The sequence below is a fragment of the Xyrauchen texanus genome, chromosome 21, assembly GCF_025860055.1.
Source record: "Xyrauchen texanus isolate HMW12.3.18 chromosome 21, RBS_HiC_50CHRs, whole genome shotgun sequence".
NCBI lineage: Eukaryota > Metazoa > Chordata > Actinopteri > Cypriniformes > Catostomidae > Xyrauchen > Xyrauchen texanus.
The window spans coordinates 37,235,214-37,307,302 of NC_068296.1; the positions used below are offsets into that span (position 1 = coordinate 37,235,214).

At 39.5% G+C, this 72,089-nt stretch overlaps 2 protein-coding genes across 4 annotated transcripts; one reads left to right on the forward strand and one right to left on the reverse strand.

Moving 5' to 3' along the window:
• Positions 1-6,858: 6,858 nt before the first annotated feature.
• LOC127661403 (mitogen-activated protein kinase 6-like) lies at positions 6,859-53,552 on the forward strand. Of its 3 annotated transcripts, none has more exons than XM_052152082.1 (6): positions 6,859-7,023; positions 34,658-35,779; positions 48,330-48,474; positions 50,413-50,577; positions 50,804-51,005; positions 51,426-53,552. In XM_052152082.1, the coding sequence occupies exons 2-6, from the start codon at positions 35,225-35,227 to the stop codon at positions 52,528-52,530; spliced, it is 2,172 nt and encodes a 723-aa protein (XP_052008042.1). In that variant the 5' UTR covers positions 6,859-7,023; positions 34,658-35,224; the 3' UTR covers positions 52,531-53,552. The 3 variants fall into 3 exon arrangements, with proteins under 3 accessions (XP_052008042.1, XP_052008040.1, XP_052008043.1); XM_052152080.1 differs by lacking the exon at positions 6,859-7,023 and adding an exon at positions 30,926-31,059; XM_052152083.1 differs by lacking the exon at positions 6,859-7,023 and adding an exon at positions 33,243-33,351.
• Positions 30,739-32,925, reverse strand: LOC127661404 (putative nuclease HARBI1). The gene is made up of 4 exons (XM_052152084.1): positions 31,649-32,925; positions 31,443-31,558; positions 31,205-31,316; positions 30,739-31,112 (listed from the first exon to the last, which is right to left on the reverse strand). The coding sequence occupies exons 1-4, from the start codon at positions 32,079-32,081 to the stop codon at positions 30,739-30,741; spliced, it is 1,035 nt and encodes a 344-aa protein (XP_052008044.1). The 5' UTR covers positions 32,082-32,925.
• Positions 53,553-72,089: the final 18,537 nt, after the last annotated feature.

The following is a 72,089-nucleotide window of genomic DNA, read 5'->3' on the forward strand; positions in this document are numbered from 1 at the left end:
TCTTTCTTTTGGTGTTTTTCAGAGTCAGTAGAAAGGTCTCTTTAGTGTCCTAAGTTTGTATAACTGTGACCTTTATTGCCTACCGTCTGTAAGCTGTTAGTGCCTTAATGACCATTTCACAGGTGCATGTTCATGAATTGTTTATAGTCAAATACTCTTAAGTTCCCATTCACCCTATTGTTTGGAATGCTGCTGAATTCATTTTCTGTCTGCTGTCAAAGCCATTCACACTTCTGCTCAATTTGAGATATGCCTCTGATTATGTTTTTTTCTGTATTCTGCCCATTGACACCAGTCTGCCACAATTTTATACACCCAACTTTGCAGTAGTATTAAATGTCTTTCTGTTTTTATAAAAAAAATATTTTCACCCTAATTTGGATTGCCCAGTTCCCAATGTGCTCTAGGTCCTCGTGGTGGTGTAGTGACTCTTGCCTCAAAGTTGCCTCAGCATCTGAGACCGTCAATCCACGCATCTTATCACATGGCTTGTTGAGCAGGTTACCGCGGAGACATAGCACGTGTGGAGGCTTCACGCTATTTTTCGCAGCATCCACGCACAACTCACCACGCACCCCACCAAGAGCAACCCACATTATAATGACCACAAGGAGGTTAACCCAACGTGACTCTACTCTCCCTAGCAACCGCCGTATCATATTTAAATGCTCATCTAAATGCCAACCCCAGTGGTGTGGGCGGTGTCTGAATGTTTGCAAACAGTATACCTAGGCTTCTACCTTCTTTGTTCTCTGAACAAGAATAAAGAAGAACTTCGGTGTGAGCTTTTCTGGGCCTTAACTCTACAGATTTACCTGAAACCCTGCTGAAAAGATAAACTTATGTTGTCTTATACATGCTGGTCCCCAGTATGTAACGCTGGTGCAATGGTGTACTGGCCCCAGAATCATGACTTCATCAAGTAAAGATATTTATTGTCTTTATGCTGGAGTTCTCTGATTTGACATATTGAAAAAACTGGGGATATATTAAGATCATTACACAAATAAAACCATTTTGGCTAATCAGTGCATGTAACAGAGCTGCACAAGCTAAGTGCTAATGTATGGTGTGTCAGCATCCTATGGCTCTGCTGTCTGGAAGGTTGAACACTCAAAACAAGCAACCAAATCAGGCGTCCAAATGGATCAGAGGGAGATAAAGCCTCTCTGGGCAGGACAGCCAAGCTTTCATTCTCCAAGCTCTCGGAGGGGATTTTTCAAAGGCTAAAGGAGCCTGACTGACTACCTCTATTGGCCCATATGCTTAAATCCTGTTTTCAAATGGAATAGTTAGTGAGAGCAAATCTCTTTACATCACAGAAAACCCAGATTCTGCTGTATCCTAAACTGCACTCAAGCACACACAAGAACATGATGTGACTGTGATGTCTGTCCTGAGGCGAGATAGGCAGGGGAACAGTGTTACATCACATAACCCAGAATGCTGCCAACAACTCATTCACACAATTCACTGACCCCAAACCTGTCCTAACTGAAAGAGACAGCCTGCCTCTGACCCCAGACCTGTCCTAACCGATAGAGACAATCTACCTCTCATCCCAGACTTGTCTTTACTAAAAAAGACAACATTCAACTGACCCCAGACCTGTCCTAACTAAAAGAGACAATCTACAACTGACCCCAGACTTGTCCTAACCGAAAGAGAAAACCTACCACTGACACCAGACCTTTCTTACCTGAAAGAGACAACCTACCACTGACCCCAGACCGTTCTTACCTGAAAGAGACAACCTACCACTGACCCCAGACTCATCCTAACCGAAAGAGAAAACCTACCACTGACCCCAGACTTGTCCTAACCGAAAGAGAAAACCTACCACTGACCCCAGACCTTTCTTACCTGAAAGAGACAACCTACCACTGACACCAGACCTTTCTTACCTGAAGGAGACAACCTACCACTGACCCCAGACCTTTCTTACCTGAAGGAGACAACCTACCACTGACCCCAGACTTGTCCTAACCGAAAGAGAAAACCTACCACTGACCCCAGACTTGTTCTAACCGAAAGAGAAAACCTACCACTGACCCCAGACTTGTCCTAACCGAAAGAGAAAACCTACCACTGACCCCAGACTTGTCCTAACCGAAAGAGAAAACCTACCACTGACCCCAGACCTTTCTTACCTGAAAGAGACAACCTACCACTGACGTCCACTTTGTGGATTTTTCTGTCTTAGATATTCTTGAAATAAAGGTATAGGTTTATTTGCTACTGACTGCCTCAAACAAATCAATGACTGTCTTCGATTCTTCTTCTAATTTCTCGAAGATTTGATGGCACTAATCTTGCAAACTTTGTCAAATTCAAACTGATATTCCTCTGAATCTGTAATTGTAGTAGCCAGTACCTTGGATGGAAATCTGTGCACCTTGATTCCCCGAAAATGTATAAGGCCAACCAATCAGATTGGAGATTGCCGTTTTGAGAAAGAACTTGTCATTTTTGTGGCAGTATGCATCAGACAGTCTGTTAATGAATTGTAGGTGGGCATGCCATTTAAGACTAAAGGCCAATTCACATCAGCAGAGAAACAAGTAAGTGAATGTAATGTTCATCCTTTGCACTTTAATGGGAGCTTCCGAGCACTACCAATGTGCGCAATGTGCTTATATATGTCAATGCATAAATGCGTAAATGATATGATCAAAAGTTAAAATATCATTAGTCAGCAGGATTTTATTGTAAGATGAAGGAAAAAATTGCCACATTCAAAGAAAAGGTTTTGGTCAGCAGATCAGCTAAACTGGCCGAACACCAGCTTGGACAAGCTGGGAGATCATTTTGTCCTGAAAACCACCTTGGTCAACCTCAGAGACCAGCTAAAACAAAGCCAGCAAATCCACAGGCTGGTTTAAACCAGTCTTTTCGACAAATAATTTTCAAGTTTGGTCTGAATAGGCCTTGAGACTTTCATTTATCCTCACATTCTCACAGCACAGCATTCTATTAATGACCTCAGACCTGCCCTAACCAGAAGAATCCATCAGTGATAGTGCAGATTTAAACCTATCGAATGAAGAGAATGTGTTTTTTGTGTTTGATTTGTGTCCCTGTTGTTGTGTCTTGACCTTTTCTCCAGATGATAGGAAAAACACATTACAGATGACAGTTATGTTTCTTCACCCATTTTTTGACCTCCTTAACTTCAGGGAAGTTCATTCTTCTTTTTGGGAACCTATCAAGCAGTAAAAGTTCTTCTTAACCTGTAATGAGTCATTAATTATCAGCAGCAGATATGCTTTTAAAGATAAAACTTAACAGGACTGAAACATTGACTCAAATCAGTGTCTGGATAAAGGATCTGATTATGGCATTTTTCCAGAGAAAGAGAGGGAGGAACATAGAGGTGTACACATATTGCACGTCCTCACAGTTAAAGACTGCTGAAAGCTCTGTGTTTTTCTGATCACCAATTATCTTGGATGAGGTTTTGAGTCGCATAAGGTTGCAAATGTAATGAGAAGCTGGTGCAGGCCGGTACTATCCAGAGTGATGCAGCCTCAGCAAATGAATGATTCACCCATGTCAACATGGTCCTGAATGGGCGACCTATTTCTGATGTCAATGCATAACACAACCATTTTGAGAATCTATTTCTGTTTTGGTGGGGAAAAGAGAGTGTAGTCTGTTTTTAAGGATTTTTTAAATAACCGATTACCCGAGATGGCAATTCTGTCATCATTTACTACCTTGCCACAAAGACAAGCAATTGCAATTCCCATGCTGGTCTAGGCTGGTTTATGCTGGTTAGTGCTGGTTTGGTGCTGATCTAGCTAGTGGATCAGCAAACCATGCTTTTTACCAGCAAAACCTTGCTGGTGAAGCTGGTTGACCAGCATGTTCTTTATGATGAAGCTGGCTAAGCTAGTTTAAAAGCCTGGTGGGGACACCAGCACACAAGCATCCCATGGTGGGGCACCAGCACCCAACACACAACACAATCTGGTAACCAGCAGTGATGGTCTTTTCAGCAGGACAACCCTGATGTTGTTCGAACCTCATGCAAATTTCTGCCTTCCATGGAACACAAAAGGAGAAATTTTACACAAAAATCAATTCATTTATGCTGCCCTGAACACTAACCCCATCTGAAATTGGTTGTACAGTTCTACAGTTTGTAAACTAGCAGTTCCAATTGGTTGCACCATTGTTGCTATATTGTGGTGGTTGGTATGCTCAAATAGAGAAACTTTTTAATAGTGCCACAAGGTCACAGAGTTTACACTTTTGGGGGAATCAACCTACAAATGACTAAAACTGGGAAAGGAGGAAGTATTTAAAAATGTATACGAAATGCTTTGAATGCTATTTGTTGGTGCAAGTGTTACCTGTTTTAATCTGCATCTCTGCTTGTAAACAGACCATATGGTTTACAGTGACAGTGTTTTGAGTGCCCCAAGATACAGAATGCAGAATGTCAGCTGGTAATGAGACTAACATGCACACATTTCACAGGCCTGGTGCCAACTATTTAGAGGCTTTTATTTTGATAACATCACACCTCTGATGGAGGCATTCGCTAGTGGAAATGTTGACCTCATGGACACACAAAACACATGCATGAAACACTCACAGCATAAATGGAATTAAAAGAATTCAGTGAGGGAGGAATAGTAAAGAGCAGCAAGAGGGAGAGAGAGAGAGAGAGAGAGAGAGAGAGAAACATTTCTCATTACACGCAATGACACACAGGACCCCACCCCCAACAAACACCTAATTTAACCTGTAACTTTATCACACCCAAGTATTTCTTTCTGTAAAAAAGCAAACGTGCAAGACGTTCAGCATTCTCTCTGCTTGGACACACAGCCCCTGCACCCAACAAAATTACAGCACCATTCTTGTTCTTCAGTGCTGGACCCAGAAAAAGTACTGTGGTGTTTCCAGTGTACACTTAGGGTGTAATACCACAGCGATTAATGCATTTACTGTTAATTTAGCATAAACCAGCACTGATTAAACAATGATGAAAATATCTCTTAATGCTATTTGTTGTACAAAACAAGCCTAGATGGAATTAAATGAAAGTATTTTTCAGCCTTAATGAGGTGCAATTTAGTTACCACAGAAGCACGTCAAGTCTTAACTATCACCAAAGTGCAGAATGAGACATTTTTGTCTGCAAGCGCTTTTAATGGTGAGTTCAAAGTGGCGCTTAAAGGTGATGCTCTGACGTGAATCATGAACGCGGCTTCACGATTGCTGTAACAAAGCAGATAGCCACAGCCAAATGTGTATGTCTAACACATGTATACATCATTTATTTTTTAAAACAGTACAGACAGGCACAAAAATATGTCCGGTGTGAACGACCCCTAATACATTTACATTTATTCATTTGGCAGACACTTTTATCCAAAGCGACTTACAAAAGAGGAAAATATAAGCGAATCATCTTAAGGAGACATATGTACGAAAAGTGCCATATTACAAAGTTTCACTAGCATCAGAATGGTAGAATTCAAAACAGATTAAAGTACAACAATAATTATTTATTTTTTGTTAGTGACTGGTTTAGTGCTCAGTGAGTCATCTTCACGGATGGAGTTAGGAAGGTCATTCCACCAACGTGGTACGATGAAGCCGAAAGTCCGGGAAAGAGCTTTGGTGCCTCTTTGTGTTGGTACAACAAAGCGATGTTTCTTAGTCGATCGCAGGCTTCTAGTGGGCACGTAGCTCTACAGAAATAATTTTAGGTATGCTGGAGCAGACCCAGTGACTGTTCTATATGTCAGCATCTTGAATTTGATACGAGCATCAACCAGCAGCCAGAGGAGAGAGACAAAGAGTGGTATAACATGTGCTCTCTATGGTTCATTAAAGACCAGACGTGCTGATGCATTCTGGATAATTTGCAGAGGTCTAATTGCACATGCAGGGAGGCCTGCAATGAGAGCGTTACAGTAGTCCAGTCTAGTTATGACAAGTGACTGAACAAGAAGTTGTGTGGCATGTTCAGAGAGGAAAGGTCTTTTTTTCCTGATATTGTTGAGTGTAAATCTACATGATCTTGCAGTCTTTGAGATGTGGTCTGTGAAGTTTAGTTTGTTATCGATGGTTAACCCCTAGATTTCTGACCGTTTCGGAAGGCGTTACTGTAGTTGAACCCAGCTGCACGGTGATGTTGTGTTCAACAGCAGGGTTGGCTGGAAAGACCAGGAGTTCGGTCTTGACTGGGTTAAGTTGCAGGTGGTGTTCCTTCATCCAGGCCAAGAATAATGTATTAGTTGAGACTAATACATTATTGAGAATAAAGGGAAGTTCTAAAAGCTCAAAATTAAGATAAACAAACACTTTACACTGTAAAAAGTTGCAACCTCCAATTGTTACCCTAAGGAGCTATTTCTTCCAGATCTAACCCTTACAATTTGTTTTGTTGGTATAACATTTTGTTCGTATATAATTACCATTTTTTTTTGTGTATGTTAATAAGAAATGTGCTTAGTTTTCATGAAAATAATAGCACAGCAATGACAAAATATCTTAATGGTCCTTAAAATAGGCTTCATTTTCTTACTGAAATGTGACCAGGACATGTTTTCATGACATTCGCCCATATAACAAGAGCTCTCAAAGCTTATGTGCACTTAACACACAGGTAGAGTAAATGACAGAAAGATACATAAATAGTAAGTGTGAAAAAGGATTAATTAAATGGGAGAGAGAGAAAGAGAAAGAGAGAGAAAGAGAGAGAGAGAGAGAGAGTGTTCTCTAATAGGACTTGAGTTGGCACTGACTAACATAACCATACACAGAAGAACCTCCTCCCCCTTCTCTTCCAGCCTATAACAGCCCACTATGGAGCCGGAGTCCAGAAACAGATGAGTGTTTTTCCACACCACTAACACTCTGGACACCCTCTGGCTGTCTGTGTCAGCCTAATTTTAACCTCTCCATACTATCTTCTGTATACTTTTGCTCTCCTGTTTGGCACTTGTGCATGGATTACTGATATAAAAATGTGTTTCCAGCAGTTGTTGGATGAATTCAGCCATGGTAAGTTATCTATTCCCACCTCACTAACTTGCTGAACCTTGCTGCTTTTGACACTTTGTTGAAGGACACTGATGAGGTGACTCTTACAAGATCAAACTCACTTTGATGGACCTTTCTCATGGTGTCCTTCTCTCTTTGAGGACGTAAAGTAGACGTATAGAATGTCTGGACGATTTATGATGACAGGTTGTGTAGAGTGTATGGAACAGGGTGCACATAGACAGTTTCAGGATTTAGGAGCTGAAATGAATTAAAATTCTGTTATCAATTTACTCACCCTCATATGGTTCCAAACCCATTTGAGATATTTGTAGACTGTCCAAACTGCTATTTGCATATAATGAAAGTGGATAGGGACCAGTAACAGTCACGGTCACCATTCACTGTCAAATAACTCCTTGTGTTACGCAGAAGAAAAAAAGTCATACAGGCTTGCAACAACATGAGGGTGAGTAAAGGATAACAGAATTTCCATTTTGGGGTGAACTATCCCTTTAAAACTCTCCTAGAACAGCACGGATGCACTTTTTGCAGCTTCATCTGAACATCATTAAGTGAACACTTTTGCCCTGCATATTTCCTAATGTAATTATAGCACATAAAAAGCAATGATTTGCAATAAAAAGCCCTGTCTTCCTAATAAGACTAATAACAGGTTGTTTGACAGCATGCATTCACAGACAGTAAACAGAGCGTGGTACATAACAACAGTTCTGTAATTGATGGTGTCGATGGTGGTAGTCTTTTGGTTAATGTTCTGGGCTGCTTACACATAGGTTGCAAGATTGATATCAATCAACACTGTGCCCTTGATCAGTGACTCCTGATCGTCCTGGGGAGACGGCCCTTTCAATTACTGTCTTTACTGGAAGTTGCTTTGCATAAAAAAGCTTGTTAAATGATGTGTAAACGTTTAAAATGTTACACATTTCTTCTGATTTTATGTTTAGATTGTGATTGTGGAAGTTGATTTAAAAACTATTATATTTTGAATGGCCATAAAAATGTTTTTTAGATTAAAATAGTGTAAAGGGATTAATGGAACGGAAGAGGCGAGTACCTGCTTGACAATATAAATAATGTTTTAATGTAAAACGGAAACCAAAAGACACAAACACACACATATGATGGACAGCTGCTCGTAAACATTCTCTCTCTCTGTCGCACCACCGTCCGCAGTCGGCCTTTATCCCTCTCGAGGCTCGATTAGCCAGATAAGGGTGTGTAAAATCACGACCCGGCCCCGCCCTCCGCCCTGTCACAAATAGATTTTGACAATTTCATAAGAAAATGTAAGCGGTGCTTGCCCTTGCAGACCGATGTTGGAGTTGGCCTGATAACTTTACCACTATCTGTTAGCCAATAGCCCATAAAGTGGTTTCTAGGTTATTGCTAGGGTTTTGTGTGGATTCTATTGCGTTTCTAGGGATTTTAGGGGAGTGCTGGTGTGCAAACTTCCATGAGCCCGCAGAATATAGAGAAGCCATATATTAACTTAACTCTCTATTTATTGGCAGCATGTTTCATCTGTCCTAAACATACCTTTTTGTTCTCCATTTATTAACAAAAAAATAGAACTTGAATCAATCATTTCACAATGTATGTAAAACCTCTTACTAACTCTAGATGATGTTTCTCTGTGTGTTATTCAGATTTGTTCAATGATTCGTTCAGTGGCAGTTTTTGTAACGCACACCTTAACCAGTAGGTGGCAACAAGTGAGTCTTTAAACCATTGACCACATTTCAAAACATTGACAAGAAAAAAAGTATATGGTTTCTCTATATTCTGTGGGCTCGTGGAAGTTTGCACAACAGCACTCCCCTAAACTCCCTAGAAACACAATAGAATCCACACAAAACACCTGGTGGGCTTCTCCCTTAAAGATAGGGTGAGGAGCTCAGTCATCCGTGAGGAGCTCAGAGTAGAGCCGCTGCTCCTTTGCATCGAAAGGAGTCAGTTGAGGTGGTTTGGGCATCTGGTAAGGATACCCCCTGGCCGCCTCCCTAGGGAGGTGTTTCAGGCACGTCCAGCTGAGAGGAGGCCTCGGGGAAGACCCAGGATTAGTTGGAGAGATTACATCTCCACACTGGCCTGGGAACGCCTTGGGGTACCCCAGTCAGAGCTGGTTAATGTGGCTCGGGATAGGGAAGTTTGGGGCCCCCTGCTGGAGCAGCTGCCCCGCGACCCGACTTCGGATAAGCGGTTGAAGATGGATGATGGATGGATGGATGGATAAGAAAAAAAGTTTATTCCAGGGTTTTTGCAGAAAGCATATGCCATTTAAGGGATAAAGAGAAAGTGGTTTAACACACCTAGGTTTCACCGGGAGAATGCGGCTTAATGTGCCCTTTAAACAGCTTTCTAACACGTTTTTGAGGAGTATGCATGTGAATGAAACTTCTATCGGGAAGACACACAGGCTTGAGTGAGGTTTAAGATGCCATTTATTTGATGAATGTGAAACAGAAAAGTAATGTCTCTCTTTGGCATAGGCCCCGTCTGGCTCAACTGGTGGTGGTGGGGTGGTGGAGGTTGCCGGTTAGCACACTGAAACAGCAATGTGATAGATTGTGAGCAGACTTATAAAGCAATGGCTTACATGCGATTGACTAGGAGTTACCCAGCTAATGATGTGATGATGTGCAGCTGCTAGTCTTCCCGCTAGAACTACGCTGCGCTTCCATAGACCGCACATGTGCATGGAACAGACCGGATAAATAGACATAGGATGGAGCCCCAAAACAAGTCAACACAGCGGAAAGCATTTCTCACATCTGTGTATATACGCTCATACATTGAGGGAATCCCGGAGTTTTATGTAAGAGGAAAACGTATCGGTTACCTAACGTAACCTCGGTTCTCTCTAGATGAGGGAACGAGTATTGCGTAAGCTAGCTTACGCTACGGGAAAGATTCATCTTTTCTGAGATATCGAAGCCAAAAAATTATCCTTAATTTTTGTATCCATTGTCAACGCAGTGCGGCAGCTGCAGACCTTGAGCGGGCTAGCTAGCGAGCTCATAGGTTGCTCTGCGGCAACTGCTGCAGCCTATAGACGAGCTTGGGCGAACTCGCATCCAATGAGAGGCGTCCGCGCGCTCACTGCAACAAAGCCCGCCAAAATGGGCGTGACTAGAGTGCATATAAGCGTAGTTCGTAGGCTGGAACCCTGGTTTTCATTGACTGAAGCGAAAAGTCGCTCGTGGCGCGAAGCACGGCCGGCTACGCAATACTCGCTCCCTCATCTAGAGAGAACCGAGGTTACGTTAGGTAACCGATACGTTCTCTTACGAGAGGTTCTCTCGTATTGCGTAAGCTAGCTTACGCTCACGGGAACCCATTGTCAACGCCGTGCGCGCCAAGCATCCACTGTATGAGCCCCAGGGAATTAAGGGGGACCCGGGGAGCCCTTATGAGTGGGGAAATAATATTTGGCCGGCAAGAATGCGGGTCATTGATTGTGTAATACATAAGCACATAGTGGGAAGGGAACGACAGAGCGGCGGTGCTGGTCTGTGTGGAATGTGTCCCATCAGTGCAGCTCACCAGGGGAGCTGTAGCGTATTAAACCGCTAGTAGTTTTGCCTGCAGAGCGGGCACTTCCATATTGTAAAATCTGACAAAGGTGGAGGGGAAGTCCATCCCGCTGCCACACATATGTCGTGAATGGAAATCCCGCTGGACCATGCCCACGAGGATGCCATGCCTCTAGTGGAGTGAGCCCTAATGCCCAACGGGCATGGCAGGTCTTTTGACGCGTATGCAGCAGCAATAGCGTCCACTATCCATCTAGATAGTGTCTGTTTCGAGGCGGTGAGACCTTTGGTGCGCCCTCGAACGAAACGAAAAGCTGCTCAGAGCGTCTGAAAGCGGCGGAGCGCGCAGTATACAATCTCAGTGCTCTGACCGGGCAAAGGAGATTGGCGTCGCGTTCAGCTATCGGTAGCTGGCAGCGCCGATAGGGAAATGACCTGTGCTCTGAAAGGAGTACCGATCACCTTGGGAACATAGCCGTGTCTAGGCTTTAAAATGACCTTGGAGTCACTTGGTCCAAACTCAAGACACGCAGCGCTGACAGACAGCGCGTGAAGGTCTCCCACACGTTTGACTGATGACAGGGCAGTCAGAAAAACGGTTTTGAGTGAAAGGTATTTCAAATCCACGGATTGAAGTGGTTCGAAAGGGGGGCTTTCATAGTTTCGAGAACTATAGAAAGATCCCAGATAGGAACCGATGGGGGCGCGGGGGTTCATCCTTCTAGCTCCCCTGAGGAAGCGGATGACCAGCTCGCTTTTACCCCATGACTGGCGTGCAGGGTTCAGCGAGCCGCAATGGCGCCACATACACTTTGAGCGTGGATGGGGATCTGCCCTTATCCAGCAGCTCTTGTAGAAATACGAGCAGCGACGACACCCCACATGTCCGCGGGTCCAGGTCTCGGTCGGTGCACCATTTTGAGAACACAGACCATTTTGACGCATAGAGTCTTCTCGTGGAAGGGGCTCTAGCGTGTATGATGGTGTTTATTACTCCTTCTGGCAGAGCGACGGGTAGTCGTTGATCACCCACGCATGCAGCGTCCAGCGCTCTGGGTGGGGATGCCAGATTGTGCCGCGAGCTTGAGAGAGGAAATCTGCTCTCACTGGGATGGGCCACGGCGCTGTCAGTGACAGCTGCGTAAGCTCCGGGAACCATGTCTGATTCTCCCAACGTGGGGCTATGAGGAGCACCGAGTGACGCATTTCCCTGATCCTCTGCATTACCTGTGGCAAGACGGGAGGGAAGGCGTAAAGCGGGCATCTGGGCCAGTCCTGGGCCAGCGCGTCTTCGCTTTTCGAGAAAAATATTGGGCAGTGAGAGTTCTCTTTGGACGCAAAGAGGTCTATCTCCGCTCTGCCGAATAGGTGCCATAACGTCTGGACTGTTTGAGCGTGCAGGGACCATTCCCCTGGGGGAATATTGTCTCTGGACAGTCTGTCCGGGCCGTCGTTCAGGTGGCCTGGCACTTGCGTCGCCCTCAGCGAGCGCAGGTGGCACTGGGACCAACTCAGTATGCATTTCGTCAGATGGAAGAGGTTCCTGGATCTGACACCGCCCTGACGGTTTAGGTAGGATACCACAGATCTGTTGTCCGAACGGACCAGGACGTGGTGACCCTGAATGACCGGGAGAAAGCGCACGAGCGCGTACTCGACCGCTATCATTTCCAGACAATTTATGTGAAGGAGCTTTTCCTGAACTGACCATAGGCCGAAAACCGGAGAGCCCTCGCAGACCGCGCCCCAACCCGTGTTGGACGCGTCTGTCGAGATGACTTTTCGGCGAGATACAGCTCCCATTGTCACTCCCCGCTGATACCATTCGGCCACTGTCCAGGGCTTCAGAGCTGAAATACAGGTCTGAGTCACCTTGATGGGCTGGCGGCCTGTGGCCCAAGCCCAGCGAGACGCGCGGGTGTTTAGCCAATGCTGAAGCGGGCGCATGTGCAGTAAACCCAGCTGAAGTACTGCTGCGGCTGAGGCCATGTAGCCTAGCACTCTCTGAAATTTCTTCAGAGGTGTGAGGCTGTTCATCTGAAATGACACGGCTAGTCACTGCACACGGCGCGCACGCTGTGTAGATAAGCGAGCCGTCATTGCCACTGAGTCTAGTTCTATTCCAAGGAAGGAAATTGCCTGACTGGGCTGTAGTGAGCTCTTGGTCCAATTGACTGCAAGGCCCAAACTGTTCAGATGACTGAGGAGAACTGTCCTGTGAGACAGAAGCTCCGTATGTGATTGTGCCAAAATCAGCCAATCGTCCAAATAGTTCAGAATTCGCAAACCCTGACTCCACAGGGGTGTGAGCACCGCGTCCATGCACTTCGTGAAAGTATGGGGTGCTAAGGACAGGCCGAACGGAAGGACGGTGTATTGATAAACCTGGCCGTCGAAGGCGAATCTCAAGAATGGCCTGTGAAGGGGATTTATCTGAATCTGAAAGTATGCATTTTTCAGATCGAGAGAAATAAACCAGTCCCCCTGGCGCACATGCGCGAGGAGTTTGCTGGTTGTAAGCATTTTGAACGGTCTTTTTGCAAGCGCTTTGTTCAAAACCCTGAGATCTAATATTGGTCTGAGGCCGCCGTCTTTCTTGGGGACAAGAAAATAACGGCTGTAAAACCCCGACAAGCTCAGGGGAGGCAGCACTCTCTCTATGGCCCTTTTGCACAGAAGGTTTGCTATTTCTGAACGAAGCATGCAGGCTGCTTCCGTGTTCAAAGTAGTTTCGAGCCGCGCTCTGAAGCAAGGAGGACGGCGATCGAACTATAGCAAATAGCCCTGTTTTATTGTGCTTAACACCCATTCGGATATCCCTGGAATATCTTCCCACACTTTGAAGCGTAATGTTAGAGGGTGAATGGCCAAATCGCTCTGATTGCCGCACACAGCGCGCTGAACAGAATGTGTGAGCGCGCTTACTGTGCTTATGCTGGACTGCTCGCAGACAGCAAGCCTGTGAGTCACTCACAGAAGTCACTGTGAGTGACTTCCCGATTGAGGTGAATGGGGAAAGAGTCATGTCTGTTAAGTGATGCGAAAGCATAGCCACGGGCATGGGACTTACATACAGAGAAGTGTTTGCTGGCCGTGTGACAGAGCGGGCAGAGAATGGGCGCGCGCACGTATTCGTGAGCGCATTTATTGACTCTAACACTCGAGTGGTTCGTAACCGCTTTTGAGTGTGCTCTGATGGGGACACGGAACGTGTAATGCTTGTGTGTAGAGGTGAACACTAGATTGTGGGCACATTTTCTACACATAAGGCTGGTCGTGTGACAGAGCGGCCAGAGAATGGGCGCGCGCACGGATTCGGTGGGTGCGTTTATTAACCCTAACACTCGAGCGGGTCGTAACCGCTTTATGTGAGTGTGCTCTGATAGGGACACGGGACGTGTAATGCTTGTGTGTAGGGGTGAACACTGAATTGTGGGCACATTTTCTACACATAAGGCTTTATTTTGGGTCGCCGTGGAAACGGCGTTTGAGTGCAGGCAAGCGGGTAATATCACCGGCTTGTTGGCTGCTGAATCCACCACTGCAGTAGCCTGAGAGAAGGGGACTGACAGGGGCGTACGGGACTTACATACAGCTGGCCGTGTGACAGAGCGGGCAGAGGAGGGCACGCCACGGGCTCGTGGGCGTTATTAACTCTAACACTCGAGCGGGTCGTAACCGCTTATGTGAGTGTGCTCTGATAGGGACACGGGATGTGTAATGCTTGTGTGTAGGGGTGAGCACTGGATTCTGGGCACATTTTCTACACATAAGGCATGTTTACTCTTTACAAGATTTCTTTGGGTCGCCGTGAATACGGCGTTTGAGTGCAGGCAAACGGGTAGTATCACCGGCTTGTTGGCTGCTGAATCCACCACTGCAGTAGCCTGAGAGAAGGGGACTGACAGGGGGCGAAGCTTTGACGGTGGTCCGGCCGTGGCGGGACTGAGCCGTCGTTTTCTCAACAACGCTAGGAGGACTTCGGTTGCTCAGGTTTCAGTACAATCTTAGGCCGAGGCCCGCAGGGGGGCGGCGGTCTGCGGCGGCTGTCTGAGCGCAATCGAGGGCGGCCGACCTGTCGACGCTGAGAAGTCTGGCTTGTTGAGCTGGGCGCTGTGAAGAGGCTCATGCAGGAGGCTGGTCACGTGGGCGGCCTGCAGAGGAGCTAGCGCGACGAGGCAGAAAGAGATTCATGGCTTGGGCTTCGAGAAACGGTCAACAATGCCACTCACCGCGGAACCGAAGAGACCTGACAGAGAGAGCGGCACGTAGTGCGTTCAGCTTCTCCCAAGTCGGCTAGTCAGATCTGAAACAGCCTCTGTCTGTAAGACGGCCATGGAATGCAGAGCAGATGCGGCTTGGCCGGCGGCGGTATAGGCGCGGCCAACACAGGCGGAAGTAGTTCTGCAGGCCTTAGACGGGAACACCAGCTTAGACCGCCATCTCGCGGAGGGCGGGCAAAGGTGCGGCGTGGAGTCTGTTGGGAGCCTGCTCAGGGGGCGGTGACCACTCGAGCCCGAGGCGGTCGACGGCCTGTGTGAGGAGGCGTTAGTTCCCCTTCGACTCCGGCGCGGGTCCTGCTGGATTCCTGGGCCGAGGAGGAGGCGTGTGAGCCTGACCACTCCTCGCTGTCCGAAGCCATGATGGAACAGCCCTTATCCTCCGCTTCTTCGTCCGAGATGGCAGCAGAGCAGCCGCTCGGCGGCAACTGCGCGTCCCGGGTGGGCGGGGAGGGTGAAGGCGATGCTCGAGTGAGGGGCTCCGGCGAGGCAATCGCTTCTACCACTGGTTCCGGCAGCCTTTGAGAGCGGCGCTTTTTATGCCATGGTTTTTATTTACACTACAGTCGCAGGGCAATTACGTTGCTGTGGAGAAAGCTGCTTACTGACCAAGCTGCATGTATACAGGAGTAAAGAGTATGAAGCTTATACAGTTCATGTAAAACGGAACAATGCTTTCTGGCAATAAGCCGCTTTCTGGTGTCCATGTAAACGTAGTCACTGATAAAGCTCAGAGTCGTTCACATCACAACCGGAACAACTGAGTATATTTGCGTGTCTACAACTCTACTCCGAGAATTCAGCAGAGTGTTAAGCATCATAAGCGTTTTCCCCACAAACGACAACAAAGCATAGCTATCATTTTTAAACTGCTGTGAATGTCTATACAAAAAGGACAAAAATAGTAGCTTAAAAAAATTATAAGTGATACAATAACGTCCTGATGTCATTGTAATCTCATCCAGCCTTTTTTTCTCCTTTTAGAATGAGATTACAAAGTAAATTAATGTCATACTGTACCTCTTCCTCTCCTTCAGTCAGTCAACAGATCCTAATCCTTGTTCAGTGAAGGTTTGCATTCATTCAGTGGGTAAAACCAATGATATGCTCCTTCACAGCCCATGCTCGAATGCTATTGGCTCACGCTGTAGTCAGTCTTTACAGTAATGAAAAGCCACCAAAGCAGTCTCTCGCTTCAAACTAGAGCTCATTGGCTACAAAATGGAGAGACGTCAGTGAATGTGAAATATGTGTCAGTGTATGGAGGTAAACAAGAGTTATTTGTTTGCTTAAAATATTCATTTTATAAGACAGAACAGTTTACATCAGAAACAACACCATTGCATGGAGTGTAAAGAAGGCACTGCTGATTGGGGCTAGCAAGTGTTACATTGCATCAAGAATATTTATGAACTATATGAAATTTCAGAAGCTGACACATAGGGGAAACACTGTGTTGCTGAGGTGTTTTGAATGGCTTCATGAATGTTTCTAGAGTGTTTTAGCTACAGTAGTAGTAAAACTAGCTACTAGGGTGTTGCTTAGCGGTTGCTACAGTATGACTGGTTTCTAGTTAGTTTTTTCTGGGAGTTTTGGGTAGTCGCTTGGGTGTTGCTAGGCAGCTGGAAAGGTCTTCTGAATGGTATATAGAGTGTTCTAGATGGTTGCTAGGGTGTTGCTAAAGTCAAAGTGGTTTCTAGTGTGTTTCTTGAGAGTTTTGAATAGTTGCAAGGGTGTTGCTAGGTAGTTGCTAAGGTTTTCTGGTCTTACAGCTAGTTGCTACGGTGGTGCTAAGCAGTTGCTAAGGTCTTCTGTATGGTATATAAAGGTGTTCTGAGTAAGTTCTAAGACATTGTTAGGTGGTTCCTTACTGCCCCAAGACAAAAGAACCCAACATCAAATATATATGATGTTCTGGTCTCCAGATATTGCTCGGGTCCCTCTGTCAATGTTAGTTTTAAGGCAATGCTAGAAAGTATTATTATTATTAAATACTAATTATTTATTTGCCTGGTAGCTTCTATCATATCTCTAAAGTTGAACCAGGAAAACCACATGTGGGATTTTGGGGAAATGTCGTCACTTTATATAAATTATTGGTTGTAAATGTGTGTTATGAGCACCTGTTTGTTTAAGACAGTCTGATGACAGTTAGAGGGTCATAAACCTGCATGTTTGAAGTGTCTGAGGGAATGGCACGCCTCTGTTACCCAACATGTACTGATCTCCTTCTGCTTGCTGCCGGTAGATACAAAGTCCACATTATCACACCTATTTGTGTTTATTTTTATCGGCATTAAAAGACCCTCTCCAATCACAATGTTTGCAGAGGTCACACTTGTGTTATGTGGGTTCATCTGGGCTTCTAGTGTGGCTGACCTATAAGACGTTTAGTGTGTAGCAGGGCTGTGTGAAACTCTTCCATCATAAAATGTTAATCAGGAGTTACACAACATCTTTCATACTGTTGAGATGGAGCTTTATTTCCACGAAAGAATACATTGCAAATTGTATTAGTACTATTATTCAATTAAAAAGGTTAATTTCTGCTACATAGTGAGCCAAACCTAAATGATGCAAGGTGTTTTTGTTAATACATCTGAGACCATACATGTGGCCATGTGGGTTAGTTCACTCAAAAAAGGAAAATTGTTGTCAGCATTTCCAGGCTGCATTTTGCATATAATCAAAGAGGGTTGTGGCAAGTGCTCTCTCTAGGTCCAAAAAGGAAGGAAGGAAATGTGTTAAATTCAATTCAATTGTATGGCGTTAGAAGACTTGGAATATTGCTCATGGGCAACCTTTGTTGCACTTTGATAGCTGGAGACACCATCCATTTTCATTGTGTGAAAAGGGCCTGGACATTTTGCTTGATTACTTGTATTATTATTATACAAAAAATAATAATAATGATTATTTTTGTTGTTGTTGCGCATCTTATATGGGACATACTGAGCTTTTTTTTTTAAAAGCAAATGTTTTGTAATAATAAAGTTAATTGAATCATTAAATAATGAGTTAGTAATATAATAAAAACCTAGTGATAAAATATGGATAACATTAAAAATATATTTTGAATAGCCCTGTACTAATGCACTCAACATGATGCAGAAAATTCAGCACAAATATTTTCATGCTGGTATTGAAGAGGATATAATTCATTGTGAAATATATGATGGGTCGGGTGCACATGGCAGTGCTGTGGTGTGAGTGTGCAGTCGTAGTGCGGCATAGACACGAGCACATGGGGATTCACATGATGCTGATGCTGCGCCACAGTCCATTCATTCAGCTCTAGCGCAGGACATGCAGTCTTGATCATTCTCTTCCAGCTCATGTAGCTCTGCTTAGCAGTGTTTAGTGTGTCTGAACCATGTTTGGTACCTAATCAGTCAGTGGACATATTGGACAGCTTTTTAGACTTTCAGATGGCTTTTGGACAGCTATTATGTGCTGATGCAGCATCATCCTACCGTCTTCAGGTGCAATCCTCTGCTCGAAGCCATATGAAGATACCCAGATAATTTACAATAATTATTACGATTATTCTGCAAATGAGACGGGGAATATAGATCGATTAATCAACCCAACTGAAGTAAGTAGAGCTGGATCACAACATGCAGTCTGCATAACAGATTTATTTTGTCTCTAAAGGCTAATTTTCCCCCCTGTTACTCTCTTTTCAAATACTTTACAGGTGATGATGTTATCGAAAATGTGAAAATCACCCAAATTAAATATCAATAATAATAATAAAGTAAACAGATACAGTTTTAACATTATCAACCCTCAAATACAATAAAGTAGGCTATAATCTATTCCAAATGAACTATAATAACATAGACCAAGAACTATTAGTACAAAAGTTTTTTAATGGTATGGCAATAAATCCACAATGATAGGAACATTGAGGTTTTTCGCAATCTGGTTACTGGCAGATCCAATAGCTAACAAAGGACTGAATTCATTTAGAAATACAGGATATTAAAAGACTAAACCAACCTTATGACAGACCCTTGCGTTATCTCTGTTGAGCATGTCAGTTATAGGAATTAAATTGTCCTAAAACAGCTAAGCAATTATAGGAGTAGCCCATAAGATAGCCTAATGCTCTAAGGCCCCGCATAAAGTTGCAGTGTTGGGGAGTAAAGAATACATGTAATGGGAATATGTATTTAAAATACAAAATATAAGTAACTGTATTCCACAACAGTTACAATTTAAAACATTGAAACTGCATTCCCTGTTTGTCTGCGTTTTGGAAACTTGAATTTTGTAATTCCCCTTGGTTCTGAAAGTGATGCAAAAATAACCCCTGTACAAATACTGACCAAAGATCTCCAAACTGACCTGACTATAGTACTAATAAAAGAGTGATTATGATACATAAAAAAGCCTATCATTCCTGTAGGAAATCAAGTATATTATTAAAATCGACATTTCGATTAAAAAAAATTTAATCTGAAAAAGACAAAAAAAAAAAATAAAAATAGGCTATTAGTTCTGTGATAGGAAATATTTGTGTTTCCTGGACGGTTGCAAACTTAAAATGTATTTATTTTACTATTTATTTATTTACTTACCATGTAACATTATAATTGAATTATTCCAAGTGCTCTGGTTCTCTCCATAGATTATGTGGTAATAGAGCTGTTCAGCTTGTAGTCCAAAAACCCGGAAGATAATTTGCCGTGGGTTTCCTTGGGATTTTAATAATGAGACTTATGAGTTAAATAAGGTCTGTGGTAAACATTACTTTGCAATATGTGGACCTTTTATTCTACAACATAAATAACACACCGTCATACCTCAAATATGAATTTTGAAGCCATATTGAATTGCATACTTAAAAAATATATTAATTAAAAACACACGGCAGCTTCAAAATTCACGTTTGAGGTATGAAAGTGTATAATTTATGCTCTAGAACAAAACGTCCACGTATTGCAATGTAATGTTTACCACACGTCATGGCTGAACTGCTCAATTCAAAGTCTTCATGCAATTTTCCTGGCCTGTGTAGCTAATGTATGCATGCTCTCTAGATGATTGACAGGCAATGTCTGTATCAAAAAGTGATTGGCTCTTTTACCCATAAGGTGGAACTTCCTTTCTACATCCGTTGACCATTGGGCGCTAGAGCTTCTTTGTTGGGTGTTCCAATTTCTCCCATTCATTTCAATAGAAGTGGCCTGTCTCTGCGGAATAGTATGGTGTCACCAGAACTTGAATTTGAAAGGACCTCCGAATTCACAATCTTAAAAAAAGACCGGGTGCAATTTGATGTTATCGAAAATTTTTGCTGTTAATTTAAAATATTTGAAAAGATTTTGTGTGAATTCACCTAAAAAAAATATTCAGGTTGTGAAATTCAAGTTTTCACTATTCAAGTGATGGATTTCAGGTTGTTGAATACGGGTTGAAAAATTCAGGTGACAAAATTTGAGGATAGTATCCGGGAATGCAAGGAAGAGCAAATCAGCGTCGATGTAATCCATCTCTCTCTTGGACAATCACAATGTGATGGAAACAGCTCAAAAGTAACTTTAAACAACTGTGACAACATTGTAAAAAAACAAAAAGGTTTTAGGGACACAAAAAAAACTTTAGGGACACTAATAATGTTTCATGAGTGTGATTTGAACAAAAGATCAACTTAATCATTAAATTGGGTCCTTCACATAACAGCATGTTACATCAAGAACCTAATTACATAATCATATGAGAAAAGGACATTTACCAGCGGAAACAAATCATAAAACTACCTCATTTTAACTGCAAGTCTGCAAAAAAATTAATAAATAATTGTAGTCGAGAAGTATTTAATAATAAATCTAAAAAGAAAAATATTTTATTTTTGTTTTCTCTCTGCCTTCAGAGAACAACAGAGATTGTTTAATAATTACATCCAAGATTATATGAATCGGGTAGATATATAACTCTTGTTGTTACTGTAAATGAGTGAAATAATACAGGCCTATGATCTCATGAATCGGGTTGATATATAACTCTTGTTGTTACTGTAAATGAGTGAAATAATACAGGACTATGATTACATGAATCGGGTAGATATATAACTCTTGTTGTTACTGTAAATATGTGAAATAATACAGGCCTATGATCTCATGAATCAGGTTGATATATAACTCTTGTTTTTACTGTAAATGAGTGAAATAATACAGGCCTATGATTACATGAATTGGGTAGATATATAACTCTTGTTGTTACTGTAAATATGTGAAATAATACAGGCCTATGATCTCATGAATCGGGTTGATATATAACTCTTGTTTTTACTGTAAATGAGTGAAATAATACAGGCCTATGATTACATGAATTGGGTAGATATATAACTATTGTTGTTACTGTAAATAAGCAAATAATACAGGCCTATAACTACATGAATCAAGTAGATATATAACTCCTGTTGTAACTGTAAATAATGAAATAATACAGGCCTATGATTACATGAATTGGGTAGATATATAACTATTGTTGTTACTGTAAATAAGCAAATAATACAGGCCTATAACTACATGAATCAAGTAGATATATAACTCCTGTTGTAACTGTAAATAATGAAATAATACAGGCCTATGATTATATGAATCGGGAAGATATATAACTCTTGTTGTTACTGTAAATATGTGAAATAATACAGGCCTATGATCTCATGAATCGGGTTGATATATAACTCTTGTTGTTACTGTAAATGAGTGAAATAATACAGGCCTATGATTACATGAATTGGGTAGATATATAACTATTGTTGTTACTGTAAATAAGCAAATAATACAGGCCTATAACTACATGAATCAAGTAGATATATAACTCCTGTTGTAACTGTAAATAATGAAATAATACAGGCCTATGATTACATGAATCGGGTCGATATATAACTCTTGTTGTTACTGTAAATAAGTTAAATTAAACAGGCCTATGATTACATGAATCGGGTAGATATATAACTCTTGTTGTTACTGTTATAAAGCTAAATAATACAGGCCTAATAATACAGGGTTGATATATAACTTGTTTCTGTAAATGGGTGAAATAATACAGGCCTAAGATTACATGAATCGGGTATATAACTCTTGATGTTAATGTAAATGATTGGAATAATACAGGCCTATGATTACATGAATCGGGTTGATATATAACTCTTGTTTTACTGTAAATGAGTGAAATAATACAGGCCTATGATTACATGAATTGGGTCGATATAAGACTTTTGTTGTTTACTGTAAATAAGCTAAATAAGACAGGCCTATGATTACATGAATCGGGTTGATATATAACTCTTGTTGTTACTGTAAATGAGTGAAATATTACAGGTCTATGATTACATGAATCGGGTTGATATATATAACTCTTGTTGCTTCTGTAAATGACCGAAATAATACAGGCCTATGATTACATGAATTGGGTAGATATATAACTATTGTTGTTAATGTAAATGAGTGAAATAAAACTGGCCTATGGTTACGTGAATCGGGTAGATATATATCTCTTGTTGTTTACTGTAAATGAGTGAAATAATACAGGCCTTTTATTACATGATTCGGGTTGATGTATAACTCTTGTTGTTACTGTAAATAAGCTAAATATTGCAGGTGTATTATTACATGAATCGGGTAGATATATAACTCTTGTTGTTACTGTAAATGAACGAAATAATACAGGCCTATGATTACATGAATCGGGTTGATATATAACTGTGGCAGGGCAGAGGGCGGGGCCGGGTCGTGATCCTATACACCCGGTCCCGTATTAGGCATATCAAGCCTCCGAGAGGGATAAAGGTCGACTGCAGAGAATCGTGCGGGAGAGAGAGATCTTATCAAGCCGGTTCTCGCCTCCTCCTTTCCACTGATCCCGTTACACTGGTGCCGAAACCCGTGAAGGAGGAGGGATACGCCATAGGTAGAGTTCTCGCCACTACCGCCACCCCAACGGAGTAGCCGCGGCCATCTGCCGGGGGACGAGGAGCCCAGCCGCCTGGAAGAGGACGACGGCCGCTGACCGCTAGGGGAGTAGGGGCTCCTAACCGACCGCCTGGAGCGTTCATGGCCGCTGCCAGGGGCGCAGAAGTCGCCTACCGGCCGCTGAAACGCGGCGGGGTTTGAGACCGCCGACCACGAGCGGGGAGGGGCTCGCTGCCGACCGCCTGGAGCAGGAGAACCGGAGGGGTGGGTGAGACCCCTTCTGTTCCCCGAGAACGCGGCGGGGCGTTCTGCCCGCCAGGGGCTGGAGGTCTGCCTCTGATCCGCCCGGAGAGTTGTGGCTGTCGTCCGATAGAGGGTGGAGGAGTGGCCGAGGAACAAGCTGCGGCGTATCGGAGAACTGGCGAGTAAGAGTTTTTTACTTTCATCTCTCTCTCCTCTCTCTCTCTCACTGCCGCTCTGTGTTGGCCTTTTCCCTCTCTTTTAAATTTTACAGGTTTTTTGGGGGGGTACTACACTGTTACAGGAAGTACTCCCCAGATTAATTATTTCTGTTTCCCTCCCCTTGTCCCCTCCCTCGTCCAGGTAGACGGCAATGACATGCCGGCAGACGGGGCTTAGGGCACGCCCTCTCCCAGGGAAAGGGTGGGGGGGTGTACGTCATGATGTGGGCTCACCAGCCTGAGAGAACGAGGGAAGAATGTGGAAGGGCGGAGGGCGGAGCTGGGTCGTGATCCTACAGACCCGGTCCCATTTTAGGCTTATCAAGCCTCCGACAGGGATAAAGGTCGACTGCAGAGGATCGTGCGGGAGAGAGAGATCGTTTACGGACATGTCCGTCATGAGTGTTTGTGTCTTTGAAGTTATTAATTAAAATATTATTTTACAGTTATATTTATGCGAGCACTCTAGAAGAACACACTCTCTCTGCTGTCGTGCTTTCTGGACACTCTCTCTCCCGCACGAACCTCTGCAGTCGACCTTTATCCCTCTCGGAGGCTTGATTAGCCTAATACGGGACCGGGTGTGTAGAATCACAACCCGGACCCACCCTCCGCCCTGCCACAATAACTCTTGTTGTTACTGTAAATAATTGAAATAATACAGGCCTATGATTACATGAATCGGTCGATATATAACTCTTGTTGTTACTGTAAATGAGTGAAATAATACAGGCCTATGTTTACATGAATAGGGTAGATATATATCTCTAGTTGTTACTGTAAATGAGTGAAATAATACAGGCCCATGATTACATGAATCGGGTTGATATATATAAGTCTTGTTTTTACTGTAAATATGTGAAATAATACAGGCCTATGATTACATTCATCGGGTTGATATATAACTCTTGTTTTTACTGTAAATGAGTGAAATAATACAGGCCCATGATTACATGAATCGGGTTGATATATAACGTCTTGTTGTTACTGTAAATGAGCGAAATATTGCAGGCTTATGATTACATGAATCAGGTAGATATATAACTCTTGTTGTTACTGTAAATACGTGAAATAGTACAGGCCTATGATAACATGAATCGGTCGTTATATAACTCTTGTTGTTACTGTAAATGAGTGAAATAATACAGGCCTATGATTACATGAATCAGGTTGATATATAACTTTTGTTGTTTCTGTAAATAAGTGAAATAATACAGGCCTATGAGTACATGAATCGGGTTGATATATAACTCTTGTTGTTACTTTAAATATGCTAAATATTACAGGCCTATGATTACATGAATCGGGTAGATACATAATTCTTGTTGTTACTGTAAATAAGCGAAATAATACAGGCCTATGTTTACATGAATCAAATAGATATATGTAAGGGGGTTACGATGGGCAAGGAGGAGGCGAGAACCGGCTTGTCAATACAAATCATAATTGAATGAAAACTTAAACCAAAAGCACAAACATAAACACACACATGACGGACATGCCCGTAATTTTCTCTCTCTCGACCTGTCATCACCGGCCGCCTTTATCCCTTGTGCGCCCCATCAGGCTGATTTGTGACCGGGTGTGCAACATTCTAGCCCGGCCCCGCCCCCCTCCACTCCACAATATATAACTCCTGTTTTTACTGTAAATGAGTGAAATAATACAGGCCTATGATTACATGAATCGGGTTGATATATAACTCTTGTTACAGTAAATGAGTGAAATAATGCAGACTTATGATTACATGAATCAGGTAGATATATAACTCTTGTTGTTACTGTAAATACGTGAAATAGTACAAGCCTATGATAACATGAATCGGTTGATACTTCTTGTTGTTACTGTAAATAAGTGAAATATTACAGGCCTATGATTACATGAACCGGATTGATATATAACTCTTGTTGTTTCTGTAAATAAGTGAAATAATACAGACCTATGATTACATGAATCTGGTAGATATATAACTCTTGTTGTTACTGTAAATATGCTAAATATTACAGGCTTATGATTACATGAATCAGGTAGATATATAAATCTTGTTGTTACTGTAAATGAGTGAAATAATGCAGGCCTATGATTACATGAATCAGGTAGATATATAACTCTTGTTGTTACTGTAAATACGTGAAATAGTACAGGCCAATGATTACATGAATCGGGTTGATATATAACTTTTGTTGTTACTGTAAATGAGTGAAATAATGCAGGCCTATGATTACATGAATCAGGTAGATATATAACTCTTGTTGTTACTGTAAATACGTGAAATAGTACAGGCCAATGATTACATTAATCGGGTTGATATATAACTCTTGTTATTACTGTAAATGAGTGAAATAATACAGGCCTATGATTACATAAATCGGGTAGATATATAACTATTGTTGTTACTGTAAATGAGTGAAATAATACAGGACTATGATTACATGATTAGTGTTGATATATAACTTGTTGTTACTGTAAATAAGCTAAATATTGCAGGCATATGATTACATGAATCGGGTTATTATATAACTCTTGTAGTTACAGTAAATGAGCTAAATAATACAGGCCTATGAGTACATTAATCGGGTTGATATATAACTCTTGTTGTTATTGTTAATAAGCAAAATAATACAGGCCTATGATTACATGAATCGGTCGATTTATAACTCTAGTTGTTACTGTAAATGACTGAAATAATACAGTCGTATGATTACATGAATCAGGTTGATATATAACTCTTGTTACTGTAAATGATTGAAATAATGCTGGCCTATAATTACATGAATCAGGTAGATATAAAACTCTTGTTGTTACTGTAAATACGTGAAATAGTACAAGCCTATGATAACATGAATCGGTTGATATATAATTCTTGTTACTGTAAATGAGTGAAATATTACAGGCCTATGATTACATGAATCGGGTTGATATATAACTCTTGTTGTTACTGTAAATGAGCGAAATATTGCAGGCGTATGATTACATGAATCGGGAAGATATATAACTCTTGTTGTTACTGTAAATGAGTGAAATAATACAGGCCTATGATTACATGAATCGGGTAGATATATAACTCTTCTTGTTACTGTAAATGAGTGAAATAATACAGGCCTATGATTACATGATTCGGGTTGATATATAACTCTTGTTGTTACTTTAAATATGCTAAATATTACAGGCCTATGATTACATGAATCGGGTAGATACATAATTCTTGTTGTTACTGTAAATAAGCGAAATAATACAGGCCTATGATTACATGAATCAAGTAGATATATGTAAGGGGGTTACGATGGGCAAGGAGGAGGCGAGAACTGGCTTGTCAATACAAATCATAATTGAATGAAAACTTAAACCAAAAGCACAAACATAAACACACACATGACGGACATGCCCGTAATTTTCTCTCTCTCGACCTGTCATCACCGGCCGCCTTTATCCCTTGTGCGCCCCATCAGGCTGATTTGTGACCGGGTGTGCAACATTCTAGCCCGGCCCCACCCCCCTCCGCTCCACAATATATAACTCCTGTTTTTACTGTAAATGAGTGAAATAATACAGGCCTATGATTACATGAATCGGGTTGATATATAACTCTTGTTACTGTAAATAAGTAAAATAATACAGGCCTAAGATTACATGAATCGGGTTGATATAAAACTCTTGTTTTTACTGTAAATAAGTAAAATAATACAGGCCTAAGATTACATCAACAGGGTAGATATATATCTAACTTGTTGTTACTGTAAATGAGTGAAATAATACAGGCCTATGATAACATGAATAGGGTAGATATCTATTGTTGTTACTGTAAACGAGTGAAATAATACAGGCCTATGATTACATGAATCGGGTAGATATATAACTCTTGTTGTTACTTTAAATAAGTGAAATATCACAGGCCTATGTCTGACTGAAAAAACAGCCTTCACTCATTTTGTAAGTGAGTTGTATGTCTCCGCTGTTTGATAATATTTATTATAATTATATTTCACTTTCTCTTACACATTTGTACTAGTGTTGAATTAAAATATAATGTATGTACAAGACACATTCTTTTTCTAATTGTTTACATCAGTCTGTATTGCCTGAGTTAGCATGCATCTCGCTTTTTAATATTTGTATCAAATTTCTGGATATTTTAACCTATGTAGATTTTTTCAACTATTGATGATTTGTCAGTGCCTTACATATTATGTTTATTTTCAGGCAGACCAAATCTGGCTCTATGTATTTACTTTACAGAAGTGTTCTGTAACGTGCATTTACATTGTACCCCTTACTAAAATCAGACAGCAGTATTCCATTATATTTTGTTTAGCATGTTATGCATGCGTGAAAGAGTAATTTAACCTTAAATATATTTTTCTTATAAGTATTATCACACACACACACACACACACACACACATGTTGTGTTTCCATGTTTTATGGGGACTTTCCATAGACGTAATGGTTTTTATACTGTACAAACTTTATATTCTATCCCCTAAACCTAACCCTACCCCTAAACCTAACCCTCACAGAAAACTTTCTGCATTTTTACATTTTCAAAAAACATAATTTAGTATGATTTATAAGCTGTTTTCCTCATGGGGACCGACAAAATGTCCCCACAAGGTCAAAAATTTCGGGTTTTACTATCCTTATGGGGACATTTGGTCCCCACAAAGTGATAAATACACGCTCACACACACACACACACACACACACACACACACACAGACGTTGGTGCAGTTATCATTATGAGGACTCTCCATAGACAATAATTTTTATACTGTACAAACTAAGATTCTATACCCTAAACCTAACCCTCACAAAACACTTTCTGCATTTTTACATTTTCAATAAAACATTGTTTAGTAACTGTTTTTAAGCGATTTGAATTATGGGGACACTAGAAATGTCCTCATAAACCACATATTAATAACAACAACATATTAATAATAATACAGAGGCCTATAGAGTATTCTTTGTCATTTCCTGTAGCTATTATTAACTAGGTATTATTATATTAATTTCCTATACACTTAATTCGTGCATAGGCCCTACACCAAAAATAAAATGCATGAGCATATTGACCTGTTACATGTGACAGCATTGTATGATCACGCGGCCTTTGAGACCAAAATTACGTTTAATTTCAGACAGTGTCGATAAGTTTTGTTTTTATTTTTACATCTTGAAAAGGTGATGTTGCTATTTAATTACCAGAGCCAACATTTCATTTTTCTTTCAATAAAGTTTATCTATCAGGTGGAACGGCTTCATTTCACCCACGTCAAGCAGCGATGAAGAGGGAGAACAGAGATATAACACTTATATGTTTCTGCTTTATTTAGACATTTCAGTTATCTGTGTATCAAATACCGTATAAATGTTCATTCATGTATATAAGTTCATAAAACACTGACTATGGTATGTCGTGATTGCAACATAATAATAATAAAAGCACTACAGTGTCATGTTAAAGTATATTTTTCATGTGTGTGTGTGTGTGTGTGTGTGTATATATATATATATATATATATGTATAATGTTGGTCAATAAACAACACATAAGATTATGAAGAGCAGACTTTATTCACATCGGCAGATTACAATGTAAACATTAATCATAAACACAACCTCGGTTGCTTTCGTTTTTATGTGTTCTTCATGAGTTAAAAGCAGCTCTTACAATTTAAACAGACGTTATTTTAATCAGACCACAAAACAACACAAACACATTTGAAAATTCTGAATGAGAGATGTTTACGGTGATGTATCGCAGAGATTGGCCGGTGTTATGGATCATCTGAGACGTGTGTTATCAGGGGGCTGTCCCATAAAAGCCGCTTAGAAAAGCGGGGATTAAAGTCCAAAACCTGACTTGAATGAGCCGAGCTAAACATCCGCGCTTAAATTGGTTCCATAACAGTAAGTTGAGGATCATGTGATCTTACTAATTTGAGTCAGGTTTAAATAGTCTAGATAATTGCACGTGCACGCCATTGTTTAAAAGTCCTGAAAAGTCGAGCATGGGTCAATCGATTTACTGTGGGCTACCATGGCAACAAAAGGAAAAGATAGAGCAGCGATGTTAACGGCAACAGAACAGCGTTTGCTATTGGAAACATATGAAGAATTTAAAGATGTCATCACCAAAAAAGGCAATACAGCGGCAATAAATAAAGCACGAGAGAAAGGTTGGCAGGAAATTGCTGATCGTCTCAATGCGTAAGTAGCGGTGTAAACTATTTAAAATACTTTATCAACATTGAATGTGTGTCACAATACATTGCAAAGTTTGTGTGTGAATAACAGTAACGTTAATTGCTTTCACACAGCAGCAACTTAAGTGAAGGAAAAAGAACCTGGCAACAGGTGAAAATAAAATATAAAAATATAGTTCAGAATGGTAAGTAAATCTAATGGTATGTACATATGTAATCAATGCCAGCTTTAAGTTACAACTATTCAGGTTTTTTAATTTTTTTTTTAATTGCAGTGACCAAAAAGAAGACTGAGGTTGCTGGCATTGGGGGAGGGCCACCACCAGCCAGCTTCACTCCTGCAGAGGAGCTGGCTTTGGAAATTAATAAAGGGAGGCCCGTCCTTGAGGGAATAGAGGGGGGGACATCAGCTAAAATGATATCACGTAGTATAAGGAGTGAGTATATAAAAGGTGTGTGTTTTATTATCATTATTCCTTATCATTATTCCTTATTATAGCAGTAGTGTCACGTAGAGGTACTTGTGCTACTGTAATGGTGCATTTTGGTAAAAAAAATATATATTTTTCTATCAAGATTCTGTATGCATTATGGATCCACCAGACATCATGTTGCCTGTGAGTATGAGACCTTTTAAATCAGTCATGTAAGCTAATGAGTTTAACTGAGTTTAATCAGTGGTCACAGGGAGAAGGCCCATCAGTTGAGGAGGATGAGGAGACTGTGTCTGTATGTTCAAGGAGGCCTGAGGTACTCACAGGTTCCATGCTATACTGTATTGAATATTAAAAAGTGTACTTGTGTGATAAAATGATAATAATGTGTTTTCAGGATGCTGACACTGTTCTAGAGCCCTCTCAGTCTGGGACCACATGTGACAAAGTGAGTATTAAGAAATGAAAACAATGTGACAAGAGTATTCAATGAAATAACTTAAATCTATGTTGCTACAGAACCCAGAAAACATAAAAGGAGTGTATAAACGCTACCTCCTTAAACAAATGGAAGCGATTGATATCGACATCCAGTATAAAAAACTGAAGATGAGGAAGTTGGAGCTGGAAATTCAACAGCTACAGAAAAGTGCAAGTAGAACTACCATTTTTAAAAAGGAAAAGAAAAAAAAACATTACCTTTTTGATCACTTTCCACAACATTTATGTGTGTTTTCACCCCTAACAGGCAGATTCACTCTGAATAAAGACAAATCACATTAAATACTTTGACTTCTGTGTGTTTGTTCAACTAAGGAGAAAGTTGAGGGGCCAGTGGAAAATTTTAAAGGCTACACATGGTTTAGACTATATTAAGCAAAATAATTATTTGCATATGTGTCTCGTATAAGTCTGCCTGTTTCGTTTTCTTCCAATACTGCTTCATTGCCCCAGTCTTCCTCTTCAACAATCCTTGGTTGCCTCTCTCTCCTCAGACAAGCAATGTTATGGAGCACTACACAAGCAACTACAATGTCACATGCCCTAGGTGGAGTCACTCTGAGGTGCTTCAGGCACTGAAACCTTGACTTTATCAGCCCAAATGCCATCTCTATACAACCTCTTGTGCGTGCATGGGCAATGTTGTAGCGGTGCTGTGCCTCTGTCTGGGGCTCCTGATGGGGAGTCAAGAGGTAAGGCAGGCATGGGTATCCCTTGTCTCCCAGCAAAACTCCTGAGAATTCTCCTGCATAGACAGAATGAATATATATATATATATGTAGTTTTTTTTTTTTCTTTTTTTAAGACTTTTTGCGATTTAAGTGATTACTAGCATACCTCTTGCTAGTTGCTGGTAGAGAGATGAGGCTCTAAAGATTCTGGAGTCATGCACAGAGCCTTTCCATTTGGCCTCTACATTTGTGATGATGCAATCTGCATCACTAATCATCTAAAATAAATTAAACCTGTAGGTCACTACATTTTAATTGCAATGAACTAAACACTGGTGCCCAGCTTAGTACAGAACACTCCGTGCTAGAGCATAGCCTTCAATATCATCTCAGTGGGACCGTACCTGTACATTGATGCTGTGTACTGATTTCCTATTCACAAAGTCCGCTTCATGTGGACCAGACGGACACTTAATACGCACATGGGTGCAGTCCAATGCACCGATAACATTTGGGAAACCTAGGAAAATTATTTGTTTGTTTTAAATATGTCCCATGTAAAATCAACAGTCAAGAAATATTTCCAAGTTTTATAGTTATTTGAACTTACCAGCTATTCCATAAAAGGCATGTTTAATGGTACGAATAGCTTTGTGGCCAGGGAATGTGATGAACACATTGAGTAGTCTTTTTAAAGAAAGGTACACAGTTCGTACAGAGCGGCAAACTGATGCTTTGCTGATATTCTCTGCATCTCCAACTGTGTTCAAAAATGTTCCACTGGCAAAAAAGCGAAGTGCAATGCACACCATCTGTGGGACTGTGAGCGCTCTGTTGCGGCGTGTATTATTTGCAATGTGTGGGCTTAGTAATCTACAAATATATGCAATGCCATCTCTTGAGAACCTATATCGCTCATACAGGTAGCTGTCATTAAAAGCCAATGGGTCTGACCTGTCTCTGAAAGTTCTCTCTCTTTGAAATGCCCTCCGCAAGACTATAGCTCCCTCATCCACCACCTCATCTATGAAAGGACATGCCATGGTTAAGTTTGGAAACGAGTTCAGCTCCCTATTTATATACTTTTAATTAATTACCAAACTCATTAACCAAACTCACCAATTAAACACACAAGTTTTGAACATTTCTTAGTGTATTTATACCTTATAATTTCTTACATTTATTAGTAAAGTACATTTCCTGATTTATTTATTTAAAAAACAAATTTTATTAATAGTGGTTAAGTAAAATAAAATGACATCGAAATACCAGCAGGTGAGTATAAATGGTATGCACGTTAAGCCTGAACTCAGACTTAGCCTGACAGTTAGCCTGCCCCGGACCAGGTTAATTTGCCAGCATAAGTTGCCGGGGTAACTGAGTTTGAACTTTTTTAAGTTTGATTTATGAAACCGAATCTACCAAAAATAAGCCTGACTAACCGAAATAAGCCTGGTTTATACTCTAATCTTGGTTTATGGAACAGCCCCCTGGACATGTATACGTGCACGTGAATCATTGTATTTGCCTTTTCAGCAGATTCGTTCAATGTGAATTGCCAAGGAACAAAGAAAAGACGTTATGCACATTAATACAAATGTATGCTATATATATATATATATATATATATATATATATATATATATATATATGTACTGCTCTATATGTATAAAAGACTGTATATATTCATTAGTTCGTTTATATATATATTTTTTTAGCTGTTTCCATCGCTTTGCGAAAGAGATGGATTACATCGACGCTCGTTTGCTCTTCCTTGCATCCTAGGATGTCATCCTCAAATTTTGCCACATTCATTTTTCAACCCGTATTCAACAGCCTGAATATTGAGACCTGAATTTCACGACCTGAAATCCACCACTTGAATTATAAAAACTTGCATTTCACAACCTGGGTTTTTTGTTTTAGTTTTAGGTGAATTCACACAAAATCTTTTCAAATAATTTAAATGAACAAAAAATATTTTTAATGACATCAAATTACACACGGTCTTTTTTAAAGCTCACGAATTCAAGTTCTGGTGATATAAAACGACACCATAGAATAGTCTCTGGCTCTATTGCAGTGAGTTTGGACTTACCGGTGAAGGGAGGAGCGCAAAAGCTTTCAACACGCATGCGTATTAACGCATAGCAGCTCAAGCGGTTAGTAATAGAAACGAAAAACGCGCATGCGCGTCAGGCTTGAACAGCGCTGTACACACACACAGCAGTCTTTAAGGAAGGCGCGTTGGAAGCGCATAGATGCCTGGCCAAAACGGTTAGGACTAAAGCATACATGACACCCGCGAGAGGAGTAAGTTCATATATTATGTTTTGGTTTTATATAAGAGTATGTCTGGAGAGTAAATGTGAATGTTTTGCAATGTTAAAGGTGGTTATTCTAACTGTAAAGGGCGGCGCGATGATCAGCCGTGGTAAAATAAGCTTCTTTGTTCAGGTGACGCGCCGAAGCGCCCCCAAAAACATAAAGATTTTACACTTCAATCGTGTAAAATGTATAACGCATTAATTTGTCATATTAGTAGTTGTATTTTACAATTAGATGGTTTATTAAGACGTTTTCATCTGTTTAGGTTTAATAGTGTTGACGTTGGTCTTGTTTCTATTTGTTGTTTTTATTTTAACGTCAGTATAATACTGCTTATGTATCTTGTATTTCTCCTGTTTCACTGAGTTATTGGTCGTATTTTTGTGCTATGAATATATACAGTGACTCTGTGCCTGACAGTAAAATGGAGGACAAGCTGAACAACACAACCTTAAAAATACACAATCCTACCAATGTGACTAGTTTTAGTATTGTTACTTATTGACTGTAAGTTTACTGCATGTTTATTACTCTCCTTTATGCACACATTTATCTGATCCTGTCAACTTTAGTATTGAATAATAAATTAGTCTGTAATGTTACTCCTGGGTATTCGTGGTTTATTCAAGTCAGTAGTGTGTTTATTTGTGAATGAATAGAGTTTGTATGTGTTGGCCCATAACAGAATCATGCTCACACTCCGTGACATTTTCTCTTTGTTCAAATATGATTCATAAGTGGTGTTATTTTATCAGTTCCTGATTAATTTAGTATCTGTTGGCTCCCTCCTTTAGTTAACAAAAACTATTGGCAACCGGTTGGCCATCATTTTCCTCACACACACACACACACACACTACTGCAACGTGGCTGAATCATCAACTGAGACATTAATTCATATGTGTTACAGTCAGTTTGTGGTGTGTTTTACTGTCTGTGGAGGAGAAACAGGAACCCATGACATCAGAGCGTAGGGACGTCAACGTTGGGGTACACACAGGAAACATTGCACAAGGTTTCTGTCATAACGTGTAAGCTGGAACGATTCCATTCAGAAAGTTAATAACTGAATGTTGTGTCCACATCGCTACCCTTTAAACAGTCTTGTTTGGCCTGAACATGGCTCAAATTCGTTGCAGCTTGGCAAGATACTTTTCACATGGTTTGTTGAATAGGAAAGGAAAAACGTGTAGTAAGTGCTTGTGACGAATGGAATTATAATAAGCTTTGTGTTTTGGTCTTCAGAGATTCAACAATTTGCTAATCTGTTGTTTTTCTGCTCTGTTTTTTAGGGTATCCTTGTGTAAAATGGAGGATAGTTTTGATTGCGACTGCGGTGAGCTGGAGCCACCTGATCATTGAGAAGGAAGTGTCTCACTGAGAACGGCCATCCCTTCAGGTTTCCCCACATTAGGTGCTTGGAACAGTAAAAAATAATTATCATAATTTATTTGGACTGTCTCAAAATGATGCTGCTCAGGGCCAGTCATACACTGAAATTTTCTGCACTGTGACGATGGCCTTATTGGTAGTGACTTTAATTGTTTCTGTTACATTCAGAGATTTTTGATTGGCCTCGAAATTCATTATATTACACCCCCTGTAAACATTGAAATAAAGAAGAAAATCTCCCACAAACTACGTAAAAAGCTGCTGAAGACATTTTGGATGATGACAACATATCTAAGTTGCATATCTCAATCTGTTCCCCTCATCTTTTTGAATACGCTGTGACAGCCGGATTGGATGCCGCTTGAGTCCTCGGAAGCTTGAGTGCTGATTTCTTGTAAGTTAGGTTTCTCAACTTGCAAACAAAATCTGCTGCATATCAGTGAAATCAGAAATCCTTCCTGCCAAGAATGGCAGAGAAATTTGAAAGCCTTATGAACATTCATGGCTTCGACCTGGGCCCGCGCTACATGGATTTGAAGCCGCTGGGCTATGGCGGAACCGGCCTTGTGTTTTCTGCCGTCGACACCGATTGCGACAAGAGGGTTGCCGTGAAAAAGATCATCCTGACTGACCCTCAAAGCATCAAACATGCGCTGCGTGAAATCAAGATCATCCGCAGACTCGACCACGACAACATTGTGAAAGTTTTTGAAACGCTGGGGCCCAGCGGTCGGCCGTTGACAGAGGATATTATGTCCTTGACGGAGGTTAACTCGGTCTACATCGTACAGGAGTACATGGAAACCGACCTCTGTAAAGTATTGGAACAGGGCTTGCTCTCTGAGGATCACACTCGGCTTTTCATGTACCAACTGCTGCGGGGACTCAAGTACATCCATTCGGCAAACGTGCTTCACCGCGACCTGAAGCCCGCCAACCTCTTTGTCAACACCGAGGACTTGGTACTGAAAATCGGGGACTTTGGACTTGCCAGAATTATGGACCCACACTATTCCCATAAGGTATTTATTTTTCCTTAATATTTGTTTATTTCAGTGTCTATTCCCTCCCTTCCAGATGGCGTCTTGAGTTTGGCTGAGATATGAATGAGCTTCCATTCACTGATTCATTGTGTCTCAGGAAGTAAAGAGTAGTGCTGCAAGAATCCCATAGTTCTCGAAATAACCTCTCAACATCCTGTTTCTGTAAAACCCTTTATCGTACGTTAACTTCTAGTGCGGTTGCCGCATGCCAGAAGTTGTATTCCCCAACTGCGCTGCTGGTATGTGCGTGTCTTGTGTATTCTGAAAGGAAGCAGATAGGAACACTTTAGAAGCATCGTGAAATGAACGTCACAGCTGTTCCTTCCTCATACACGATGGAAACCGAGTCAAATTTCCGATGTTTATTTCACATTCTGAATTCGGAAACCTGAATGGGGTTTAGAATTCTGCAATCTGCTTTGCCATTCATGTCAGTGTGTATTATTCTTTCTGTAGTTTTTTCCTCTCTTCTGTGTGTGTGTGTGTGTGTTTTTTTATAGACGTTGTGGAGAGAGCTGGCAGTAATTTTGTGGCTGTATCCAAGTGTACACGTGTCTTAAATTTGTCAACGGTTCTCCTCTGTGGCCTCACATGATCCATATGACAACCAAATCTCCTCTCACACATGTACTCCCTCACCTACTCCGGAGCCTTTTAGAGAGAGAGATGAAGCTGTTCCTGCTTCATTTCTATGAATAGCTGCTATCTCTCCACCACACATATTCTGCTATGGGTTTATGGTATTAACATGGTATTTGTAGTAAAATCCATAGGAAACACAACCATAGTTACTACAGTAACTATGTAACTACAATGTTGCTAGAGTAAGACCATGGCAATAAAATGTAATATTTTGTTTTAAAAAGGGTGAAAACATTTAATTGAATATAAATTCATACTTAATATAGGCCTACATAGAGAGCAGCAATACCCTAAATATTTCACAAAGTCAAAAGTGGGAACACATTTTCCAGCCATCTTGGTTTTGGAAGTATTTTTCAATTTATTTCTTCCATCAACTTATAATAAAATCCTACATTAAAGAGTTGTAACGCATGAACCAAACCAACCAGCACCGAATTTCGGTGTACCGAATTTGTTTTAAGACAAGGTATTTGAAAATGTTATATCTATCCCTTTTTCTCTCTCCCTTTCTTATACATCATTCACAAAGTTAATATTATAATAAAATGAAATAATAAATATTTTCATTAGTGATAAGCATACAGGTGCATTTAGGCTTTATAAGGCAGTGTTTTATGTTACTGCTGAACACATTTGTCCTGTGATATTTTAATTAATATTTCCATTAGTTTCAGATTACAATGTCTATGAAGAAGGTACCAGTGTGGGCCAAAAATGTATAAAATATTGCCATTGGAAGTGATTCCAACACTATATTTTACATTGAGTGGAACATTTTCATTCATATTATATACATTTTTAAAACGATTGGCCGATTAATGGGCAATCAGCCTGTTTTCCCACCTTAGTTATCCGTATAGGCAAAACCCACTATAGGTCGACCTCTAATGGGTAATGCAATTTTTAAACAGGAATTCCGCTATTAAATATGATTTTTAATAGGCATGCTCTGATCAGTATCGGCCAATATTCACGTTCTATGATGTGATTGGTAAAAACAAACCGATCACTCATGTTGCAAAAGACACGCAGCTCCTTTAAGACTTCAGCAGCACTTTCATGACATTACGAAGTGTGGGGAATACTGGCATAGTGTTGTAAGATGATAATCTTGATTCAGCGAAGATGAGAAGTTTGTGTACAGTACTGGTAATGTGGCGTTTCACACGTGACAAGGCGAAGGGAAAACGGTGGGAGCTGTGAAGCGCTCCTTATTGTCTTTCATGGCGGCAGCTTCACAGTCTCCACCAGCTCAGTAATAACACGAGTTACACGATGTGGTGTAATTTAAACATCTTTATTAAATATCTCCCAATATAATAGCATTAACAATAGTAGAACCTGTAGAGTCCAGAAACATGCACTCTTTCACCGCTTTCCTTTCATGTCTTGCCCTCATGAGAGAGCCTGTGTTCCCCTCATCAAAGTTCAAGCAGCAACAAGTGAAAAATAAACTTAATGCAGTCATCCAACTAAATGAAAAGGCAGGAAAGGAATTTATAAATAAAATAATACTTTATTCAATATTAAGATATCATAATATAGGGGGACTGGGTTGCTCAGTGAGTATTGACACTGACTACCACCTCTGGAGTCGTGAGATTGAATCCAGGGCGTCCATGTCTCCTAACCAACCAAATTGGCCCGGTTGCTAAGGAGGGTAGAGTCACATTGGGTAACTTTCTCATGGTCGCCATAATGTGGTTCTCACTCGCTGTGGGGGGGTGTGGTGAGTTGTGCGTGTATGCTGCGGAGAATAGTGTGAAGCGTCCACACGCGCTATGTCTCCACGGTAACACGCTCAACCAGACATGTGATAAGATGCGCGGATTGATATTCTCAGACGCGGAGGCAACTGAGTTTCGTCCTCCGCCACGTGAGACGTATCGCTACACCACCACGAGATCTAGAGCGCATTGGGGATTGGACAATCCAAATTGGGGAGAAAAGGAGGAGGGGAAAGAAAAGATATCCTAATATAATGTATTCAATATATGCACAAAGAAATAGAATAAAAATGAATCAATAACCAAAAATGTCACATTATTTTTAATTGCACTTATGGGTTATTAGTTTGTATTCAGTTTCACACTAAGCTTTATTTTTGATAGGGCTATCTATCTTAATATAGAGAATATTTAGTTTGCCTGTACATGATTTCAAGTCGTTTTAAAAACAATGGTTCAACTTTTTTTGTCAGCAAAATCTAGGCAATGTGATATTACTGAGAAGAGGAAAATTCAATTAAAAGTGACCGTGTGCTGAATGTTTGCATATAGCCAGTTATGACAGAGATCTTGATAAAAGGTGAAATGATTGGTATCGGCTGATCAGGTGACAAGACGTTCAGTGAACGTATCGGCTGTAAAAATCCGGATCGGAGAATCCCAATTTTGAAATAATAGAAGGATGGATTCACCGCAGTCTTTAAGGCTGCTCTGGGCTCAGCTGAATCAGTGAATAATTTAAATGAACCATCTGAAAGAAATTTTTCACTTACATTATTTGCTTTTCCCAGCGTTACACGAGAAAGGACTGTTTAGGTTTGATTACTCCCTCAACTCCATTGCTGCATTCACAATATAAAGTGACTAATGTAGCCATTTTTGATGCTACTCATTGGAAAATCTAACTGGTTTTTGGAAAAGCTACTGACATGCTACTGAAAGATTTAGTTAAATTGGTAGTGTTGCTACTTCTAGTTAACTACTCCCCAAAACTGGTCTGTTTCATCATCCACTTGTCGAAACTGTAAGTGTGATTTGCTTAGACAAGTATTTTAGTAGACTTCTCAATTATCCACATGATTTGGGGTTTAGTTCATGTTGGTGGCACAACCAGTGCAGGATAAGAGATGCTCAATTATGCGGAATGGTAATATGATGCTTTTCTTAGAAGTACCGCCAGCAAAACTTTTTCATAGTCCAGTCTCTCTTTGCAACTTCCATTTCTCTCTCTCTCTCTCTCTTTGCGGCGGTGTATTGTCAAAGTGCTGTGTGCCCACTTTTGCTGACCTGTTTATGCAGTTTTGTGCATTGATAGATGGAGAAAGGGTGTGTGTGTATGATGCCTCTGTGAAAGTAACCCATTCCTTCAGTCAGCCATTTAATGTTGGCTTGTGGAGGTTTGTGGAAAGCAAATATCAGCCCTAATGCTGTCTCTAGTATTATTTTCACACATCTTACTGCCAATGCATCTGTTTTTGCATTGCAGTTCCTAGAATTTCTCTACATTAGGAGATTAAGGACTAGTTAATCCAAAATGAGAATTTACTCACCCGAATATCATTCAAACCCATGACTTTCTTTCATGGAACAGAAAAGGAGGTGTTTTGCATTGAAAGAACAGCCAGAACATTCCGTAAATCTCCTTTTGTGTTCCTTGAAAGAAAGTAACAATATCTATTGTCAGTTCGAGATTTAGATAAAGATGTAATTAGATAAAGCCTGTCTTCTAAATGGCCAACCTCCAGTAAGGGTTTCTGTGCCATATTAAAGGGGACATAATTTTGAAGGGTAAATATGATCTACAGGCAAGCTATAAATGCAGACAGGCCATTTAAGTGCTAAACATATGCTAAGGCTCTCTGGCTAAAAAATATTCCTGCTTTGAGCATGGCAGTATAGTCAGAGCTAGTGAAAGTTTGAACAATGTGTCTGAGACCTGGAGAGAGGTAATAATTCACCTATGACTAAAAGCCCTTCCATATTCAGACTCTGTGGGATATGGGGAAAAAAAGTGAATGGATGTGTGTTGGATGGATCATTGTATAGTGTAAAATAATTTATAGCAATTTTATTATTTTTTTTTTTAAAAACACTCCTTCATATGATGTTATTTGAATGTCTGACTTTTGAAGAGATGTTTTAAGAAAATTTATTCCATGTGGCAAAAACATGAAATGGTCTTTTTAAAGGGGTCATAAAGGTCTGTCATGATTATGAAATTTGACTGGCAATTAGTTATATAAATAAATAAAAATTGCACCTATGACCATTAATTGTCTATTTCAGGGCTTTCACGATAATACAAAATGCCATACTACGGAAGGTGTGTGTGCTTCATTTATTCATATTTAACTTTGAATCATATAATAAAATGGGGATATAGGCCTAAGTTTTCCTTTTTGTGGCTTTTGAAAATGTAATGAATGACATGATAATTAATATTTCAAATATCTCTTTTTGGGCAACTTTAGTCTTGGTCCATTTGGAACCCATCCAACCTAAATACCTATTATATTAAAGCAATATCACACAAGTAAGAGTGCCGTATGTCCATCTATCAGCACGGAGCTGTGATTGTTGAATTATATTTAAGTATGCAATAGTAAAATATCTGTCCTAAATTCTTCACTTTAATATGTTATTTCAAGATCTCAGATTAAACCCACGAGTCCTTATTTCACATGAAGAAAGACCTTTTGAGATTATTTGTTTCTTCATTCTATCATCTCCACGGAAATGAAGTGGGTGTCTCCTAGGGTTGGGCGATGTCCCCTAAATTGGCAGTTGACGATGTTGACAGTAAAACATCGCGATGGACGATGATATCGTGGGTGGGGTGGGGCGGGGGGATTATATAATTTCATATAATTTTCAACAATTATATGAAAAATTATAATTTCGTTATTTTACTAACCCAACTAATGACTCGTCGGCGCTTTATCAGTAGGTTGCACGACACGTGAAGCATTTTTTTTTTTAGCTTTCATTTAAGAAGAGTTGTGCACGTTTTATTTTAATATATCTCTTTACACAAATACTATTTTCCACTTAAAAACTGTAATTTCGTTATTTTACTCACTGATGAGCAAAAGGTCGAGGCAGAAATGACCATGTACCTGCAGCAAATGGCCATTGATGGGGAAGAGGACCCGCTGACTTGGTGGAAAACGAACGACAAAAGGTTTCCGTTCATGGCAAGTTTAGCACGGAAATATCTGTGCATATGTGCTACCAGTACTCCATCAGAGCGGGTCTTCAGCACAGCGGGTAGTGTAGTTACTCCAATCCGCAGCTTATTAAAACCAGATAAAGTGAATATGTTGGTATTTCTGGCCAGAAACATTGAAATTTAAACATGGTCTATGGTGAAAGATATTAGACTTCTTTACGCATTTTTCGCCATCCGTTGCGGAGCTATTCGATTTTGCATATAATTTTTTAAACATTCATTTGTGTAGTTCATATGACCACTTTACAATATTTCAATAACATAATTTATTTTGTAGCCTGTGCTGAAGTTAATTGTGCTGCTAATTATAAGTGAAATGTTAATGCCGAGTTTCGGTCTGAGTGTTGTTCCCGTTTTCTTGTTCTTTATTTGTTGTTCTTCTGTGTTTTAATAAATGTGTGTTTTCATATTCACTTTGTTTCTTTCATTTGATTTGATTATGGATTTATGGCCAAGGAAATTTTTCTTTAAAAGTATTAACCAGACAAAAGTTATTTGACGTTCGCTGGTCTGGGTTTATCTTAAACTGCCGCTTCAGTGTATACAAGAGCATTTGACAATGTGACAATGAGCAAGATTTTCTGAGACACTAATAATTAATTAATAAAGGCTATTTTCTTGTAGCCTACAACATAAAATATTTTAATCTAAATGTACAGTGTAAGACATGTAAAAAAAAAGAGAAGAAGCTAACAATGTCAAGATCAATATTTGTGTAGCCTGCCTGACACGGTATTTTCGCAGACTAACACGTCACGTCTCTGGCATATACTACAGTATTTAAAATAGCATATATGCATTAGTTATATTCTCAATTTAATTTACAGAGCAATCCCTGCAAAGTTTTTAGGTTAACTATAGAAGAGACTAGGATTAGTGAGTTATACTAGCAAGACTCGCAAAAGGGGGCGTGGCATCACGATGGTGGCTCTACATCGTGATGTTGGTCAGCCATCACGATGGACGGTGATATCGTCCATCGGCACAAACCTAGTGTCTCTGTGTCAGTGTATCATTAAAAATACGTGGATGAACCCCAATGACCAAGTACATTTGACATTACACGAATGTTAATTGAATGTGAAACCGGCTGTCCCTAAACTTAGTGAGCTGCCTTGCTGTCTACTGCATACATAGTTGGCTACAAGAGTAAAATATTGTCCTTTTTAATAATGCGAGAAGGTTCCTGTATTAAGGGCAGCTGCTTGTTTTTTTTTTTTTAAGGTCTTTTTGTGTTGAGCTGCTCCACTCTAGAAATCCGACCCAGTCTGAGGAATGTTTGGAATTCACATTCGGAGTGAATCAACCCCCCACTTCCCTTCCCTCTCCCCTTCCCCCTCTTTTCTCATCTCTTTGTCTGGGTTTAGCTAAGCGCTCTGGATTCTGGTCTTCCTCCAAGTGCTGTGTTTGATGTTTGTGTGTGTCATTGGGTTCAGACTTGTTCTTCCTCATCGTTGCTGCTGTTTAAGGAGAGTTTTTGTCGAGCTACCAGAGGCTGTTTTTTTCCACTGAGTCAAATAGGGGCTACTCTGTTAGTGTGCACGTGTGTGTGTGTTTAATGTAGTTTATGAAGACTTGCTGTTTGACACAAACAGCATAAATCAGGCCTGGCATGTCACAGACAGTATTTTAACTTTATCATTATCATTGACTTCGTTATTTTACAGAAGATCAGTCTGCAACATGCAATGAAATCAGTCTAAATAGCTAGACTTTGAGTCTGACCCACTTTTGTGCTCTCTGATGACCCAAACAGAAATGGTTTTTGTATCTACAGTCTACATTCTGCTCTCTCATGAAATACCAGATCAATAAAAGGAGGTGTTACTTTCTTCCTTTTCTTTCTTTATATGAAATAATTGGTGAATGGATAGTTCACCCAAAAAATTTTATTCTATCTATTTCTGGATGAGTTACATACAATGGTTTAATAGTTAGGTCAGGGGTTTGTTCAAAACCCTAACAATAACTACAGGCAATAACAAAAGTGATTATTGACTCTTGTGTGCTAAATATGAAGTGTGTGAGGTTGTTTGTCATATCTGTCTGACATTTAAATGTCCTGCTGGTTGGTTAGGAGCCCATATCACAGTCCGTGTGAGTCATATGCCACCTCACGCCACCAGCGAGGGTGGATTTAACATTCAAATGAGTTGCCTAAAATGTGCCATGACTGGTTTGCTTCTGGTTCTCTGGAAGCGCACACTCTCTCAACAGTGTCTCGCTCACGTTTGTATTTCAATGGGATGAGGAGAGGGTCACCTCGTTGAACTTACAGATTGTGAGAGTAGCATCACTTCCTGAATGAGCAAATGTTGCTCTCTGATTGATCTGTGCCAGTTTTGTGAAGTCTGTGAGACTTGAAGTTGGGTGTGATCTAAACCATTTCAAGACGGTTTATGGAAGTGACGTCTTTTTATTCCTTGAACATTTCCTGCTAGTTGTCTGACTGCGTTCCAAATGGAATAAATCACCCTCCAAAGGGCACTTGGAAGGGAGAACAGTCATGGTAGTCATGCTGTAATTTCAAAACGAATTTACAATAAAAATGACAAAGTAAGATCTGAATGACCCTGTTTTTTTTTTTAGCTCCACTCCTTTTAGACTTTCAAAGCTCTCACAGTGGATGGTAAAGTCTTTCAAAGGAATAGGGCATAGGGATGATCACTTCTGAATTGAACACACCCTCATTCAAAACAACAGCAGGAGGCACTTCATTCATGGTGACTTTAATATGATTATCATTACTAATGTTAACATGGTTGTCATGAAATGCCATTATTATGGACCATGTTGTTCATGGTTGCCTGGAACGAAATTAAAGTGTTTAGATCTCTAAAAGAGCAACAACAACAGGCACATGAACCGCTACAGTGAAGTGAGATGGCTGGATAGATACAGTGCAGTACTAACAACTGTTAAAATAAAAAAAATACTCTCCTTGTCTGCCGGTCATGTAGACAGCTTTATTGGGGAGTTACTTGCCAGTAACCAGTTACTTTTTATTCTGCAACATAAATGGCTTTGTTGATTACAACAGGAGTGATCCAATATTCCTGATCCCTCCGATGAGTTTATAATTGTGAGCATCTATACTATGATACAATTTAATCACCTCTCCCATGTAACAACATATCTGGATAACTCACTTCAGGTAAACGTTTGATGTTCTTTGAGGAAATTTGTGGACTCGGTCATATTTAAAGGATCCGTAATGACCCATAATTTTTTATTTTCAGTTTTTGCTAATATCTTGTTTGTTTTGTTTTAGCTAGACTCTAAAAGGACGTGCTAGTCATTTTACTTTGACCTGGGTTATAAAAATTCAGCTACCAGAGATTCTTCAGGGCCAGACATCTGCAGTAGTGTTCTAATTCCTTTGTTGTTGTTTATGTCCTTGAAATGGTCTATAGAACCCCATTTTCAATTAAGTTATTATCCAAATTGTTTTAGATTTTTCTGAAAGCACTGTAGCTTACATCTACAAGTCAACATTCACAACATGGGACCAAAAATTAACCAAAATTACATGCAAGTCATTATTTGCTTTGGGGAGTTACTTGCCAGTAACCAGTTACTTTTTATTCTGCAACCTAAAACATTTTTATAATGCACAATTAAAATTGTAAGAAAGACAATCAGACCCATGTTAATGTGTTTGAGCTATTCAAATCCGTAGATGTACAAAATGTATGTGACCAGGGACTTCATAGATAATCATAGATTAAGTTGAATTGCAAGATTGATAACCCTCACTGACATGATACAATTAAAAATGATCTTTCAAACCGTCTATTACTGTTATGTTCTGTAAACATCTGTCATGAGTCGCCCATCTTCTAACAGCTTACTTCTGTGGAAAATTTTCATCAGAAGTTTATGTAGGATGCCTAAAGTTTTTATCCTGAACTCCATGTGGTGAAGCATGTAGAATATTCCTTGCTTTAAAGGGCACCTATTATGGTTTTTAAATGTGCCTAATTTTGTTTTATATATAGTATATATATGTTACTATATATATATATATTACTATATATATACTATATATATATGTTGTTTGCATCCAAAAAACACTTTAATTTGCTTTAAATTGAACGACTCGTTCAATGATCCATTCGAAAGCATTCATTCTAAACTCCTACTTTCAGATAGCCTTCTCTGCTCTGATTGGCCAGATGTCCCAGTCTGTTGTGATTGGTCTATCGCTTAGTGTAGTGTTTGAGGGCGTGTCAAAGCTGTTCGCGAACAGCCAATGAAGACCAGAGGCTGTTTTTTTTTTATTGTTGTTATTCAGTGAAGGAAGTACTCCTGGCTACAGACAGTAGCTAATGATGTTTGGGAAAATATTATCAAAGTGGTAACATTAGCCCACTCTCCATCACCTAACATAACCGGTTCCTGCGTGGAGACCAACAAACTTTTGGGGCTGGTGTGGAACCAGATTCTTGGCCCCGGAACGACCTTTTCTGCGGTGGAAATGCGCAGAACAGTTCCAGAATTCACACCAGTCCAGGAACCCTAACCATGTCAGTGGAAAGTGGTTATGAATAGACACGTTTCTGTGTTAAGAGTGGTCCAGAGGTGCAGATTGGAGTCACTGTCTGGTCACGCAACACGAGACAAGAAAGACTGTTGCTTATCTGTCTTCATTTGTCTGTATATGTCCGTCTACTCCTTCAGTCATTAAATGTAACTGAGGCAGGGCGGAAGGCGGGGCCGGGTCGTGATCCTACACACCCGGTCCCGTATTAGGCTAATTAAGCCTCCGTGAGGGATAAAGGTCGACTGCGGGACAGCGAGATCGTTTACGGACATGTCCGTCATGTGTGTGTTTATGTTGTCTTTTAAGTTTATCATTAAACTATTATTTATATTGAAAAGCCGGTTCTCGCCTCCTCCTTTCCATTGATCCTTTTACAGTAAATGAATGTCCTTTTGCCCCATCCTTTTAGTCCTGAATTCACTCTCTTGGTAACAAGAGATGCAGCAATATGGAATATCTGGGCAGATACTAATAACCGATAATTTTATTTTTTGCGTTCAACCCTTTAAACCACAGGTGTCAAACTCGAGGCACGTCGGCCCACCACCTTATTTCATGTGGCCCACGAGCTGATTTCTAAAATGTATGATGGAAGATAAATAGAACGTCTCACTGACCAATCAGTTAGCTTTTCCCCATTAATATTAATGAGCCTTGCCCTGGAGCGCATTTTACTCTCTCCAAAAGCGAATCAAAACAGCGCTACCCAGAACAACTATCTGCTCTGATCAAGCTACGTGAGCGTAGAGAAGGTGCGTTCATTCGCATACCGCTCTAAACTGTATAGCGCACATCATTATCAACAGCGCTAACTGCTGCCTGGATCAATGGAGAAAAATGCAAAGAGGTGCGTGAGCACAGGGCAGATGCATTTGCCCTGGACTGCAACATGCCATTCAGACCATTATAAGCAGCGCTTGAGTCAAACGTGGTAAGGATAACGAACCACATTTGAATTCTAATGAAAAACTTCAAATGCATCATTGATTAAACTACTTTAAAGCCATGTTAAACAGCCCAGCCATTATAAAATGCAACGACAGAAATCATGAACAAAAAAAACCGAGCACACATAAATCAGAAGAATTTTCACTCCACATACACATCATATACCTTACAAACATTTACCACGGATTTACTGTAAACACACTAAATTTATTAATTATGGTATTTTGCCAGTAATAGTTTCTAAATGTATTTAGATTACTGTTCTTCTTTACTGCTCTCCCATAATTTTCATAATTATTATGAATCAAGCTATCAGTTTTCCTTCATTGTAAAATCTGGTCTCTATAATAATGCTGTATGATTGTAGGAAAATGTAACTGGGTTTGTTTGCTTTCATAAATTCTAAGAGATGACTGTACTTTAATAAGTAGGAGCCTGATGAAAGACATCTATATAAGAGACTCATTTTATTTGCTCTGTCAAAATATTATAATTTAGCCCTAGACAGATTAGGCATTAATTTTCTCACAGATGTTACTGTAAGTATAATCATTTACATATACATCCCAACCTCAAACTCAATGCTTTATTGATAAATGTGCATTTTAAATGCACAAAATATGCAATATTATTGGATATCGCATGGTTGCTACCAAATCCGATTTTCAACCGGCCCTTTGAGGGCATATATAATGCTGAAGTGGCCCAGGCTTTACTTTTTACTTTTACTTTTTATGCATTTGGCAGACGCTTTTATCCAAAGCGACTTACAGAGCCCTTATTACAGGGACAATCCCCCCGGAGCAACCTGGAGTTAAGTGCCTTGCTCAAGGACACAATGGTGGTGGCTGTGGGGCTCGAACCAGCATCCTTCAGATTACCAGTTATGGTGCTTAGACCACTACACCACCACCACTCCATAGGCTGAACAGATTAGGCTGAAATGGAGTTTGACACCCCTGCTTTAAACTGAGGCTTCTAGTTAATTTAAAAAGTGTTCACTTAAAACCAAATAGGTTTCCCATTTTTTTTGTTTGTTTCTTGAAGGAATGAGCATGGCAATGATTACCCTCAAGTAAAACCTTTTTATTTTGTTTTGGGTTATTCATTAAACTTAAACAGAATATGGAAAACTGCATTTTTTTTCCAACAGCAGATGATCCTTAATAAAATAAGCCACAAAACAACATAATGTGGTGCATAGATGTAGAAATAATCCTCACAAAGCCTGACCTTTTCAATGAAAGGGATGAAACATGAGGAACATGAATTATTAATATATTGTGCTCATAGAGTAGGGGATGTTTTGTTCTATTCAAAGAGGTTTTTTTTGTACCTGCTGTGTTTAAACTGTAAGTTTTTATCCAGGGCCTTCGTCTGGAACTGTAACATGTGTAATAATAATGAATTTGTAATGATGATGGTTATCTCTCGTAGGGGCATCTGTCTGAAGGCCTGGTCACTAAATGGTATCGTTCTCCTCGTCTGCTCCTTTCCCCTAACAACTATACCAAAGCCATCGACATGTGGGCTGCTGGGTGCATCTTTGCTGAGATGCTGACTGGAAAAACACTCTTTGCAGGTACTTTAACATTGTGTGTATGAAGAAATATTGTAGTCTAGCCTTGTTGTCTCTGTCCTATCTGTTCAGTCACCTTTCTTTTATTTTAAAGTTTATTTCATTGTTACATTCTCTGCTATCTCACACACCGATTAGGTAGTGGAAGGTCATTTTCTGTGTTCTCTGTACCAGGGCTGGGCGAGATGATGTATATCATAGCGATTATATAATGTGTCAACTGATAGAGAGTTTGCCATATATTGTATTTTGTGAAATGTAAATATTTAAGGGTTTTTTCGGCATTTAAAATTTTTCTGCATCTGCTTAGGCAAATTTAATGTCCTTCATTGAGCGTTTGTAGCTTTAAAAGTGCTAAATAGTGTTCTCATCTGACATGGGAATGTATCACGTGACTGGCGTGCGCTGCCTCTGGAGTTCCGAAGTGTGCTCAAGTCCAGCAGGCTTTCCAATATTTGCACTCCAGAGACAGGAGAGCTCAGAGCGGAATCACTCACGCTACTCAGTAATTATTTTACCCAGGAACACCCCAAATGGAGAATGAAATCACCACAAAACGGGATGACTCCCAAACAGGTCATTAAAACGAAGAGGCGCTTGTCATTAAAACAGGTGCAACATCTGTGGTTTGCATGATAACCACTCATAATACAAGCAATCAGAATCAAATAACTGATTCAAATTATATAAATTAAACCCCTCCCCCTGAACATTCTTATACTTTCAAAAATAATAAGAATTCACACACACATTTAAAACTACAAATCCTTCTCCACTGCCCCTCCCTGAGAACCCTCCATAAAGGCCAAAAATCTACCCCACTTCTTATTAAACAAATCCCATTTTCCCAGCCTTCTGTATGTCACCTCCTCGAATGGCGCCACCCCACCCATCTCTGTGCACCACTCCTGAAATGAGGGTGCTACAGCCGACTTCCATAGAATAATCTGTCTGTCGATCATAACTCCGGCTAGGGCCCAACATTTTATATATCTGTCCCCTATATTAATGACCACCCTATCACATAAAATACAGAGTCTGTGGCAAAATGAAAATTAAGTGTCCAATACGTCACACATAAAGCTCTGAACCCCCAACCAAACTTATTGGATTTTAACACGCCACCAAAAAAGCATTTTGGTAAGGTTGATTTTTCTTTGACATTGTTTGTCTTCCAAATAAAGAGGAAGCAGTTTTAATTTGTAAAGGATTTAATTCACTGACTGGAGTTTCAAAAATAGGCATTACAATATGGTTATTTGATATAAAAAAAAATTTGTATTGATTTTCCAGAAAACTTTTGACTATATCATGAAATATATAACATTATCGTGATTCGTGACATAAAATTACTCCTATCTTGAAACGATTTTGATCATATCACCCATCCCTACTATGTACTAAAATAAACTTGGACTAGGTGTTTTTTTCCACAGTAATGGAATGAGAGCAGCTGCTTTTATGTTTACTCAAACTTAATGGAAACTAGGACAAAATTGTTGAATCCTTAAATGTTTTAGTGTAATAAAGTTTGGATACAAGTTTGGGGTCACTTTGAGGGTTATCATGGGTTTAGAAACCTGGAAATAGTTGGGAATTTAAAAATTGTGATTTCCAGGCCTGGAGAAGACATGAAAATTAATAAAATCTTAGTGATGGAAATTTCAATAGGTACTACATATAATTTTTTTTAGTTCTGATGAGCTCTGTTTCATTGAACAAGAGCAATCTATAAAAAAAAATATAATTTGAAAACCTTACTAATTACGAATAACTAAAAAATTAGTTTGAACCCTGTGGGTAAATATTAGCCTCCTGAAGACCAAAAAAACATGCACACTAAAACGATCTTCTTTCAGCATACTGCTGTTTAAGTTGCCAAAACTGGGCAGTGCATTTGTCTTGACACAGATTTTCAAAATTACACTTGTGTGTTTGCAGGAGCTCACGAGCTGGAACAGATGCAGCTCATTCTGGAATCCATTCCGGTAGTTCATGAAGAAGACAAACAGGAGCTTCAAAGTGTCATACCTGTCTTTATCAAGAATGACATGTCAGAACCACACACGCCACTCGCCAAGTTACTGCCTGGTGTCAGCCCTGAGGGTTAGTTATACAAGCATAATCGCAGAATACATACATACATACATACATACATTTCCTAGAAACTCCTCTGTCCCTTGTTCTCTTCCTCGCTCTATCCCCTCTCCTTTACCATGGCCCAGTTCCTCACCAACTAACTGTGTTCCCTATCATTTAAGAAAAATATTAGGGGAGTAGTATTAGCAGCCTAAATTTAATCCCTTCGGTTCAATTTTTTACTCCAATACAGCTTTGGATTTCCTGGAGAAGATCTTGACCTTTAACCCCATGGACCGGCTCACTGCAGAAGAGGCTCTTGCTCACCCGTACATGAGCGATTACTCGTTCCCTCTAGATGAACCTGTGTCCACACACCCCTTCCACATTGAGGATGAGGTGGATGATATCTTGCTCATGGACGAGAGCCACAGTCACATCTACAGCTGGGACAGGTGAGCTCACACTTAATTTGAAAAATTCGAGTTTTAGTTTATCCTTCAGTGAGATCTTGGGCTAAAAGTTGATTTGAGTCTTAAAAGCAGAGCAGTCCAATGAAAAGAGTTTTCTTGAAATGGCAAGCTCCAATCTGATTGGCTGGCTACAGTGAGCAAGGCAAAAGTTCAATGGAAAAACAATAACTGGTTTTTTAAGAACAAGCTTCAAGAGATTTGAGATGGTTGCAAGTTAACAAGATGATATTGAGGTATAACTGTATCTTGGGTGTTGGAGGTTGGAGCACTGAATTGTGGAAGTATTGGTTTATATGTCCAATTATTTTATAGGATTTGTAGAAGTTAGACATATGAGGGTCAATGAAATGGGTATGCTGGCTGTCATGTTTTCTGACATTGGCTATTATCTTCCTGCTGCAGGTATCATGACAGTCAGTTCTCCGATCAGGACTGGCACCTGCACAGCACCCATGAGGTGGAGGATGTACAGCGTGATCCTCGAGCCATGTCCGACGTCACTGACGAGGAGGAGGTCCAGATCGACCCGCGCAAATACATGGATGGAGAGTGCGAGAAGTTCCTTGAGGATCCTTCGTTCGACCTACCACCAGAGTGCTCGTGGCAGCTAGATGATCACCACGAGAACAAGTATTGTGACCAGGAGTGCAGCTTCACTTGCAACTATAAAGCTGTATCCCCATCCTACCTGGACAATCTGATCTGGAGGGACAGTGAGGTGAACCACTACTATGAGCCCAAACTCATCATCGACCTCTCCAACTGGAAAGAGCAACAGAGCAAAGAGAAGATCGACAAGAGGGGCAAGAGCAAGTGTGAGAAGAATGGACTGGTCAAGGCCCAGATTGCCCTGCAAGAGGCGTCTCAGAACCACAGCGTGGCCGAGAAGGACTACGAGCAGGAGAAACACCACTTCGACTTTGACTCGTTCATTGCCGGCACTATCAAACTCAGCCTGCAACCGGAGCCAGGTGACGTGGACCTCCTGAACGAGCTGAACACATCAGTTTCTCAGCTGGACACCCATGTCCCCAGCGGCTCCATTTCAAAGTCCATCATTCAGGAGAAAGAGGAGAAGTGTCTGGTGAACCTGGCACAGCTTGGCGTCCGAGCGCCCTGTCCTTGGGAAAGTTTCACAGACAGTGGCGGCGACGAGAGTAACCTGATCGACGAGGCCTGCTGGGACGTCCGCAAAGACGAGCAGCTCCAGAAGGAGAACACCAGCTGCCAGAGCAGTTATCTCGACCGGCTTTTCAGCAAGCGTGACGAGGTGGAGTCTGAGATCCAAGAGCCCATCGAAGTGTCCGCTCCAGTGGACAACTTCATTTCCTGCAGCGGTGAGATCGTCTTTAACATGCAGCTGGAGTCTCTGGCCATTCCGGGATTTGAGGGAGCAGACGACATTCCTCTGAAGTCCATTCAGGCCACGCTAACGCCCTCTGCTGTTAAACTCTCCCCTCAAATTGCCCACAAAACATACAGCAGCATTTTCAAGCATTTGAATTAAATAGAAAACACCCATTCAAGCAGAGTCCAGCTTATTTTTTATAGAGTTCTGTATACCTGTACTTGAATCATTTCATATCTTTTTACATATGGGTAGTTTTTAAGGAAACTTTTTTTTTCTTTTTTATTTGTGGATTAAATGTAGATGAATTCAGTTCGTAAATTTGTGCTGGACTGTGTTCCCACACATGAAATATGTTTTGGCCCCTTTACAAACTCTGATATAAATAATAATTAAAAAATAAATAAAAATAACGGCATGATGTTTGCACACAGTGTACTGTAGATTCAGAAACATGAAATGGACAGATAGGAACAACTGTTAAGCAGAGAAAATAGATTGTTTATTCAATGAAGGCAAAAGAATAGAGGGTGGGAAAATGCACTAATCGTGTGGGAGACGCCATCCCTGACATCATATTGTGACCTTCTGACTGACAGCCAATAGGACAGATTTAAGCATTGCAACTTTGCCTTTTTTTTTTTTCTTTTTTTTTAATATAACTAAGGCTAATTTATTGATTTATTTTTATCCACCATTTTTATAAAAAGCAAAGCCTTTTGCCATTTTGTTGATACTGTAAACTTCCTCAAACGTGATGCCAGCACAGCAAGCGTTAACTGTAGGTTCATAATGGCGTTATCTACCTCAAGGTAACAGCAGAAGGTTCCATCTCCCAACTGTAGTGCTTTAACCAAACACTTTCCCTCTCAACAATGACTTCTGTTGTTTTTCATTTAGCATTTGCCATAGTGAAGTGATCATTATTTATTTTTACCAGCTGTGAGATATTTATTTGAAGAACATTGTAACTTTTTCAATGTGAGGCATTGGACTTCCATTCTGGTCTGTTTTGGCACGCTGTGTTTGTTTAGCCGTGGATGATCGCTCATCCGTTTGAGTTGTACAGAAATTCATGTCGCTTTTTTTTTTTCATGAGGAGTCACCATTAGGATTTTATTTGTATTTTATTTTTTAAATTGTAGGTGCTTTAAATGAGTGGAATATTGTTTTATGGCATTTTATGCTCTGAAAGTCTTAATAAATATATATATATATATATATATATATATATATATATATATATATATATATATATATATATATATATATATATATATATATATATATATAATTACACACATATTGGTAAAATTGTTCATGGAAGAAAATTAATGGGAGGTGCATTCAAATGAAGTTAATGCTGAAGTATATTCTAAGTCATTAATTTTATTTTAATTGTATTTTTTATTAAAGTTTTTTTTTCTAAGCAAGCATGGTTGAATTACGTTCTGATATAGCATGTAGATTTTTTTTATTATTATTTTTCATTTTGTTTTTAAGTGCTGGTTTCTATTCTGTTATAATTAGTTCCACTGTAAAATAACATCAATAAAATGGCAAGCGAATATTTTACTGACTCGACTTACATTTTTTTTCATGGGGAAATCCACATAGGCATAAATATGTAAATGTTTTATATTTAGACGAGGACTTTCCCGCTGTTAGTCTACACCTGTGAAGCTACAGTTATTACACTAACAAACCTGCTGCCTTCATTAAAGTCATTCGCTGATCTGGAATCTACTACTGCAGACTTTTGAAAATAAGAGTCCTTTTCTTGAATCTCCAAATATGGATGTGATTTTATGCAAGTGGATTCCAGATCACAAATATTTCACGCATGTAAACTATTGTTGGCATTGTACATCCAGATATCAAAGGGAACACACAGTACTAATTGTACTTCTGTGAGAGCAGTTCAGGTCAACATCAGTTCTTTTCTTTTTTTTTTTTTTAAATGACAGACTGTGCACAGTATACATACAATAGATGTTTAATATGTTAGAATTGCTGAATTACACTTAACATTTCAGAAATATCAAAATTCACCCAAAAATACACACCTTTGGCAAAATGTATGACGATGGCATTAACACAGCCAAAATGATTGACAAATGAAAAAGACAAAAATGTCCCAAAGGTCACACAAGGGTTAAAAATAGCACAGAAGTAGGCCAATAATAGGGTTATGTTCTATGATATGGCAATAAAGCAAACAATATTTGACTTGAGGACACTTTTTGTATAGTAGAAATGCTTAAATGATGTGCCACAATATAAGATGTAACGTATTTGAATTGCCTGAATTATAATATTTATTTATTATTATTTTAACTATGATCTAATCACCGTAATTTGGGGGCCTTTCACAGTAAATCTTTATATGCAATAATTTGATTAATCGGCACATCATGTAACAATTTGATTAAATAAATCAATTGACAGTTAACACAAAAGCCAAGAATATTTAATTTTATAGCAGTATCAGAATGTCTACTGACTACACAGCTATAACAAATCCTTTATGACATATCTATTAATGCATTTTCTGATCATGTTTAAAGTCATTGGTCTTTATAAGTGTCATCTGAGAATCTAAATACAGTTCTTACTTTCCTTTATTTGACTCCAATTAACCACAATTACGTCTTTCAGGTTCTACTTTTGAGTCATTCCAGCAGTTAATGTGCCTGTGTTTCTTGCTTTTGGGAAATGTAATGGCTCCGCTCGCACGCTGCTGTAATTGGCATGCTGTGAAAATGAACATTTGTGACCTAGAGTTAAATGAGTCTTCGTTAAGCTTCTGTCAGCTGACTACCTTCAAAAGCAGCTTACCCTTTGTTCACTCGGCTCAGCTGCCATTATTTTTATCCAAACTCCATCTGACAGTTTCACTGTCATTGTCACTGAGGGTCACTGTGCCCATCTGTGAATGACACCAACCTGGTTTGGATCTGACACACACACACACACATTGAAAAGCAGAGCATTTTTTAATAGGCTCACCCATGGGCTCAGTTCACCAAAAGTCACAGCAGAGATGTAATGGTTTGTAGAAATGGATCCTCTTTATGGGAAACTGAAGCGTGGCACTTCTGTAACTATATATACCCTGCTGTTGTTAATACATGTAGTGTAGCAGTGGAAATGCTAATGGAGTTAAAGTCCTTAAGTGTGAAGTGTGAAATTCAGCTTGTCGCTTAAAGCAACAGTCGCCCTAAAATGTACACTTAATATTAACTGTCCCTCTATAAAGGTCTTTTTAATGACTAATAAGTCATTTATAAATGCGTTACAAATTATTAAGATGCAGTTATAACAACATGAATTAAAAGGGTGACTTTCATGCAATACTTGCCAAATAATGAGCATTTTGACACATAAAAGTTTTTATTAATGACTAATAAGTCATTTATAAATGCATTACAAAATTATTGAGATGCAGTTATAACATCATGAATAAAAATGGTGACTTTCATGCAATACTTCCCAAATAGTGAGCATTTTAACTTATAAAGGGCTTTATAAGAAATGTACAAATGCATTACAAATTACTGAGATGCAGTTATAACAACATGAATAAAAAGGGTGACTTCCTTGCAATACTTGCCAAATAGTGAGCATTTGAACCTATAAAGGGTGTTATCAATGACTAATATCATTTACAAATCAGTTACAAATTATAATTGATAAATAAAAAGGGTGACTTCCTTGCAATACTTGCCAAATAGTGAGCATTTTAACCTATATAGGGCTTTTTCATGACCAATAAGTCATTTACAATGGAGTTACAAATTGAGATGCAGTTATAACAACATTAATAAAAATGCTGACTTCCATGCAATACTTGCCAAATAGTGAGCATTATAACCTTTAAAGGGCGTTTTTAATGACTAATAAGTCATTTACAAATGCGTTACAAATTATTAACAACATGAATAAAAAGGGCGAATTTCATGCAATACTTGCCAAATAGTGAGCATTTTAACCTAGCTGTTATAAATGCTTAATAAATACACTTATTCATACTTACATTATTCAAAAACATAAAATGCCCTAATTCACAACTACGGCCACAATGCAGCAAAATAGACTATTATAATGATATTAAAAAGAGGGATTATGCCATTTAGTGTTTATATTCATTACTGTAATGTCTTGACTCACTTGTGTCACTTTCCTTGTCCAGCAGATGCGGAGCATGGCCGAATCCGCCTTTTCTGCTGCATCCCCTCCGTCTGCTCCTCCACCTCCCACCAGCCACCCCCCCTGTCCAGCGGAGATCTGAACTATGACTCAATCCACCTCTTCCCTATAACTATGTTTCCATTCAAGGATTTTTTGCGAAACAATTTTGAGCATCAAAATAAAGCTGCTGGAAATGCAAGTGTTGACATAATATTTTTCTATTTAACTCTAGCGCATAAACTCTATGTCGATACTTCAAATGTTGTGAAAAACTGGTTTGGAAACACTTTTTTCCAGACTCCTTCCAGCCCCTTCCCGTTCCCTCCTGCCCTTGGTCCCATATTGCCCTGGACTTTGTTACTGGTCTTCCTCCATCCCTGGGAAATACCGTAGTGTTAACAGTGGTAGATAATTTCTCCAAGGCTGCCTATTTCATTCCCCTCCCTAAGCTTCCCTCTGCCTGGGAGATGGCGACTGCTGTCGTAGACCACGTCTTCCATTTCCTTGGCCTCCCGGTGGATGTGGTCTCCGACAGAAGCCAGCAGTTTGTCTCCCATATTTGGAGAGAGTTTTGCCAGCAGTTAGGGGCCTCCGTTAGTCTGTCATCTGGTTTCCATCCCCAGACTAAAGGGCAGAACGAGCGGGCCAACCAGGCTTGGAAAAGATGCTCTGTTGAGAGTTTTGCCAGCAGTTAGGGGCCTCCGTTAGTCTGTCATCTGGTTTCCATCCCCAGACTAAAGGGCAGACCGAGCGGGCCAACCAGGCTTGGAAAAGATGCTCTGTTGAGAGTTTTGCCAGCAGTTAGGGGCCTCCGTTAGTCTGTCATCTGGTTTCCATCCCCAGACTAAAGGGCAGACCGAGCGGGCCAACCAGGCTTGGAAAAGATGCTCTGTTGTCTGGCCTCCCAGAACTCTTCTGCCTGGAGTCGCCATCTCTCCTGGATAGAGTACGCCCACAATTCTCTGCCTGTGTTATCTAAGTGGATGTCACCTTTTCAGTCTTGTCTGGGTTATAAACCACCCTTGTTATCTCCTCAGGAACCAGATGCTGCCGTCCCCTCAGCCGTGGTGTTCGTCAGACTCTGTCGTCAGACCTGGGCTCGGGATCGGAGGGCTCTACTCTAGGCTAGGGACCACACGAGGCCTGTGATGATTTGTGCCATTCGGCCTCACCGGTTTACACAGCAGGCCAAAAGGTTGGGTTGTCCACCCCTACCTGCAAGCTTTACCCCTGTTTGTGGGCCCCTTTTCCATCTCTAAGGTCTTGAGACCAGTGGTGGTGCACCTCAAACTTCCTCCCTCCCAGGGTAGAGATCATCCGGTCTTCCATGTATGGTGGATCAAGCCTGCAATCCGTTCCTCCCTTAATCCCTCTGTTCCTCCCGCTCCTCCCCTTGTGGTTGATGGGGCTACTGCTTACATGGTCCAGCGGCTGTAGAATATCAGGAGGAGGGACAGGGCTTCCAGTACTTGGTCAACTGGAGAGCCTGTGGTCTGGAGGAGAGGTGTTGGGTCCCGGCCTGGGACATTCTGGATCAATCCCTCATCAATTATTTTCACCATCGTCACAGGTTGAACCATCAAAGAGCTCCAGGTGGCGCTCATGAGGGGGGAGGTCATGTTGGGATTTACGGTTGATCTGGTGGTGAGTCACTCTGTTGTGTTGTGCTTCCTGTTTCCCACGGTGTCTCATTGTGTTTGTTTGCAGGTGCCACATGCTTGTCAGCAGCTGTGGGATTTCCTCGCAGGGCCGGCGGGCTTGTTATCCCAATCAGTGGCACCTTTTTCCTATTTCCCTTTCCCCTTTATAACTCCTTCGTGTTTTCTGACTTGTGTCAGATTGTCTTGTGCCTCTCCTGTCTTTGTAGGTTGGTTCTTGCTGTTTTGTTGCTGTGTGCGTGTTCAGCTCCCAGCCAATTCCTCTTCGCCATTGCCGTACTCACCCGGTTCCAGCAGTCATCAATCTGCTCACCTTCCTGCCTTGGTTCTCCCGGTTCCCTCATCCTCTCCATCGGCCATTGCTCTCCACATCTGACCTGCCGTTCTCCGCTGACGTCACCTGGACGGATCTTCGCCCTAAGTACTGTGCTTCATCTGCTGCCAGCTCTGCTTTCCTGAGTGTTGGTTTCGTTTTAACTATTTGACTCTGTCACTTATTGGTTTTCATTAAAGGATTGGAATTTATGTCCCTGGTCTCTGGGTCCTCCTTTACTGGTCCTGACACATGCTCATTCACAACATATATCATATAATAAAGTGTAATGACCATTAAACCACACTTAACTTTATGTTCGTATGTTCAAATATTGTTATTACTGTACTCATACAATATGCGTCCAGATGACATTAAGGTATATTTTCATAGGTTATTAATGTTGAATAGGCATTTAAGCATTTATAACATGTATGGCAAAATGGCACAATATTTGACAGGTATTGCATGAGAGTCACCCTTTTTATGCATGTTGTTACAACCGCATGCAAATGATTTATAATGCATTTGTAAATTATTATTAGTCATTAATGAAGCCCTTTATAAACATTTAACAAAGGGAATATTAATATGAACTGTTATCAAAAAATCTGTCAATATTTACTCACCCTATGTTGCTCCAAACCCGTATTACTCTTACTTATGTGGAACACAAAAGGAAATATTTGAATAAATATGTCAGTCCATGCAATACAATGTTGATAGTTGCAGTTGGTATTGACACACTTCAAAGCTTTAAAAGCAACCAAAAGGATAAGAAAAAAGTAGTCCATGAGGCTAGTGCAACATATTCCAAGTCTTCTAAAGGCATACGATGGCACGTGTATTGACAACGCAAGTTCTTGCATGAACATGCAAAACACTGTGAACAAGCCTCTCTCATAGTGCTTATTAATGTGCAAGATTTTCAATATTTTACCTCTTCTATTTATGCTTTTTCATGATTTATTTTTGTTTCATAATTGTTTTACAGTTTAAATGGCTTTATATTTCACATACAGATATGTTGATGTGCAGATAGTCTTTTTACTTTAGATAGTATTTAATATGTCAAAGGTGTTTCTTATAGGGCTTCGCTATAGGGATCAACATGTGTTAAATTAACTGAATCTTATTTCCAATGACATGGCAATTCCCAATAGCCTTTTTGTAGCATACAGAAATTAACAAAAATAAACCTACCCTGAGAAATATTCACTGAAGTAAAAAGTGTGACAGCTAGCCCTGGTTTCCCTTATAAGTAAATCTCTCTCCATGTGTATCAAGACCAGTGCTATTATCATAATTCACACAGGCCTTCCATAAAAGCCTCTCAAACAGTCTGTCCCCTGTATGTGTGTACAAACCCAGTTAAATATTATTGTTCAGTGTTAATAGATATTAAAACTGAAGCACCATGTTGAGTGGCTCTATTGATGCAATATGATCTTGTGTTTGCTCTGGTCTGAGCGCTCAGCATACAACAACACAGAATCACTGAATGTCATGGAAAGAGTATCATATGCAGGCCAAAGCCCTGAGCACAAACCATCTTTATTGTCAAGTACCACTTCATAGTACAAAAAAACTACTAATGCAATATGCATAAGAGCACACTGTCCTTATCTCATACACAATGACACACCAGTTTTACCCTCAATGAATAGACATCTCTTTTTCCACTGTGCTATTCAGGAAATATTTTACCCCATTACTTTATTTCTGCCATCATTTACTCACCCTCATGTTGTTCCAAACCCATATGATTTTCCTACACGCAACATAAATGAGTTTTGAAGAATACTCGCAATGCTCCATACACTTAAAATTAATGTTGGTGACCAGGGGCTGGTAGACTCCAGAAAGGACAAAAGAAGTGCAATAAAAGAAGTGCATTTGACTCTTGAGCTATATTCCAAGTCTTCTGATGGCATACGATAGCGCTGTGTGAAGAACTGACCAAAATGTAAGCCTTTATTGACTTAAAAATTGTCCCACCACTGTAGCTTTATGTGAATGAGATTTAAAAGCTACAGTGGAGGGAACGTTTTACAGTGAATATGGCTGAAATTCTAGTCAATTCCCCATACAAAGCTACAGTATGGCTTCAGAAGTCTTGGAATATAGCTCATGAGTCATATGAACTACTTTTATTATACTTTCATGCTACTTTTTTCGAGCATGACAGCCCTTGGTCACTATATGATTTCATTAAATGGAAAAGAGCAGCATTAACATTCTTTTGTTTTACTTCATGGAAGAAATAAAGTCTGTTTTCTGTTTTCCAAAAGGTTCTTTACAGTCTTGGACTGCATTCAAGAGCTCTGCTATTCCAAGTAAGGAAAGACTTTATGGTTGGGTAAGAAACAGTTCCTGAGAAACTTCAAGAGGTAGCAGGACTTGGATGACTTGTTAGACAGATCGTTCTGCCTTTGAAGAATCTGTTAACTATGAATTCACTAAGAAAAGAATGACTCATGAATCATTCTCAGAAATCAAAGAACACATAATCACCAATACCTTAAACATCAGTTTCTATAACAACATGAATATAAAGGGTGACTGTCATGCAATACTTGGCAAATATAGTGGGCCATGTTACTTCACACGTAATAAATGCTTAATAACACTTATCAATAGTGTTTATTAGTAATCTATGAAAATGTACCTTAATTTAAAATGCACACATATGAAGCATTTAATAAGGACCATTTGCATCTTATACAAGCTTCACATAAAGATAGCAATGTATCCATAACGTATGCCTTGCAGAATACAGAGTAATGTACTGTACTTTGTGACCCATACATACAATATTGCATATTGCCAGATAGCTCTGGTGTATGTATTATTGTAATGATCTATATTACAATACATTGAACAAGTATTCCGAATTGTAACCAATCCTGAATTTTAAAAGACTAAAGAACATTTCAGTAAAGTTAAACAAATACATAAAAATCTAAAATTATTTAAAGGTTACAAAACAATATTCAAGTATTTGTAACCCTAGTAGACTCTGTTGGTTCAATAATCATGAAGTGGAAGCAAAAAACAACTCAGACGCTGCCAAGTTTTGTCCCTCAAAACTCTTCGGGAAATTTCAGGCTTACATCATTCGTCCTTGCATGTTTACGCAATGTCCGTAAAGAAAGAAAAGAAGGTCTGGTACTTTCTCAGAAAATATATTTTTGGAATATACTCTCACTGAGCACTTTATTAGGATCACCTGTTCACCTACTTATTCGTGCAGTTATCTAATCAGCCATCTAATCTAATCAGGGAACAGATTTGCCCAAAAGCACAACGATGACCTAATCGCAATGTGTGAAAAGATTTTGTGGCCAGAGGAGACCAAGGAAGAGCTTTTTAGCCAAAATTCACAAAGATAGGCATGGTACAATTATAAAAGTTCCAATACCTTAAAATCATGGTACAGCAAAGTAATTGATGCTAGTATCATTCATTCAACATAAATCATTTCTTTACACCTACAACTAAGAGGTTTAAATTCTGCAAGTGTGATCCATGAACTATGTGACCCATAGTGCCCTTGAACTAAACACTTAATCCTGATCTGGTTACTCACAGGGCTTGTTATACTTTTGCAAGGCAATGGCACTGTATATAGTCAAGGATCTGACAGTGCCGTCAGATTAAGATCCATGAGCAAAATGGTTTGAAAAGAAACAGCGAAAGTACAAAGGAAAGAGATGATACTGTATAAGCGTCAGCGTCAAACACACAATAGCACAACATAGATAAATAATCTACACCTCAAAGGCAAACAACATGAAAAGACACGACAGAGCCCAGTACAACAGAAGATATTGCAAACATTCAGAAATGCAGAGGTATCAGCAACACTTCATAAAGAGCTTTCGATTAGTGAGACTATACATACTGTACAAGAAAAAGGGGGAAATACTGGTTTCAGAATTCTGGTGATGGTGACCTCTGTTGGTGAGGCAGTGTAACTGCAGATTTCGCAGAGGGCAGTAGCTGGTGGGTAGAAATGAAAGTATACTATAGATAGAATAGAAGTATTTGTTGTAAGCTTCAGAAGACTTCCTTTTTAGCACACAATCATATGGATTACTATTAAGTTGCTATAATTCTAAAGTCAAATATTGTTGAAATAGGCAACTGATTTCCTACATATTTCCTCTCACATAATACAATAATTTCAGATTAAATCATTATTTCATGTCCATTTATGTATTTATTTGAAAAGTAGTCGTATAATGAGAGGGATACAATACAGTCAACCAGTCATTAAGTATAGTCCACAGCTAGGTGTTTGATTTTAATGCACAACGTGGAGAAAAAGAACCACCTGAAGCGGGGTGCATTTAAAATTGTTTAACGCACACCTAACTGTGGATAATCCCGCCTATACCATGGTGACCTGCAAGCATGGAAAAGTTAAAGATGTCATTGATTTCAAATTTGATCTATGGGTCATAAAATGTAGAGGTCTGCCCGTTCTAAATCAGACACAGACATAAAGTAGTGCGATAAGATTTGATTTATTTGAATGAATTTATTAAAAATCTGTACGAACAATTGTTTTCTGGAGTTGTTTAGAGACCAAACACTCAAAAATCTTTGTGAATTTAAATGGACTTACAATAACAAACACTGTATGTAGAAGGGTGGCACTTTAAGAACATGTAATATTTCATTTACATTTTTTGTCATTTTCAAATAAATTCGGAAAAACTGGCATTACTGCAGTGACAGTTGTAAAAGCGGCACTTATATGATGAGGGGAAAACCATCCAAAACGCTTTGAAACAAGCAGACTTTCACCATATTGTTGAAATCGCGATATAGCCTTGCGTGATTACTAAATCGCAAAAGGCTGCTTTTAAATAGTCTGCATTTACCTTTTCAGTCAGCGCTGCATGAATGAACGGTGCCGCAGGTGTGTGCGGCACATGCTGAGCAACACAGCAACATAACATGATGATCATATTATTTTTCAAATCATCTTGTCTGACCTTGCCAGACAGCAAAAGATGCTTTTGTTGAGTCCCTGTTTCCTTCTCTCCCCCTCCGTGCACAACAGCTGACTTTCAAACCATACTTTCCTTTCAAGCCGTATGGGTATGAAAGAAAAAAGTACAGGTGCATTTCAAATTTTCTCCAGGTCGAACTCATTAATATGGGGCTGATGAATACTGGAGTCTTTTTTAGTTTTTTGCTGTAGAGCTTCATAAATAATTTAAAGACACCATTGGATGACTTTATGATGTGTTTTGTGATGTGACGGTAATCCTGGCTCTGAGACTCATCAGACTGGCTACACTATATTTGGTATGGGTTATTTTATAGATTAGCTTCTGTTGTGTAATTCGGTTTTACACATTTTTATATAGAAACACCAAACTTGAGCAATTCTATGGCAAAGTTGTCGTGGGTGCTCTCGTAGTACATGGACTGTTTGAGTTTAGAGGGATAGACGCCGGTAGGCACTGTCGTGCGCAGGGTTAATGCGCATGTTTTTTTTTGGGGTTTTTTGTTGCACCAATGTTGAATGTGGTCTTTATAATTTTATTTTTTGACACACAATCTATTTTTTCTAATATGTCAAAATGTGAAATGTTAATAGGAGTGGATTGTCTCTCTTCACGTGGATTTCGAATGGGACCCCATAAATAGAAGGAAGGTTATTTATTTTCTTAAACGTAAGAAATACGATATAGTGTTTCTTCCAGAAAAGCATCTTTCCCACAGCTAGCTGAAAAATTTGGGACAATATGGGGTGGATATGTTTTATTTAGTGCTAGCTCAAAGTCATTACACTGATAAGTAAACATCTACAATTAAAATGTCTCAAACAGATTAAATATAAATTAGGAAGAGTCATTATTGTTTTAGCAGAAATTCAGGGGCAAAGGTTGATTTTGGCTAATATTTACGCACCTAAGGCTGATGATCAGTGCTTTTTTTTTTATAGATCTTGAAGGGATGTTGCAAGCTGCTGGCACCCCTCATGATATAATATTGGGAGGCGACTTTAATCTTTTTATGGACTCAGTCCTTAATTATTGTGAAGCAAAAGTGTGTAAGGCCCCTAGAGCAACACTGACGCTTCATAGGATGTGTACAAATCTTTGTCTTACAGATATTTGGTGACTTTTGAACCCATCTGGTAGGGACTAAACATTTTTTTCATTAGTCCATAAGATTTACTCAAGAATAGATTTTTTTTTATTATATCTAAGTCCCTCATTTCATCTGTTGTTGATTGCTCAATTGGACACATTTTAGTCTCAGATCATGCCCTGGTGAGTTTAGAGATGTTGCCACATATGGAGAACAAGAAATCATATAGTTGGCGATTTAATGTATCCCTTTTGCAAAATCCTGAATTCCAAGGCTGAAATCAATATCTATTCGGAGACCAACTGGTCCTCAGTATCCTCTGTGGGTGTGGCTTGGGAGGCACTTAAGGTGGTTCTTAGGGGTCGGATCATACAGTATGCCTCATTCATCACTAAAATCCAAAGCACGAGAACTTGTGGAGTTGCTGGGGAATATTAAATGTGCCGAGGCAGAGCTGAAGCACCGAATGTCTTATGATGGCCTCAGAGAATTGACCCGATTGAAATACAGATATAATACTATTTTGTCACGGAAGGTGGAGTTTTGGCAAGACAGTCATATTTTGAGTCGGGGGACAATGCAGGGAAGCTTTTGGCTAGATATATAAAGCAGAGAGAGTCTTTTTCTACCATTCTACCAGTGAAATCTGCTTGTGGTGAAATATTTACCTCGGCCATTGATATTAATAATGCTTTTAAAGAATTCTATCTTGATCTCTATAGTTCTACATCTTCGTATACTGATGAAGACATTAGAAACTTTGTGGAACCATTAGATCTCCCTAAACTGAAACAATTCAAAAGCAAAATAATTATCTTGATTCTGAGATAAACTTGGAGGAGCTTGACGAGGTAATTAAGGCCTTGACTACAGGGAAGGCTCTGGGGCCAGATGGTTTTGGCGCAGAATTTTTTAGATCTTATGTAACAGAACTGGCTCCACATTTGTTAGAAGTTTATATGGAATCATTAAAGAATGGAAAGTTTCTGCCAACCATGACACAAGCCCGGATCAGACTCTTAAAAAAGGACAAAGTTCCAAGTGAGTGTAAGAGTTACTGTCCAATTTCCCTGATGACAAAAAAATATTGTCAAAAATTCTGGCTAACTGATTAAGTAAAGTTATGACATCTCTCATACATATAGATCAGGTGAGGTTTATTCAGGGCCAAAGCTCTTTTGACAACATTAGGTGTTTCATCAGTATTATGTGGTCAGTGGCGAATGATCAGACTCCGATCTCACTTGATGCCGAAAAGGTGTTTGATATGGTAGAATGGGATAATCTTTTTAATATTTTGGAAATATACAGGTTCAGAAATACTTTTATTGGATGGATTATGGTACTTTATAGACACCCAGTAGCGGCGGTACAAACAAATTTATTAATTTCAGATTATTTGACTCTGGAGAGGGGCTCCCGGCAGGGTTGTTTGGGTCTTTCCCCATTATTGTTCTGTCTTGCCCTGGAACCATTAGCAGCCGCAATAAGAAGGGAAGAGCATTTTTCAGGGGTGATGGCTGGAGCTGTGGCACATAAGCTTTTGCTTTACACAGATGATATTTTATTATTCGTCTCAGACCCCATTAGATCGATGCCTTGCCTCCACAGAATTTTGAATTCCTTTTCTAAATTTGTGGGATAAAGAGTTAATTGGTATAAATCTGAAGCTTTGGCTCTGACAGTGTACTGCCCAATAATGGCTTTCCAGCTGGGGTCTTCCAGTGGCCCTAACAGGGCATTAAGTATTTGGACATTTTATTCCCAGCAAATTTGTGTGATTTAGATTTAGAGTAAATTTTGATGCTTTAATAAAAAGGTTTTTGAACGATGTGGGCAGGTGGGCTTCATTACATTTATCTATGATTGGGAAGGTTAATGTTATTAAAATGAATTTAATTCATCCAAAATTCAACTACCTGTTACAGTCTCTCTCTATAGATGTTCCCTCTCTTAATTGCAATTTGATAGCATAGCGAAGTCCTTCATTTGGAATGGTAAACATCCTAGATTGCATTTTAATAAGTTACATAGTCCGATTGACAAGGGGGCTAAGCCTACCCAATATTTTTTTATTATTATTATGCATTCGGTCTCAGACATTTGGCTCATTGGTCTCTTCCACCTGAGAGAGCCCCTCCCTGGTTTTGTATTGAACAGGAAGTTCTTGCCCCTATTTTGCCATTGCAAAGCCTTTCTATTAAACTAATCGGAGAAGTCACCCCGTTATCTCGTGTTTGCACTCGGTATGGACAAAAGTGTCCAGAGAGTTTAATTCTGACATTTATTTAAATGTTGCCTCAAGCATATGACTTAACCCTAAATTTTGTATGAATAAGTCCCCTTTCTGCTGGTCAGAGTGGATTGTGAGGGGGGTTAATATACTCGGTGACCCTATATGAGAGTGATCTTTTGAAAATTTGGTTCAACATTTTGGGATTCCCAGATCTCAGTTCTTTAGGTATTTACAGCTGCACCACCTGATCTGTATTGTTTTTGGGAGTAGTATACACCCCCCTAAAGCAGAAGTTACTCTGGGAGTGGTGATTACTGCTTTTGGAAAAGGTCATGAGGCATCAGTGTATTACTCCCTGCTAATTAAGAGTCTGTGGGATGGTGCTTCATCTTCTCTCAAGAGATTATGGGAGAAAGATTTAAATTTGGTATTGGAGGAAGGAGTGTGGGCTAGGATTCTAACAAATATTTAGTATGCATCTAGAGATGCAAGGGTGCACCTTATGCAATTTAAGATTTTACATAGATTCTATTAGACCCCCTCTAGATTGTATAGACTTGATCTTAATGAGTTGTTTGTGTGATGTTTTGGGGACTTGAATTTTACTTTGCCCCAGACTTTGTATTTTGGGCGATGGGGCGGTTATACATTTGGGGGATAAACATATAAACAATTATGTTTTGATCAGTATCTTGATTGGCAGGTATATTATTTTAAGAGGTTGGAAGTTGGACGGAGCGCCATCATTTCCGGAGTTGTGTGAGGAGATGGGGAGGGTGGCAGCTTTCGAGGAGGTGGCAAATAGAAGGCAGGGGTTTGGGGACATATTGTCAGGAAATGGGGTAATTATTTAGTGTTTCGGGGGGACTCTCAGGGAGGGAATGGGAGAGAGAAGTCTAGTTTAATTATGTAAGTTTATTATATATTAATTTTGTGCGTGTATTATTATATGTGACCACAGGAGTGTTTGCTGGGGGTTAGGGTGGGGTTGGTGATTGGGGAGGGATATTTGTGGGGGTTAAATGTTAATCACTTTCAGTACTGATTACCTGTTATTTATTTTGTTACAATTAATAGCTGACAGCATACCTTACATGCATTGAAAAACATAATCATTCATACCTGTTTTGAACTTGATATTTGTGATGTTGTGTCAGATTTTAATCAGAAGGAAGTTTCTGGCAGTGCTGATCCATGTGTGCATATTAATATCAGTGTGAACTGATGGATAAATGTGTGTCATGCTCTCAGTCATTCACCGTGAAAATCTCACTTTCCTTAACATGTAAGGGCAGGGGATATTTATATCCTATAAGCATTCTCAAACACATAAGAGTCAAGGAGCACTTCTGCAGCGTCACAGAGCTAAACGAATGTAATACAGAGCCTGTGAAGTAGCGGATGTTTTTCTCTCTTTAAAAATAAAGTCCTCTCAGCTGTAAGTAATGCATGTGATGGACACCCCCCAACCCTCACACACAAACACACTTCTACGAGCTAAATATCAGTTGTACGTGTCAAAATATCACAAGGTCTGTTCCCATTACCACATTTACACACTTGAGTTCAGGGGTCTGGGCTTTTTTATAGGAAGTATCATGTGTTGACCTCACCTAATAAGTTACAGTAAGAAAGACATTTTGAATGAAGACTTGTATAAAGTCAATATGAAATATGCTATATATGATATGATTACATATTATTCAGTAAAACAATTGTACAAAGATTGCTGTTAAACCGTTCAGATAATTAAATTAATTTGCCCGATAGAGCCTATTCGTTTAGCAATACAAGAGACTTTAAAAAAAACACATATCACATGACAGTGGTCTGATGAAACAGAGTGACTCCCATGCAGCCACCAGTGATGCAACCTCAGACTGCAATGTTTATCACATTGTATAACGAAAGTGAGCTGAAACCATAGTGAGACTTCCCATCCATGTAGTTGTTTTATAATAAATGAAGATTTTGCGCCCTCTAGTGTGAGGAAACCACAGCTGCAGGGCATGATGACGTCAGCAAAACGCAATGAAATCTGGAATGACATAAACATATTTGGAACTGCTCCAGTTTCCTTTTATAAAGGTATTTAAATCGAGTAGGACCATGAAGATGTGAAAGAGTAAATGCAGTAAAAAAACAAAATGTAAACTGAACATAAACAAGGAAATATATTACAACAAATGTCATTATCTTATAGTAGTAGTTAAATCAGGATATGGAGTTTCTATGGGAGTCATTACTCCCAAAGGATATAAAAATAGTTTTAGTGCTAATCACATGTTGTGAACCTCGCTTAAATAATTCTAACATATAGGATGTTGAGTGCAAAAGTCTGAGACCACATAAAAAAAACTGAAATAACGTTTTTGGTTTCTGAAAAAAATTCAAACGTGGACAAGGTTTGACTTAAATGAAGAAGCCATATTTAATTCTGCACAATTTCTAAACAACTAATCAAATGTAAGCATGTGACATTGTGTGACATTGACCGTGTTAACTTGGTTAAAAGGTCGGATTGATTTCTTCTATTGAAGCACACAAAATGCTCTCTGGGACATTTTCAAATCATGCTGATAACATGATCATCAGGCTTTTCACAAACTCCCTGAATGGGTGATTAACAAACAGGCTTACTAAGAAATGTTTACATTCATGTAAATTCAATGTTGACTTAAACTATTATGGGATAATGTATTATGTACTGAAAAGTGTGTATTTAAATGAAGTGTGTTCTGGTCTCAGACTTTTGGACACCAGTGCATTAGTGGTATAATTCACCCAAAAATAAAATCTCATAATTTATTCTCCCTTATGCCATTCCAGATGTGTGTGACTTTCTTTCTTCAACAAATTAAGTTTTTAATCCATGATGACTAATTCAGCATTAATCCATATGACTCCCGAGTTTTAATCCATATCTTCTGAAGTGATATGATAGGTGTGTGTGTGTGTGTGTGTGTGCGTGTATTTATCACTTTGTGGGGACCAAATGTCCCCATAAGGATAGTAAAACCCGAAATTGTTGACGTTGTGGCGACAATTTGTTGGTCCCCATGAGGAAAACAGCTTTAAATCATACTAAATAATTATTTTTTGAAAATGTTAAAATGCAGAATGTTTTTTGTGAGGGTTAGGTTGTTTCACGGCTTATTTATTTATTTAGAAATAAAGATAAAATATGATTCAGCTTTTAATGAGACTTTTTCACTGTCTCCGGATTGTTACACCAAATGACATTTTTGAATAAATAATATAAAAACAATATCAAAATTACTATGAATTCAGTAATTGAAAACATGTTCATCATTGAATAGGTGTTTTCAAGTAATTGTTTTGTGTGAAATGCATTTTTAATGTATATTTGAATAATTTATTAGATTTGGACAAAAAGAGAGCGTCATTGTCTTGATTAGTGTGTATCGCAAGATATCATGTAGTCCTGTAATATACAGTTGTAAGTGCATTTCAACAGGAGATGTAAAAATGTATGTAAAAACAAACAAACGATAAAAAACTCTTCTGTATCCCCAATCGTTGTGCTACATGATGTGCATTTATCACAAATAGTACAGTGGCACCCAGTGAAAGAGAGGGAATAGAGAGTGCACTGAATTGTGGTTGCCTACATACTGCCTGTATTGTGAGGATCAGACAGATCAGATCTCTCCCAGTCTCATCTTCCTCCTTGCCTCTACATCAATAGAGCCAAATGGAAATAACCCTCAGATAGGAAAACACCTGTCTTCACGTTTAATCAAACCTGACGCAATCTCATCATGTCTTAATCCACACCCTATTTGCACTAGACACACTTGGCCAGGTTTATGGCATATGGGTAATGAATAACAATAAACAAATAAAAGAATGTTGATTCATGTCTTGATATGGTACTGGAGAGTATAGATGTGGACATGCTGGTTTGCCTTTGAACATTCGGAAAAATTGTTACAGAAATTTGCAACCGCACATCTCAACAGGTCTACGTGGTTTCAATACCGTTTCTAATGCGCATTGGTAGTCTTCACTTTATTTCAAACCTTAAAATTAAAAGTATAATTCATCCAAAAACACCCTCATGGCGTTCTAAACCCATATGACATTCTTCTGTTCAGTATATATCAGGATGTTTTAGAGAATCTCCATGCTTCTCTTTTTTATGCAGTTGAAGCAGATGTTTTCGAGCTCCAGAAATGACCAAAAAAATGCACTATGAAGGTATCATAGAAGTACTCCATACAACTTTTTTCTAAGTTACATTATTATACATTTGTGCGAGGAAAAGCCAGAAATGTAAGTCGTTATTCACTGAAAATATTCCCCTTTGCCATAGCTTTCAAATAAAAATTTAACAGATTTGAAAGTGCACTAACAAAGTGCACATTCAAATCTGTTACATCAAGACACATTGTATCACATTTGACATCAATGATGCCAACTGGCACTGGTTTCTGGTGAGTCCCATAACAAATTGTGACTCACCAAGATTTGAATATGATATTTGAGATCTATGACAAGCATTCACATTGAATAATGATTTAAAAGTCTCTCCATACGACATGGAATATAATACACAAATCAAATAAACCACTTTTATAGTGTTTATATGTCTTTTTTGGGGCTAGTGTCAGCCCTTGGTCACTAAATGCTTTCATTTTAGGTATAAGAGCATCATTATCATTCTTTAAAATTCCTCCTTTTGTGTTTTACTGAGTAAATGACAACAGAACTTCCATTTTTGGTGAAATATTCCTTTAAATTCAGACTAGGAATTTTGTTCCTCACTAATGTTGTCTACTTTGTGGGGGTTCCATTAATAAAGTCTATGATGCTCACTCTCGTTTTTATGTGACAGATGTTGTCAGGCGATTTCTACAGATACTTGATGTTGTTCACAATCAGCTGGCCCAGTGAGCTCATTGGGCAGAACATAAGTGATGTCATAAAGGACGGTCCTGTCAGGGCTTGTTTTAATATCAGGGTTAAATGTTTGTCTGGATCTCCAAACCCTCCCTTTCCCAGAACTAAGGTAATGCCCTCCTAGTAACCCCTGTTACATCTGAGACAGCTGACTACAGCGTCTCTTATAAAAATGCCTTTGCTTTTTCACTACCGGAAAAATTTCTGAAAGTCCGGATTTTAAAATCCAACCACTTCTCGACACTGTGAAGGAAGGTTTTATGGAAATCTTGGAATTTCCAAATTT

Bases quoted from the DNA above. Each gene is read 5' to 3' on its own strand.
- LOC127661404 (XM_052152084.1), bottom strand. From the start codon at position 32,081: ATGGCATGTCCTTTCATAGATGAGGTGGTGGATGAGGGAGCTATAGTC. The intron at 31,317-31,442 runs GTACGGTCCCAC...AATTTATTTTAG, and splicing joins TACACAGCATCAATGTACAG to ATGATTAGTGATGCAGATTG. The intron at 31,113-31,204 runs GTATGCTAGTAA...CTGTCTATGCAG, and splicing joins CTACCAGCAACTAGCAAGAG to GAGAATTCTCAGGAGTTTTG.
- LOC127661403 (XM_052152082.1), top strand. From the start codon at position 35,225: ATGGCAGAGAAATTTGAAAGCCTTATGAACATTCATGGCTTCGACCTG. The intron at 35,780-48,329 runs GTATTTATTTTT...TATCTCTCGTAG, and splicing joins ACCCACACTATTCCCATAAG to GGGCATCTGTCTGAAGGCCT. The intron at 50,578-50,803 runs GTTAGTTATACA...ACTCCAATACAG, and splicing joins GCCTGGTGTCAGCCCTGAGG to CTTTGGATTTCCTGGAGAAG.